General features: G+C 33.3%; 5 protein-coding genes and 1 pseudogene across 5 annotated transcripts; 1 reads left to right on the forward strand and 5 right to left on the reverse strand.

Annotated features, from left to right (window-relative positions):
* Window positions 1-6,570: 6,570 nt before the first annotated feature.
* Window positions 6,571-9,622, reverse strand: LOC131629298 (uncharacterized). Its single transcript, XM_058900091.1, has 5 exons — window positions 9,157-9,622; window positions 8,933-9,069; window positions 8,770-8,845; window positions 7,725-8,677; window positions 6,571-6,603 (listed from the first exon to the last, which is right to left on the reverse strand). The coding sequence occupies exons 1-5, from the start codon at window positions 9,620-9,622 to the stop codon at window positions 6,571-6,573; spliced, it is 1,665 nt and encodes a 554-aa protein (XP_058756074.1).
* A 30,659-nt stretch (window positions 9,623-40,281) lies between these two features.
* Window positions 40,282-40,851, reverse strand: LOC131629286 (F-box/kelch-repeat protein At3g23880-like). Its single transcript, XM_058900079.1, has one exon. The coding sequence runs from the start codon at window positions 40,849-40,851 to the stop codon at window positions 40,282-40,284; it is 570 nt and encodes a 189-aa protein (XP_058756062.1).
* Window positions 40,852-42,383: 1,532 nt separating this feature from the next.
* On the reverse strand, window positions 42,384-43,028 carry LOC131629287 (uncharacterized). The gene has a single exon (XM_058900080.1). The coding sequence runs from the start codon at window positions 43,026-43,028 to the stop codon at window positions 42,384-42,386; it is 645 nt and encodes a 214-aa protein (XP_058756063.1).
* Window positions 43,029-52,804: 9,776 nt separating this feature from the next.
* Window positions 52,805-53,488, reverse strand: LOC131629288 (uncharacterized). The gene is made up of 2 exons (XM_058900081.1): window positions 52,974-53,488; window positions 52,805-52,829 (listed from the first exon to the last, which is right to left on the reverse strand). Exons 1-2 carry the CDS (start codon window positions 53,486-53,488, stop codon window positions 52,805-52,807), a joined length of 540 nt encoding a protein of 179 aa, XP_058756064.1.
* A 1,483-nt stretch (window positions 53,489-54,971) lies between these two features.
* On the reverse strand, window positions 54,972-56,056 carry LOC131629289 (F-box/kelch-repeat protein At3g23880-like; annotated as a pseudogene).
* Window positions 56,057-64,365: 8,309 nt separating this feature from the next.
* LOC131629291 (uncharacterized mitochondrial protein AtMg00810-like) lies at window positions 64,366-65,512 on the forward strand. Its single transcript, XM_058900082.1, has 3 exons — window positions 64,366-64,522; window positions 64,572-64,690; window positions 64,787-65,512. The coding sequence occupies exons 1-3, from the start codon at window positions 64,366-64,368 to the stop codon at window positions 65,510-65,512; spliced, it is 1,002 nt and encodes a 333-aa protein (XP_058756065.1).
* The last annotated feature ends 1,262 nt before the right edge of the window (window positions 65,513-66,774 follow it).

Raw genomic sequence — 66,774 nt, forward strand, 5'->3', positions numbered from 1 at the left:
CGTAACTCCGATTTGCATTTTCTTTATATCGTTGGAAAGCTCATGAAATGTACTATTTGATGGAATGATTTGTATTGCTGAATTTTGTGTTTTCCATGATGGTACTTTTGTCGGCTTCCGGTGTGATTTTTGCATGCTTATTCGCGTATTACCGTACCTCTTCCATGTTCGCTTTGTCCGGTTTTATTTTAGAATGGCAATAACGCAATTCCGATTGCGGTGTCTTGTTATCTCTAACGTGTGTGCTAGTGTGCAAGGCTTTTGGACGGTCACCGATCGATGCTCATTCTATGAGTGTTCCGCTTTACTTGCGGAACACGATTTCCTTCATTCGTATTGTGTTCTCATCTTGGAGACGCATTCCTATTACTTTATATCTGCTTGTTTGGTTTGCTTGTTCCTCTTGCAGGTGTATTGTGATTATGCTCGACGCGCATGTCGACCTTTGTGTGCTTTCATGGCTAATCGGTGTGCTGACTATTTGCTTTTGCTTTGCTAGCTCGCTCGCGGGATTCTAGTTTCTTCGCTTTGCTTCGCTTTAGTTTACGGATCATCATCCGTTTGGTATTGATCCCGTTTCATTTTATTTCTATTGCACTTTATCGCTTTCTCGCATCATCCTTTAACATGAGAAGTAGGACCTAGACATGCATCTGGCCAAGCCCTCGAAAGAGGCTCTGTTTTTGTCGGTGTGTTTACGTTTGTGCTTTGCGGCAGGGAGTCACGGTGTAATAAGTCCTATATGGCACTCCGTTAAGTCCTCATGGAAGGCATGCGGAAAGGGTTAGCAATCAACCCCCGCCTAGTCTCATCGACTCTGTTCATTATGCGCACGCTTCGCGTCGCTCGCTTCTGAACCTGCACAAGATCTTGTTATCGAGTATGTCAGGAAAAGGGTTCATGCAGCCGGACCCCCGCCTTTCTTATAGCTCGCGTCGCTCGACGTTGATGCTCGGTGTACGCGCGCACCGTTTTCCTTTACGATCCGTGACGGCTTGGTTGCTGAGAGGGGTCCGCCCTCTTGTCTATGGCCCGATCATTTTCGCGAGGTCTAATGCTTGGTTGACTTGGGTTGAGCTGCTCCCCTTGGCTATGGCGGGACCGCTTTTCTACCACTCGGTCAGTACCGTTGGTTTTGTTTGCTTTACGAGCGGATGCTCGTTTGTGTGGTATTCTTGTTTGCTTCCTCTTTTTCCCGTAGGTTGTTAGTTTAGTTAGATTTGCACCCTTTGTATGATAACATTAGGTAGCAAGCTTTCCCCCCTTAGCTTAGGTCTTCCTCATGCATCTTTTAAAACACAAATCACACTCTTTGATTTTCTTTTCTTAAGAGCTTGTTATTTCCGCTCCATTCCCAAGCATAAGCCTCCAAAGGTCGAGCAGCGGAGTGTGAATGTAACTCGTTCACCTAAAAAACACAAAACAAATAGAAATTAGTTAGCCGAGCTACGGTTCCTCTGATTCCGCAAAACGGATACGTAGGCCGCGGGGTAGGGCCTGTGCGAGTATAATCCTTTCTTTTCCCTACATTTTGCATGCATTTTAGTCCAGATTAGCGCAGTTTGCTTACACACCCATAGGTTTAGACATAAGCGTGGATACCATCGAGTACGATGGGCGCGAGGGGTGTTAACACCTTCCCCTCGCGTAACCGACTCCCTTACCCTTTTTCTCTGGTCGTGAGACCGTTGTTTTGTTTTGTGGTTTGCTGACATTCCCTTCCCTTTCAGGATAAATATGTTAGTGGCGACTCTGTTAATTTTCGCGGGTAGCGACACTACCCAATGCAATCTTTATCTTAGAACCCCATCTAAGACAAGAGAACCTCTGCTCACTCTCAACCACCACAATTGTGTTGTACAGTTTCCAATCCTAGGAACTGTATCAATGACTTAGCACTCTCCTTCTATTGATTACATTCTTCAGACTACTATCTTGAAGTTACTTAAAAGCTTCCTTCAAGAACACTACATCTCTTACCTATAGGCTTGGAGGTTCACATGGTAACCTTCCCACAACTCGAGAGGTTTACCTTGACAAACCCTAATGATTACATCTTTGAATACTCGGTTGTCTGTCCTTTCATAGGTTACAATGCTTCTATTTATAACATATTCCCAAATGGATTTGGGCTTATAATCGCAGCATATTTGTTGTTACAAATTAGTAAAAACTTCTGCTAAAAATTAGATCTTCAATCAAATCTTTATGAATTGTCTCCAATTATAGAAAGTCTTTATTCTTCAATATTCTTCTTGATTCTTTTTGACCTTTTGTTCTGCACCAACAAGGATTTGCATAGTATTATTCTGAATATTCTGTATCTGTTTAAATCAAACTAAATCTTCTTGAATCCAGCTCAGCAGGCGCAATGTCGAATGCAGCAAGTCTCGACTTCTTCTAGGACATGTTGTTCCAGATTTTAAATACCTTCAACCCAACATGTTTTATTATCTCCTGTACCTGTTCTTATACAAACATACTATATTCCATACTTGTAGCTAGTATTTGTTTTACAAAAATTAATGCCAACCCTAAAATTACAGAACTTACACTATGTATATGTATATTTTGCAATACATACTTCTTATCATCGTACTTATTTATTGCATAATATTTTGGGGATTATATGATTCAAAGATGAACACAACATAAAATAGTACAACAAACATAAATTAAAAAACACTAAACATGAAAAGGTACTACCAGATGAATCTGGATTTTTCAACATCTTCATTATGTCGTCGATGAATCTTGTTATCTGCGTATCCCACACGATCAGACCTTTAGTTATCTTACGGTGAAATGATTTCCACATGGCCTTGACATCTTCGTCGGTCTTCAACTCAATCAAGTTGTATTTCAACCTTCCATTACTATCAATCCAATATCACGAAACTCGATCTTTCTCACCCTTAAGTTATCGATATCAGGCATAAATTCATTCAACCTGTCTGTCAAATTGACAAGAGATGCGCCGTCATCCAGAAGCTTAAATTCAATAGGAGGGTTGTTTCCGTTGAAATACACTTCCACCTTAATAAAAAATTGAGGAAGAGACATTTTTTGAGATGTATTTTTTTATAACATATCCCCTTATTTATAAAAATGGCGATTCATTCTAGACCACACAAATTTGACGGTGCAATCAGAACCCTCTAAATATGTCGACAAAATCCTGATCTATGAATTTTTGCTTTTGACTTTTATAAATTTTATTATACCAATAAATTTCCGATAAATAATTGTAAATTTGAAATATCCTGTAAAAATTTACCCATATCAAAAATTACAAATGAAATATCGGAAATTTTAACGTATCGAGGCACATCCCATAACCTCCAAAAAAATATAGGAGACTCAAAATTATTTTTTTTTTATAAATTATAAATTATAAATTTAAATTAAATATATAAATATTAACTATTCAAATTAATATGCAATTTATATTCTCAATAATGTATGAGTGATGTGATATTAGTTGTTTGTGATTTAAGATTATATCTTATACATACGAGTTCATAGAGAGGCGTAGATAGAGGAAATGGTAGAGAGATTATATCTTGTGGACAGACATCCAAATTTTTGGATAATCCTTTGGAAAGAAAGAAAATTGATCCAATAAATTGTTAAATAATGCACTCAATTTAAGCATAATTCTGTGTACAACATGTATTATCCATATTTTTTGCTACATTCCCTTTCTTAGAATTAGGTATATTAAAATAATGAGAATCAAGTAACAATAAATAATGAACTTTCATAATTGATATATTTATGTAACCTTTTTTTCAATGTGTTAAAGAGATAAACAAGATAAATTGATACACCGAAGAGACATTTAACAATGATTATAATTGATGTAAGGAGAGAGTGAGATATATAAATAATAAACCGATAAAACATTTTATAACATACAAACAGTGATAATATGGCAGAAATTGTTAAATTTGTCTTTGTTTTGATTATTTTTCTTCTCTGTATAATTCTTGTTGAAATGAACGATAATAGTAAGCAATTTTTTATCCTCTCAAACTTTTTTACTTTAATTATTATTCAATTTTTCATTACATTTTATTGATATAATTTTTTTTCCTTCTTTATAATAGTGGCTTATAAATGCGTTAACGATGATGATTGCTCATATGATATTTGCCCGGATGGTATGATGCCGATATGTAAGATCAACATATGTAGATGTATACGAGTTGTTCCTATTATTTAGTGACTAACTCAAGAAATTTCATAAGTGTCATTTACTTATTTTGTTAGCACAAAATAATTTGTACTTTTTTCTTTCAATAATTTCAAGAACCATATGGATATTTCTTTATAATTATAAGATGATGGTTATAAAAAGAAATAAGGCAACAGATAATATTATTGAGTTTCTTATTCTCTCGTGATTGATTTTGTATATATCATCATAGTATTTAATTAAGGCACATCATATACAAATTAATTGTCGCTACACCAAATAAGCTATTTAATAGCGTTTTTTTTTATAGCACTTAAAAGCGCTATTAACCGTGCCGCTATTGCAAATATTTTTTGTATATTTTTTTTATACACAAAATCATTTTTTTTTATGCAAATATCAAAAAACTACATTCAATTCTATATTAAATCATGTTTTAAGTTACTCATTGCATACATATTATGATCCATCAATACCAAATAATATTTTAAACCAAATTCACTTGTTCACAAATATCATAATATATATAGAGGACATTAAGTGTACTAAGGCATTTGCATAGCTAAATTTGTAGATGCATGTCTTCCAACTAAGAGCACTTCAATCCAAATTCCAAAACAAACAGTCACATTCTCTAAACAAAACACCTAAAAAACAAGAAAGGACAACAAAACAACACCAAATAGTAACCACACTTTACGAACCAAAAGCGTTGAACCCACAGATACAATCACTTAGCTAGGCAAAATAACTGCTTCTTGATTTCCAGTATCATAGAAGGAATATTAATTATGTATTGTACAATAAAAATCAACTCAAGATATATAGAGTAATCAAACATCCAATATAACCAAACCAAAAAAGGAAAACAATATGTATAAAAACGGCAAGGGCATATGACTTTACTAGTGTCTTCGACATGAGCAATAGCAAACCTAACGAACTCTTGAACACCATCTTCGTATTCTTTTGACGCTCGATTGGCAAACATCCATTTTCGATCCATATTTCTTAACAAGTAACATATCTGACTAGTTAAAAACCGATTCTAACAACCAAATTGGGTTATATCTATGAATCATATGCCCAATTTTAGGGTCTTAGTCCTATAAGGGTATATATATATATATATATATATATATATATATATATATATATATATATATATATACACACACACACGATGCAGGCCAAAAGTGGTATGTCTCTTACACGCAACGATTGTAACTAGTCATTGTAGTATATTGTCGTGATATTCAGCAGACTTTATTTCACAACCAAAAATTTCAGTGGCATAGTTCATAAACAATGATATTCCTAAAAGTATATAAAGTTGCAAGCTAGATAGTAATCTCACCAAATTTTAGAATGCATGCACTGCCAGAAGAGTTTGAAAGGTCCTGGAGCAGTCTTGAATGCATTTTCCTCAAAACAAGCCTACACATTTTAAAAACTTTAAGACATTAAGGTAAAACCATTGTGGTTACTTTTAAATCCTATATTAAATAAATTTGGAAGCATGATAAAGCATAGAGAACAAGCTGAAGTAACAACAGACCTCAAACCATGTACCCAATTTTCTATTTTAATTAAAAATCTAGCGCTAGTGACATTTGACGAAATTTACACCTTAGCTTTGTGTCATTCTCCCATCATTCTGAACTCTTCTATAGGATCTTTACTTCAAGTTACATCACTAAATGTCCAATCCTCTATGGTCTCCTTATGTATATGAATTTGGGGTGGTTGATACTAAAGCCGATACGATATGTCAACTATGATATTTATAGTTAGTGGAAGTGAGTTAGTTAGAGGTATTATATATAATACCTAAATTTATAAAACATCACTACCAGTACCTACGTAAAAACACAAGTCACTGTTTCCAAAAAGAAAAGAAAGGAAAGGTAACTGCTCTGCCTCTATCAATAAGTGACCACTGTGTTCTTCACTTAGTTCCTTTATCTCATTCGCGCAATGTGTTGTATATCATGGAGAGGGAACTGATATTTGACCATCTAATGTTTGGCAGCGGTAGTTAAGGATAAGTGAGCAAAATACTTCTAAACCATATCGAGTATTGTGACTTAACCGTCATTACCACAATGATCAGAAAGCTCAACACACACATACACATATATATATACATATATATATATATATATATATATATATATATATATATATATATATATATATATATATATATATATATGACAGCAAAAACAAAAACGAATTTGTTTGAGATTATAATCAATTAGGCATTTCAACAAACAAGTGATGTGCACATTCCAAATAAAAAAGAAAACAGATAAAAGATTTAGCGTACGCGGGTATTTGAGACAAGGATATTCACAATACTCTTTTGTTGATCAAGTTTGAGCTTTCAGAGAACTGGCAGTATCCTGCAAAATATTAAAAGCATATAATGAGCATTTCAATGAACTGACTTTATCCAATCAAAACAAATCATGACCCACAAATGTGTCAACCAGAATGGTAATTTTATTTCACATATATGATATTATAACTGAGTTTAACATACTGAAAATTATAAAAACAAGTTTCTAAATGGCGTGAAAGTGTGTCCATTGAATTATTTAAAGGTAGATTAATTGCTTTTAATAGAATCTATGTTATCTAACAAAGATATCATTCATCTTATATGTTTTACCTTACGTACTGCTACCTTATGTAATGTACCATAATATATTATTGGCATTTATCAAGTAATGTTCTTTTATATAAGAGCTTGTCAGCTCATAATTAGTTTGTATCACTCATATACCTTCTTTATTTCAAATGGATAAATGACACTTTTCCAAATTTCATCTTTCTTTAGCTTGTTAATTTTTTATACTTATAATTAATGAGATGTGTATAAACAAGGAAAAATAAAGGGAGGTAAAGAAGTGACAATTCCCACTGACTTGCAGGAAAATAGTTCTTATTATCATGGTTTTAAATTGAAGTTGCGGCTGCGGATGCGGTTGCGGATGCTGCGGTTGCGGCCAATGCGGTCGCTGCGTTGCGCATTGTGGCTGTTGCAGCGTAAAATTATTTTATACACGCAAAAATATTAAAAAATATATAAAATTATTATAACTATTTATGTTTCTTGTATTTATAATGTTGTAATAGTTTCAATTCATTTTTAGGCTATTGTATTATAACTATTTATGCTATAGTATTTATGTATAATTTAAGTTGAATTATAATGAAACAATTATTATCACAAATAATCTTGTAAGTTATTTAAACAAACATTGAAAGTAATTTTTCAAGTACATAATACAAATAAGTTACAATTTATTTAAAATAAAAGGACTAATGTCCTATGTTGCAATCTTGGTTGTGAAAAACAGCATCATTTTGTCCCACAAAGATGTCTTCACTGCAAAAAAGAAAAGAAAAGAAGATGATGATGAAACTCTTAATTAGTACATTTAAATTGCATATAATATTAAGACTTTTCATCAAATATAGTTACCTAAATATAAATTCAAATGTTTGAAATATAACTTACATGACTCTTGCTACCACATAGCGGAATGCCGTGAAGGAGCATAACTTGTACTTTCACTCTGATTATCATCACCATTTGATTGTTGATGATAAGGATTGTGATCATTAATTGTTTGTTGGTAGTACGAAAAAGCTTGATCAATAGGATACTGGTTATAAGAGTTGAATATGGATACTGGTAAACAGGTGGATAAGATTGTTGACTACCTTGTAAAGAATCGCCAATCCCAAAATCACTAAAACTATTAACAATACTAGAAGAGGAAAAATCTTCAAGTGGAACATTTTGTTTTCTTTTCCCCTTTCTTCCAGATTGTGACACATTTCCTCTTGTCTCAAGTATTGAGTTATCAGCTCGAACCATATCATTCAAGTTCCTATAACGCCTATAACCTGATGGTATTTCATGATATGGATCAAGTTCTAATTGATCATCATCTTCTCCTTCATCTTCACCGCCTCCACTTCCTTCTTCACTCTCATTGGCCACTTCATTACCACCTCCATCACCACTATTACCGCTTGGTGGACTTAAACCACCACCACTTTCATTAGGTTCACTATTATCATCAACATTTTCATCATATGTATCAACTATCGGCAACCATTCTTCATTTTGAACTCCATACAATAATGAATTTTCCCTCTCTTCTATCCAATGAGATAATGGATGTTCTTGAAATATATAGTCAAGATTTATCAAATCAAAATTTGCTTCTATTTCTTCCTGACTCTTCCTTAATTTATCTTTCATTCTCAATTTCATGTTGTAATGTGTGACGACAAGCTTATGCAATTTTTTGTACTTCAATACATTTCTTGTCTTTGTGTGGATATAGCTAAATGTACTCCAATTCCTCTCACAGTTTGTCGCAGAGGTTGTTTGACTGACAACTTTCATAGCCAAACGTTGAAGTTCAGGAGTGCATGAACCATGGTATTCCCACCATTGAGCTTTTTAAAGAAGAAGAAAAAAAGAAAATTATTGGTTATATTAAAAATTAAAGTTTATTTATAAAAGTTATAAAAAAGAACTTGTATTTTACTTGCATCCATCTTAGACCAAGATTTTTGAGCTATAGGCGTACCAAATGTTTCACTCTTTTCTCTAAAAAGTGTTAGCTAGGTAATATAACAAAACTTATCAATACATAACCAATTTTTTCAATAAATAATTTATTATATGAAAATATAATATCCATTACTTACTTGGTTTAGAGCTTTGATTTGATCATCCGTGTTTCTTTCTAGCTTCATGATTACATTTTTTGTTCCATTAAATGTTTCTTTATGCACAACTATTCCATGTTCGATTCTATATTGAAATTGTGGATTAAGAAAATAACCTAGAAATCAAAATCAATTATTGAGGATATGATATTTCACATTTAAATTTCATGACCAAATTAAAATTATAAAATATATTGACATACCAGCAGAATGAAGGTTAAAGTGCATGAATTTCCAACGCTTGTCAATGATATCATTATATTTGGAATGATAACAAGAATTTTGTTGAATGACTTGTTTTGCTCGATCAATGGCTTCATATATGAAACCCATTGTTGGTTTCTCATCACTATCAACTAGTCTCAAGACTTTTACAATTGGCTCAAATACTTTCAATATGTCATTAGCCTTACTCCAAAAGTCCCTACTCATAACGATTTTTCTTGCTTCATATCCCGGTCCTTTCTTTTCTTTACCATACTTTGTTTTTCTAAATTCTTCAGAACTGAACATGTTTTCAAGACCTTGCTTTTTTCTTACAATTGCTTGAAGTTGTAGTAATTGTGTTGCAAATCGGGTAACACCAGGACAAACAATATCTCTACCACCAATATATTTTTTCATGAGACTCGCAATATACGTGTGGTTATAGATGAATGTTGTCACCATTTTTGCTTCACTTAATAAATTGTGTATGCTTTTCTTTTTTCCTATATCCTCTAAGCAAAGATCTAAACAATGAGCTCCACAAGAAGACCAATATAAATATGGCCTCTTCTCCACTAGCTTTTGACCAGATTCTTTTAATGCGGCTTCATTGTCTGTTACCACTTGAACTACACACTCTTCATGTAACGCCCTGAATTTAATTAATTATTTAATTAAATTGATTGAGGATTTATTCATTGGAATTAGTTGAAGTCGAGGTTTATCGATATTATTCTACAAACGTAATGGATTAATATGTTGATTTTAGCAGTTAAGTTATGGTCAGATTAATAAATCGGATTAGTCAGAGATGTACAATTGCGAGTTAGTATTGTTAAAGTTATGGATCGATGGTAAATGTGGAATATTATTGGAAATAATATTCGGTTATGTTGTGTGGTTATTTATTTATGTGTGTTATTCGGATTAATTGAGTAATTAAAGAGATATTATGAATTGGCCTAAGTGGAAGGAATATAACACAATGGATGGGTTATGAGTTAAGCCCATTAGTTAGAAAAGATAGTAAGAGTTAGGGTTTTAGAGATTAAACCTCATAACTCATTTTGTGGAAAAAGAAGAGAAAGAAGAAGAGAAAGAAGGGGAGAAAGAAGAGAAAGCTATGGCATGAAGAGAAAGAGCTCCATTGAAGGAAGTGAAGCTTTTGCTAAGGTAAGGGTGGGGTTCTTACTCTCTAAGGGTTGGCATGATGATGGGTATGGTAGAGATTAGGTTTCATAATTGAAATCCATGATTGTGTTGCAATGTTGATGAATGTGGAATTGATAATGTTGTGTATGCTTTCTATTCTTCAATTTCATGAATATAGAAAAGTTAGGGTTTATGAACAAATGCATGAATTTATGATTTGAAATGTGTTTTAATTGATGTTTGATGATGTTATGATGTTAGAAGATCCATAATATGTGTTATATTTGTGTTTATAACATGTATTCTATTGTTGTTTGCGATGATTGGTGTTTTCCAACTTGATTGGGTTGGGTTTAGGGGTTTTGGGATGGGTTTCGTATGCTGTTTTTTGTGTTTGGGATTTTCTGAAATTCGCCAGTTCGCGTCTCGAACAGCTTGGCAGAAACTTAGGAATATTTGATTCACTCTGTTCGCGCCGCGAACTTTGTTGGCGCCGCGAACCCTGTTTTGCAGAACTTTTTCTAAACTTTGAAATGATGTAACTTTTGATTCGTAACTCCGTTTTAGGCGCCGTTCGAAGCGTTGGAAAGCTAACGCAACGAACTATACCATGATGCAATAAAATGATCCATATGATATAGTTTTATATTATGTTTATTAGGATTAATTGATGAACTATGTTGTGTTAACATATGAAGTATGCTCTTTGCGATGAATTGACATAATTGTGTTGTAGCATAACTTGATGTATGTTTTCTTATGATGATACAATGTTATTGAGATGATGATAAGTAACTTCATTATGATGAATGAGATAATGATGTATGTGATGATATTCATGATTAATAAAGATGTTGTATGCTATATGCGACTAATTGTGCGTATTTGATATGTATGAGTCGACGATGATGCCATGCGATGACTTAACAATATATATGAAATTGAATATAACTTATTATGATGATTAATTGAATTAAGGAATATGATGAATGTGTTGATGTTGTTGGCAATATGATGAATCGTTGATGTTTGTTATAATATGATGAATTTGTGGTAGTTGTTAACATGATGAATTTGTTGTCGTTGTCGCTAGTATGTAGAAATTGTTGTCGTAGACCCTATGGTCAATGTTGATAAGTTATATTATGATGTATTTTGAGGTGAATTATTGTTGTATGATGATGCAACATAGTGACGTGATTGAGAAGTGATGCATTCTTATGAATGATGATGATTTTGTTGTTGTTGAAGTTCGACATTATATTGATAATGTTCGATGGTGATTTAGATGATGTCGTGACGTGTTAATTATGTGTGTTGTGTTTGTGTGGATGTTACATTTAAGGAGTCACATCCATTGCATAAAGAGACGATGGCCTTAATGGCAAAAGCGACGGTGGCCTTGATGGCAAATAGCGACGGTGTGCCCAATGGCAAATTTTGAGACGGTGGGAGTTTTACTCCAAATGGTACCACATGCATTTGCATAAGTCGAGTCACATGTGAATTGCATTTGAGTCTTATTTTATTATGTTTGTGGTGATGTGTTGACTTGATGATGATATGTTTATCGTGATGTGTTGGGATCTTACTTGTGAATTGCATATTTTGTCATGGTTGATTGTTGACATTGTTGCCATTCCATAAGTTTATTATGTTATTTGAATTGTTGAGTCGATGATCTATTGTTGTGACATGATGATAGCATAATTGTGAATTTGAATATGTTGTCTTAACTGATTAATGATATTGTTGCCGTTTTGAAAGTTGTATTATATTGATAAGTTGTTTTACGGTGAAACTTGTTGTAAGATGTTATGTGATGCTAAGTGGTGAAATTATGTATGATCTATATCTCCTATATTATTTATCATGCATTCCTTTATATTGTAAGATATCACACCCCTTTGCTGATATTTCCCCTACCATGGGAAATGGGCAGGTACTCAAGATTAGTCGTGGATGTTCGAGGTTATTGATGTGAAGTCTTTATGTTGCTTTATGGCAAGTCGAGTTGGTGTCCATTGCTCTGATACGTAGCACTCGGGGGATTAGTCTTTATTATTTGATTATCGTATTCTATGATGACATTTGTGTTAAAATGAATTGAAAGGTGTTTATAAGTTTAAGTTGTAAGTGGTGAGTGAAGCTTTGTTCCAAATGCTATGTATCTTTATTAAATGCAATATAAGTATGTTTGTTTGTTTAAGTCGAATTGTGACATCCCATATTTGATGAATATTTTTAAATGCACTCTGATTTTCGCTTATAATTGCGGGGTAGATTTGGGGTGTTACAATAGTGGTATCAGAGCAGGTCGGTCTGTCTGGCCAATGTTGTCTAATGATGTTTATTCCCGTGTACACGACGAGTGTGTGAAACACTGTTGGTACTTGTTGTTCTTCTGATCGTTTGTCTGCAGGAGTTGGTTTGAAGCTAAGTGGGGGAGAAGCTATGCTTCTCAGTTCTGTTTCAGTTGTAGGATGTAGTATGCTGCTGACGGCGACAGTACAAGTGTTGTTGGAGTTTGTTGTTTCCTGAATCGAAGATGACTTGGATTTAAGATTTTTGTTGCTAATTAAGTGGAGCATCTTGAGGAAGAGGATGAGCAGGAATTTTTGATGTTCACTTCTCGAAGGATGAGGAGCTATGTAGAGGTTGTTGGTATGCGAGTATGGTGCAAGCTCCTGATGTGTCTGAAGCTAACTGTAAGTAATGAGAATAAATTCTAGAAGATGGAATTTAGAAGGTGCGATATTCCAGTGCTGCTGATGGACTGTGAAGTTGTTGGTTGAGCAACCTTGCGTAAGATGTCGATATTGGATCAGTGATTAAAAGAAGTATTGCTGTAAGATTGATGCAAGTGATTGAGGCAGTAGTAGAAGCCGTTGAAGTTATTGAAACTTTCTGAAGCGCGGGTAAGAATTGGTAATGCAAAGAGATGAGTATGATTTCAATAATAAGAAGTGCGGATAATGGTGTACATGAATTTTTGTTCTGATGTATCGTCAGATGTGTTTTAGAAAGTAGCTGCAAGACGTCGGTGTTAGCTTTTTTGGATGATTTTGAAAGATTAGTGAATTATGGAATCATATTGCTTCTGGTGATATGAGTATAAGTTGGAAAAGAACATTATTAATGTTGGTAGTGATGGTTTATACTCCATTATGGTTATCGGCTATCTATTGACAAATTGTGGACTTGATCACCCTTAATCTCTTGTTGATAGTAGACGAAATCGTGATCGAATGGTATAGACGTGTCTTGCTAGCTTGATAGTGCATAAAGGGATGAATGTTACGTCATGAAGATAGTTGTTCTCTAGTTGGTGGGAATTAACGGAAAAGTATCGATGAATAGTTGAGAAGTAATGAACAGGTCAGAGAAGCTGGTTTATAGGCGAGATAGCATCGCAAAGTGAAGGATTGAGAATGTCGAGTGAGCAATGATTTTGTGATGGATGTTTAAGGAAGTCTGAACTAGATTAAGACTTGTGAGCCATATGATTGACGGAAAGATATAACGTGGACAATGACTTAAGATGGATTATCAGAGTTGCACAGCGGATGTGTAAGGTGGCGCAGTTGCTATGTGTGTGTGTTTGTTAGAGGTGAAGAACTAGGTATCGGAAGCCTAGGGGAATGATATGTTTGTATCTGCATGTATGATTTGGTGGGCTGTTAAGATGAGAACGAGGTATCAGAAATATGGTATTTTTTTCAAGTTTATAAGGAAAATACTAGAGTTGTTAGTTGATGGTGGAGTTGGGTGTATCCGTCGAGTAATCTTGTTAAGTTGATGTTATAGTCAGTTGGTTTCCGTTGTTGCGATATTGTTGTTGGACTCTGTAAGTAAGAAATGATATTCTATACTATGATTGAGTTGATTATGCTGACTATGTTGATGTAACTTATAAGAGTGCTATGACGAGGCGGAGATAGAACTGTTGGTGTTGGTTAAAGATTGACATGTATAATTAAGGGAATGAAAGTACGTGTGTATTCTGGTGTTGAGAATGATGTTATTACGATAATGGTGTGGTGTTGAACACCCAATTATGAGAAGGTTATGGTTGGTACTACCTTAAGGATCATATGTCAAGGTATTGTTGAGCAGTGATGACTCTGTTGCTAAGTTAATGAAGTGAGATTGTATCTCCATGTATAAGCGAGTTAAGGTTGTTGCTACCATAAGTATTAATAAGTCGAGAGATTCCTGAGATGATTGGTAAGTTGTTAACGAGTACGTCGTTGAGATGTCGAATAATTGACACTAGATTTAAGTCAGATTGAGTTATTTTGGTAGTCGGAGTGTTGTCAAACGCAATTGAGAATTGGAGAGTTGGAAGCGAAGTTAAGGACGGTTATGTCAGATGGATTTTCGAGGACGAAAATATTCTAAGTGGGGGAGAGTTGTAACACCCTAAATTTAATTAATTATTTAATTAAATTGATCGATGATTTATTCATTGGAATTAGTTGAAGTCGAGGTTTATCGATATTATTCTACAAACGTAATGGATTTATATGTTGATTTGAGCAGTTAAGTTATGGTCAGATTAATAAGTCAGATTAGTCAGAGATGTACAATTGCGAGTTAGTATTGTTAAAGTTATGGATCGATGGTAAATGTGGAATATTATTGGAAATAATATTCGGTTATGTTGTGTGGTTATTTATTTATGTGTGTTATTCGGATTAATTGAGTGATTAAAGAGATATTATGAATTGGGCCTAAGTGGAAGGAATATAACACAATGGATGGGTTATGGGTTAAGCCCATTAGTTAGAAAAGATAGTAAGAGTTAGGGTTTTAGAGATTAAACCTCATAACTCATTTTGTGGAAAAAGAAGAGAAAGAAGAAGAGAAAGAAGAAGAGAAAGAAGAGAAAGAAGGGGAGAAAGAAGAGAAAGCTATGGCATGAAGAGGAAGAGCTCCATTGAAGGAAGTGAAGCTTTTGCTAAGGTAAGGGTGGGGTTTTTACTCTCTAAGGGTTGACATGATGATGGGTATGGTAGAGATTAGGTTTCATAATTGAAATCCATGATTGTGTTGCAATGTTGATGAATGTGGAATTGAAATCAATAATATGTGTTATATTTGTGTTTATAACATGTATTCTATTGTTGTTCGTGATGATTGGTGTTTTCCAACTTGATTGGGTTGAGTTTAGGGGTTTTCGGATGGGTTTCGTATGCTGTTTTCTGTGTTTGGGATTTTCTGAAATTCGCCAGTTCGCGCCGCGAACAGCTTGGCAGAAACTTAGGAATATTTGATTCACTCTGTTCGCGCCGCGAACTTTGTTGGCGCCGCGAACCCTGTTTTGCAGAACTTTTTCTAAACTTTGAAATGATGTAACTTTTGATTCGTAACTCCGTTTTAGGCGCCGTTCGAAGCGTTGGAAAGCTAACACAACGAACTATACCATGATGCAATAAAATGATCCATATGATATAGTTTTATATTATGTTTATTAGGATTAATTGATGAACTATGTTGTGTTAACATATGAAGTATGCTCTTTGCGATGAATTGACATAATTGTGTTGTAGCATAACTTGATGTATGTTTTCTTATGATGATACAATGTTATTGAGATGATGATAAGTAAATTCCTTATGATGAATGAGATAATGATGTATGTGATGATATGCATGATTAATAAAGATGTTGTATGCTATATGCGATTAATTGTGCGTATTTGATATGTATGAGTCGACGATGATGCCATGCGGTGACTTAACAATATATATGAAATTGAATATAACGTATTATGATGATTAATTGAATTAAGGAATATGATGAATGTGTTGATGTTGTTGGCATTATGATGAATCGTTGATGTTTTTTATAATATGATAAATTTGTTGTCGTTGTCGCTAGTATGTAGAAATTATTGTTGTAGATCCTATGGTTAATGTTGATAAGTTATATTGTGATGTATTTTGAGGTGAATTATTGTTGTATGATGATGCAACATAGTGACGTGATTGAGAAGCGATGCATTCTTATGAATGATGATGATTTTGTTGTTGTTGAAGTTCGACATTATATTGATAATGTTCGATGGTGATTTAGATGATGTCATGACGTGTTAATTATGTGTGTTGTGTTTGTGTGGATGTTACATTTAAGGAGTCACATCCATTGCATAAAGAGACGATGGCCTTAATGGCAAAAGCGACGGTGGCCTTGATGGCAAATAGCGACGGTGTGCCCAATGGCAAATTTTGAGACGGTGGGAGTTTTACTCCAAATGGTACCACATGCATTTGCATAAGTCGAGTCACATGTGAATTGCATTTGAGTCTTATTTTATTATTGTGGTGTCGTTTTGTTTACCTCCCCGTTTCACTTGGGAGGACGGCACGCTAGACCCTTCACGCGAAATTTGGAAGGAGAATGCGCCCGTGGTGGGATGAATTTTATTTCAGTTCTTCCTACGATATCACACGAACTTTCTTATTGTCCTACGAGTAGGAAAGGGAAAAAAAGATCTCAACTAAACCCTAGGAGTTTGCTAAGTGTGGGGATTTCACCTAGACTAGAAATTCTGGAGTCCGGGGGGTCGGTTATACATAGGGAAGTGTTTAAGCACCCTACATATCTGTAGTACTCTACAGGAACCTTCTCTGTGTCATTTGTGTTTGTGCTGCTAATGATTATTGGGAAAGTTTCTCCTTTGTGTTAGGAGAAGGAATTGAATTGAAATGAAAGAAAGACAGACTGACTGACTGACTATTTTTGGTATTTTATTAGCTCGCTGAGATTCCTTGTGAACCTCATGCCTACATATCCCTAATGGAAGTCAGAGCTTAATGTAGTTCGGGGAACTAACTAGGGAAATTAATTATTTTTGGGTGCCTTGCTTGAAGCTCAAGGTTGAAGCTTGAATTAAATCTCTGTTTACAATAAAGAGGCATGAAATCATCTTTACAGAGAGGTATTTGTACTATTCTACCACAAACATTGTAAAGGAGTGACAGAATAACTGAATTCATTTCTTTCAAGAGGGGGACCTTACTTGTGTATGTGCAAGTATACCAGTCAAATGCCTCTTAAATGAAAGAAAGATGCTCATCTAAATTAGGGAAAGTTACCACATGTCTGGGTTTTACTGCCAGCTCATGCCTTTCAAAATCCTAAATGGGAGACTTGATTAAAATGTAATGTTTGTTTGTTTGAATGTGGTAGAGTAGTAAAAATATCTCTCTATAGAGATAAGCTATGTCTATCTACTGTATAAAAGATTTGACTTTAGCTGGCTTGTATGAGGCCCAAGCTTGAGGCTTTTTGATTGATTTATTAATTATTATTGACTCTGGGAGATGACTCCACTGGGGATTAATTACAGGGTTTTTTTTGTGTTCTGTACAAAGCCCAGAATTGAGGCTGACTCTATTTGGAGAGTGTTTATCTGATGGATTTTTATTTGGTGTTCTGTACAAAGCCCAGAATTGAGGCTGACTCTAGCTAGGGAAAAACATTATTTTCTGCCTTGTACAAAGCCCAAGGTTGTGGCTGACTCTAAAATAAACTGAGTATGGATGACTCTATGGGGAAAAGATCCTAGGTGTTAGGAATCTTTGACTCATGAAATATGGTTTAATCTGCCTTCTACAAAGCCCAAGGTTGTGGCTACTGAATGATGAGGAACTCACTGGGGAGACTCTATTATCTGCCTTGTACAATGCCCAAGGTTGAGGCTGACTCTTGACAGGAGAGTTTTATTGTTTGGTGCCTTGTATGAAGCCCGAGGTTGAGGCTAACTGTTTTTTGTTGATTTTGACTCTACTGGAGAGTTTATTTATTAAAAGACTGTTTTTTTCCTTTGGAAGCTAACCCTTTCCAGGGATTTTGACTCAGCTGGTGAATTTGTCTGTTAAAAGACTGGTTTTATCATGTTTTTTGGAGGCTGACCCTTTCCAGGGGTTTTAACTCTTTTGGGGAAATTATCTCCTAAGAGAATGAATCTTTGGTTTTGAAAGACTGATGTTGTTGAAATGAAAGAATGATGTTGGAGGCTAACCCTTTCCAGGGATTTTTATTGAAAATGAAGGAATGATTTGGAGGCTAACCCTTTCCAGGGGTTTTTATTGAAATGATTGGCAGAAAGATTATCTAGTGGAGACTTCTTGTTTAAAGCCCAAGATGAAGGCTGACACTTACTGAGGATAAGCAAATAAGGATCCTAGACTCTGCTAAGGAAGATTGATGAAGATAAGGGTGAGAGAGACTGTCCATGTCTCTCATTCCAAAAATGTACTCAATGTGAAATTGAGACAAACTTAGCTTGTTTAAAGTCTGGTTTAGATTGGAAGAAACTCACCAAGGTAGGCTAAAAGGTGACTAAAGACCTGTTCCTATGTTTATAAGAAACCTGATGGGTCCTTGTATATAAGCTCAAGAGGAAGCTGGAAATGCTTTTAAGAAGCCTGTGGGTCCTTGTACAAAGCCCAAGAGGAGGCTAGAAATGCTTTTAAGAAGCCTGTGGGTCCTTGTACAAAGCCCAAGAGGAGGCTAATCGAGGGTCCTTGTTATAGCACAAGAGAAAGCTATGTGGTTTTGAACTTATTTTGGCTTTAAGCAAATGGGTAAGAGGTTTCACCGGGAATAATTCCTCTTTGGGTGGATGTGTCCTATTTTTTTTGGATTCTAAGGTTTTTGCCAAGATGTTTCACCGGGAATAATTCATCTTGGGGGTTTGAACTACAGATCTCTAATTAGGAAAGAGCCTTCACCGGGAAGACATTCTGAATCCTAGGTCATATTCCTATAATATATATATAGTTTAACTGTCCTAGGGTTTATACTCAAACGTAGTTCTAAACTAATATATATGCACAATTTATATTTGACAGTAATTTAAATAAAGACTGTAAATTGAAAGCTTGTAAAGCCTAACCTGGATGGAGTGGAGGCCTTTGAAGAAGTATGTACAGAGCCTCAACAGTAATTGGTGGATAACAGTTGAATATATATATGATAAACAGTTAATGGTTTTTGAAAACAGAAGAAGTGAAGATGGACAAAGGTCACATAGGTATCTGAAGAGTTTCACCGAGAATAATGCCCTTCAAATACCAGAAGAATGTTTTGAAAACAGAAAGAAGATTTTGAAAATACAGTTTTGAAAACAAGCTAAGAAGGGAAGGTGTTTGGGACTTACACTCTATTAGAGGCCCAGTACTTTACAGTACTGGCTATAAAAGCAAATTGAAAATGATTTGAAATGATATAAGGTTTTGTTGTTTGAAAACCTTAATCATTCGTTTAATCGGAGACTGATAACAGCTTTGAAAATTGACAAAAGTCAACTTAATTAAGGTAAAGATAAAGATCTATGCCTAATTAAGACCTAAACAATTAGGGTTTTATCATAAAATTATTCACAAAGGTAACAAGATAAAAATATATATTTTAAACTTTTTTAAGAAAACATTTAAAACATACTATTTTAACCCTAATTAAAATACATGAAATAAATAATATTTTTTATGATTTTTGATTATTCATAAAATAAGTATATTAAATAACAAGTGTATGAAAAATGGAGTGAAAATGATTTAATTTGATAGGTGAATTATTGGTGTGAAGTTGTGAGAAAAAATGAAGGAAATTAGTGGTAAAAAAATGATTTTGTCTCCTCCAAGGTTTGAACACACGCCCTTTAGGTCACACACCCAAAACCAACACCACTGGGCCAGCGCGCGTATGGTGATAGTAAACTGACTCCTTTGCAACTCATATGTTATTCAAGTGTATAGAAGCAAAAAAAGAAAATAAAATCAAAAGGTCTGGGGCGAGGGGGATTCGAACCCCAGACCTTGGGCACGCGCAACACACAAACACTCCTTACATCTGGGCTATAACGATTTAGTCGTTAATGAAACAGGTATCAATCAAAATAAAATAAACTTAACCCTGAATTTGAAATTTGCGCGCCACCACCATTGTCATCTTCAACCTCTAGCTTTGAATTTTTGAAAATCTAAACTCTCTCAACTCTCAACCATTTGCAACGATGTAAACATGAAACTTGTTCTAAATTCACTCACGATTCTGAATATGTAACTAACATAAATTTATATTAACTACATCTAACTAATTTACTAAAAAACGTGAAGAACCCTAAAATTTGAAAATCAAATTAAATGACTATACTGAAAGATAAATGAATGATGATAGAGGGTTTTCAATCCTCTGATGATGCTGAACAAGATAGAATCGAGCTATATCATAAAGAGTGCTTAAATTAAAGAGGTGGAGTTCAGAAACTTACCTCTGAAAATGGAGGTCGTGAGGATGATAGAGAGCAATTGGGCTTGTATGAATGATCCCAAAAGCTTCCTTGGGACTCAGTGATGCTAACTGAATGTTTATTGTAACCTCAATCCTCCTGAATTGTTCTATGGACCTCCCTCGATTTGAGCTTCAAGTGAACATGGAGAGTGATGATTCTTGAGTTATAGCTGAGCTGCAGCCATCTGAACAGCTTCACTACCTCCTATGGAACGTGCCTGGATGCTTGGCTTTGTTGGAAACCTTCTGAATTGCTCTATGGACCTCCAACTGCAACAGCTCCAAAGTGAGAGCAACAATGGCGTTCCTCCACTTACAGAAGTGATCCAGGTGCTTGGATCACCTCAAATGATCTCCCTTGAGATGTTAGAATGCTTACTTTCCAAAGATAAGCTCTGGTTTGAAGAAAACGATTCTTCTTGCCAAAGAACTTTGAAAAACAATAAGCATGAGAAGAGAAAGAGAAAGCAAGGAATATGGTTTCTTTGGTGTGTTTTCTGATTGAGAAAGAGGCCTCTATTTATAGGCAATTGATGCTGAACAATTGGAGATAGTAAGCTTGCTTAATGAAGTCACTTTGGGGACAATTCTGAGACAGAAATGAGCTCTAATGCAATGATGAGAATTTTGATTCTATTTGATCAATCCCCTAGCCCTCGATTTTGCTTGATCTTAGGGGACAATTCTGACACAGAAATGAGCTCTAATTGGTTGGTGAGAAGATTCCTTGGGTGATTCATCAATTTGCCATAAATTCACAAATGTAATCATTACATAATCACATGTTCTTGTTTTTAGAATCTTCTTCAATTCTCATGTCATGGTAAAAATGAATGCATGGCATGTTTTCAGATGTGGTATGGGTCGTGTAGCATCCATAAGAGAGGTCATTTGCACAAAATTGCAAAGTTTCAAATTGTACATGACCTATAATTTCACTTCATGAGGCCAACTTTGAACAAGCATAACTCTTAGCTCAAAATGAATTTGGAGAAGGTTGAACACAATTTGGAAATCCCTAAACATCTACTTCAAATCATTAGTTTGGAGTTTCTTCAGAATCTTTTGGCAAATTTGTTAAAAATGAGGCCAAAGTTGGAAGAAAACTAGGTTAAAACACTTAGAAAATTTTCTAAGTGTTTATGACCTAAAACTTCAAAATTTCCAAAACTCTTAAATGATTGATCCTTTGAAAAAAGTTGCATTGTAAGATGTTATTTTATTTTGCAAGATCTACAACTTTCATGTTGGAAGTTTTTTGAGTTGTGTAGGTGAAATTTTGAGTTCTCATCATGCCTTCAAAAACCCTAATTCCCGACTTTTTGCTCTTTGAAGATTCTTTTTGAATTTCTTTGGTCAAATGACTTTAATATCCATATATTGATGATATTGATCCTTGAAAGTCATGGTTTGACCAAAAATCTCAAAAGTCAAAGGTGAACTCATACAGTTGACTTTTTCCTGATAAAGTGAGAATTTGGACTTTTGTGTAGAATCAAGATCTTCTCCTCAAATGAGTGATGTAAATGGATTATATTGAGGTAGTAGAGGTTCTTGAATCATGTCTTGAGTCTTGAATCCATGCCCTGATTAAAAGTCAACTATCTTGGTGAATTAGGTCAAAAACCCTAATTGTCGACCATATGAAAATAATGACTGTAGACTTTGAATTGAGGTGTAATGTCCAGTGGATCTTGTCATATGAGTTATTTGAAGATGATTGATGTCTTTGAATGATCCCCTGGGGCTTTTTAGGGTTTCCCAAAGGTGATCCCTGATTTTAGTCCTTGATAGGCTAAAAAACCCTAGTCTGGTGACCTGAGTAAACCTGTACTCAGATGACTGGGTGTCTAATCAATCATAGGTGAAATAATGAAGCTCTTGAGTCTTATGATTGTATTAGAGACTAATCCTTCTATTGATTGGTCCTTTGCCTAAGTTTTCTTGTCTTTGAACACCCTTGTTTGAATGCCAGACTGCTCTGGGTACTTGCTTTGACTTGATGAAAATCCTGAAGATATGTCATCTCAGGGGGGGTCAAAAATTAGGGTATGACAATTATGTTTGTGGTGATGTGTTGACTTGATGATGAGATGTTTATCGTGATGTGTTGGGATCTTACTTGTGAATTGCATATTTTGTCATGGTTGATTGTTGACATTGTTGCCATTCCATAAGTTGATTATGTTATTTGAATTGTTGAGTCGATGATCTATTGTTGTGACATGATGATAGCATAATTGTGAATTTGAATATGTTGTCTTAACTGATTAATGATATTGTTGCCGTTTTGAAAGTTGTATTATATTGATAAGTTGTTTTGCGGTGAAACTTGTTGTAAGATGTTATGTGATGCTAAGTGGTGAAATTATGTATGGTCTATATCTCCTATATTATTTATCATTCATTCCTTTATATTGTAAGATATCTCACCCCTTTGCTGATATTTCCCCTACCATGGGAAATAGGCAGGTACTCAAGATTAGTCGTGGATGTTCGAGGTTATTGATGTGAAGTCTTTATGTTGCTTTATGGCAAGTCGAGTTGGTGTCCATTGCTCTGATATATAGCACTCAGGGGATTAGTCTTTATTATTTGATTATTGTATTCTATGATGACATTTGTGTTAAAATGAATTGAAAGGTGTTTATAAGTTTAAGTTGTAAGTGGTGAGTGAAGCTTTGTTCCGAATGCTATGTATCTTTATTAAATGCAATATAAGTATGTTTGTTTGGTTAAGTCGAATTGTGACATCCCATATTTGATGAATATTTTTAAATGCACTCTGATTTTCTCTTATAATTGCGGGGTAGATTTGGGGTGTTACACTTCACCCACTTCTTCCACAACTTTATCCAACAATTGAAAGTAGTGGTCAGTGTTTCTACTATCAACATCAGAAGCATCGACAGACTTCCAAAAAATAGTACCCTTATGACAATATACCAAGAAATTCATAATATGAGTATGGTAGATACTGTCTGTCCAACCATCACACATTATTGTTGCTCCTCTTTCTTGCCAAATTTTTTTCATACCATTTATCCACTCCAACATTTCCTTATATTCAGCTTCCAAATAAATATTTGATATTTCATAAGGAGTTGGGCATTTGGCTTTTCCCACCTCAGAAGCAGTATAAATCAAATTATGCAACCAAGGAGAGTTAGATAAATTCATAGGAAAACGCTCGTAAATTATTAATTTACTTACAACCTCTCCTAGCCTTTTTCTCCAAGTCTTCAAAAAGCCTTTACCAGCTCTTGGTTGCTTCATAATTTTGCTTCTAACAAGATCAATATTTGTAGATCTCAAAGAAAAAGATATATCTTCTGGCCTTTCACCTCCACTAACACTTGCACGAGAGCTTCCACCATGTTCATATACATTTTTCAGAAGCTCTTGTTTCTCTTTTGAATTGTTGCATATTTTCCCATTCTTGATGTGATATAAGGCTTTCTTGTATTGCATATCTTAATTGATCATCAACAAGAGTATTCATATCTTCATCTGTATCTTCATCATCTCCTCTTAAACGTTCTTCAAATTCTTCGTTCCTTCTCTTAGAATCATTTCTCTCCGCTTTAGAATCAAGTAAAAGTTTCATCATATTTTCTCTAACCATAATCGTTACTCTACCTCAAGCCGCAACCTGTCCTTTTCATGTGTGCTATATGTTTCTTCAATCTTGTAATGCCACCTTTTATTACTATATTACAAAGTTTGTAGCGAACATTGTTGCAACTTGCGGGTTCTGGAGTTCCAAAATACCATCCAATATCATCACTTGGAGCACCATCCAAACCTTTTATAGAAAATTGTTCTCGTGGAGGCATTATTCAATAATACCTATTAATTGAATATATAAATAATTAGTTATAAATATAAAATTTAAATAAAACACACTATCTTTAAAATTTAATTATTTGATTTAAATAAATAAAAAGTGTTTATCAAAGAGATTAAATATTTATCTTAAAAAAAGACACAAAAATTATAAATTCTTCAAAAAAATTAAAAGTATTAAATACATCATTTTCTTACAAATTTAATTAATTAACTAACATAAATAAAAATTGTTGTTCAAAAATATAAAATAGTTTTTAAACACTAGCATAATTAAATAAATGTAAAATTAAATTAATTATCCTTACATCACAAAATTATTTATTTTACTTTGATTTATTTTTTACCCACCAAATTTTTAACCTAAAATTTATTTTCCCTCTACAAACTCCCTCCCAAAATTTTAGCTAGTTAAGTGAACAATTTTTTTTTTATATTTTATTCATATGCCACTCAGCCACTGCATGAAACGTGGCTTTACCATTATCACATGTTCCACTTCCAAGTGCATAAGTGAATCACATGTTCAAGTGCATAAGTGATAAATGGCGGTGAAGAACAGTAATATTGCAGTGAAGAAGAACAACAACGCAGTTACTAAAAACAAGTCACAGCAAGCTAATAAATGGCGGTGAAGAACAATAACATTGTGGTGAAGAAGAACAACAACACAGTTACTAAAAACATGTCATTTAACTTCAAAGATGTAAAATCATTCTCCAAATCTCTCTTCATTTCTAAAAACATTACAATACTTCTGCAATAATGAGTAAAATGTGGCAGAAAATTACATACCCAACACTGCCAGCAGTATGAATGAAGCTGGAAAGGAGAGGAAGAAACTTGCATCAGATTCAAACACCCAGCAAAATAGAGAGAAATTCTGATTAAGTATTGAAAATCAATGAAGCAAAAGCAAGTTAAATACAATTTTTACATGCATTTGGAATCTCAGAGCAGTTGAGAAGAGACATAAAGTGAATGTAAACTCTAAATTGATCATAAGATTCTTATTCTAATGTCTGAACTCTGAAAAATTTTCTGCTTGTGTACGAGATTCTCTGTTATGTGTAAGATTCTTTTGCTTGCTTGTGTAAGATTCTTCTGCTCTGTTATGTGTAAGATTCTTTTGCTTTAGCTTTATTGAAAACGAATCTGAATTGAACATGGAACATTTAACCGTTGCGGTTCGATGCGGTCCGTTGCGGTCGAAACACCGTTAAAATGCATTATTAACTGTTCTGTTGTGGTAGTGATGTGGCTGTTGCGTGTGATTTCAGTTCACACCGCAATTGCGATCCGTTGCTAACTGCAACCACAATATTTCGGCCGCATTAGGTGATAGAGGTTGTAGATAGAATATGAAACCTTTGTTGTGGTAGGAAGTTTGATCGAGGTCAATGATCATCTTCAAAACGGAGACTCTCCTAGAAGGTTGTGTAATCCGGGTTGGGTCAGATTTTGGGCTGTTTCTAGTATATAGTTGTGGAATGTTTTCATAACAGAGTAAAAAGTTTCAATTTTATTTTAGGGTTTTATTCAATTGAGAAAAGTATATTTTTTAATATATATATATATATATATATATATATATATATATATATATATATAATCTTTATTTTGATTAAGAAAGTGTTTTTAATAGATACGAAATATTTTGTAAATGGTATTTTATTATTTTATTTCAGTAATCAAAATATAAGTTCCTTTTTAATTTGATTAAAAAACAATTATTGTAGAAATCTAATATTTGAGAAAGCACTTTTTTCAGTACATCTAAATTTACACTCATTTTAAATTTAACGAGAGTAATAAAGATTTGATTATAATAATAGTTTAAATCTATACCCCTTTTTCAAAATAGGGTGTCTATTGTCACATGTTATTACTTAAAATGCTCTACATTTAAAAAATTGCCACCATGTTTCTTATTTACACCTATTTTTAGTGTAACGGGTGTAAATTTTAAAACTATATTCTTCTGCTTCCACTACTGATTGTTATAAGGTAGTACTACGCATCAGCTTCCCAGTGCTTCAAACTGCGCCTCAATAGAAGTCACAAAGCTCAAGTTATGATAAAAATATTATTCAGACACAACTTTCCTTTCTGATTCGAATCAAGTGTCAATTGTGATTCGAATCATATCAGGCAAGGGCCAACTAGAAGGCTATGATTCGAATAAGAACTTTAAGTGAAATTCTCTTATTCGAATCAAATTAGTCTGAATCATTTTCTGCTTAATTTCTACTTTCTAATACGAACCAAACGCTGAAATTTCTAGATTTTCACTTGTCCTTCATGTTTTTCTCAAACCAAAGACATTGTAACTCAGGAGGATCAGAAAATAACAAAATCACTCAATGCAACACGACCATATAACAAAATCACTCACTCAAACTATCAAACCCTAACACCAGCTAACAACTCAGGAGGATAAAAAAATAACAAAATCACTCAATGCAACGCGACCATATATGAACCCACAAGCTTTCATCATCTCAAACCCTTAAACATGAACAATAACTCAATCAATTTATACATACTAGGGCATATGAAAATCAACATCAAAATAAATACATAAAATTTTTGTAATACGGTGGGAGAACTGAATTTTTTAAATGTTGCGGATAGCAAGAGTCGCCACCGACTTTTATTTTATCCAATATATAGAAAGGCTAAAAGAACAGAAAAAACCTTTTTAAAAGACTTTGAATTAGGGGGGTAAGTTATAAAAAGGGAAGGTGTAAGCACTCTTTGTATCCATGGTTATCCATGGGCTCTTAATTGCTTAGCTCACTTTTGTTTGTTTGAATTGTTTGAAAAGAGTGTCGTGTGTGTTTTAAAAAAAGATTTACTAAGGACTTTAGCTTGTAAATAAGCGTAGCCTTTTTGATTTGATTCTTTGAAAAGAAGGTGTGAAAAGCATTTGATTTTGATTTGAAATGTTGAGCAAGTATTTAAGAGCACCTACCCTAAGTTTGTCTTTCTTGTTCTTTAAGATTTTCGTTTGAAAGGGATATCCATACCATAAGGAGGGTAGGTAGTCCTTTCATTGGATGTAACGGGTCATCGAGGAATTATCGTTCGCCATAAAACTGTCCCTACCATGTAAAGGCAGGTAGTCTTTTGGGAAGGATATAATAGTCATTTAATCTTTTAGGCAATAGGCGAGGATACCTTAGCAATGGGGACAAATCATCATTTACTGAGGCAACTTCGAGGGACGAAAATTGATGATGAATGAACTGAGGGCAACATTTGCTTTAGGTATCCTCGGAATCGAGGGACTTGACTATTTATAGGCAACAAATAATAAGGCAACAAGGCAGCAAATAGCAAGGCAACAGGCAACAAGAGAGGTTACCCTAAAGGTGTGTGTGTGGCACAATCATGTGATTCAATTCAGATATTTTATCTTGTAAAATTAGTGATTCTATGTTCAATTCAGGGTTGCACTCCCTAGGATTACTAACCACAACAATTAATATTACGGCGGAATAAAAGGCAGAAAAATAGAATCCTACGCTATTACAATAAACACCTGCGGGGAAGGGGAAAGCAAGAGGAAAAAAGAAAATAATTAATTCAGGGTAAATGGCTTGAGCCTTCATGATCCTCGTTGGGCATTTTAGAAAAGGCAGCGTTTTTTGCCACGGTTTCCCCGCGTGGCCATAGCCCTTCATCATAAGAACCTGCAAACGACCATCAATAAACACCAAATAACATTCCAGATCAATTATAAATGATATTCTAAACCTATTGGACCGGTTAATTTGTTCTGAAATATCCTCCATATAAAATCCCCATTTATAAGAACACAAACCCTAACAATGGCGTCCGGCCATATCTGCATCAGAAATCAAATTAAACAATCCAGATAGCGTGAAAACACCATTATAAACACAAATATATGGTCAAATCGTGTTCATGATGCATGGATGGTCGTAATCGAATATGAAAAAAATTGCAAACCGTAATGCTTATTTGGGACAGTTCAAGACGTTTTGGGCGATGGTGATGATCTGGTTAGCCTCAGAATTTGTCAAGGAAACGCGTTTGATCCTTGGAAGGGCTTGAATTGGCCTAGAACTGCAAATTGACTTTGAAATTCCTTTGGTTCTTGAAGACACGAATTAGAGGTCTTTTCCACTGCAAAACCCTTGTCCATGAGTCTGAAACAATCATGCTTTTATATATGAATGAAATAGGTCAACAATTATGGAATAAATCCACTCGAATCTTTGATTTGCATTTGAAAAAATATGATTTGAAATATGGTTCCTAATCTTTCTAACTTTGTCCCATATTTGATTCAATCAAATCAAATGTGCACGAAATTTGATTGGCAATATGAGTTAAATGATGATTCAATTTGGTTCCCATATGTTTTCAAATCAAATATTTGATTTTCCATAATTTATATGAATTAATCATCATTTTTAATTGACTAATAATTTATAAAAAATTATATAAAAATCAAGAACTCATGGCTATAACATTTGGGAGTCTTGGATAACTTGTGGATGAAGATTGGTCCAAGAAAGATTTGGTTCCTTTGCAAAAGATTCATTTTGGAGCCTTTTATTTCACATTTTTCCCATAAAATGATCCAAATTTGACAAGGCATATCTCCCTCAATTTTTAAGATATGGAGGAGTTCTAGGACTCTTTGGAAACCTCAGGATGTCCTCTACAAGCCACTTTAGAAGCTTTTTTCCATTTGTAGATTTTATCTTGATGATATGGGCTTTGACAAAAAACTGCTTTTGGTTGACTTTCAAAAAGGACATGTAATGTTTTGGTCCATACCTCTCAAATGAAGCATTTTTAGACTTGGTATGTGAGAGACAAAGTTGTATAGAATTCAATTCCCTTGAAAATGAGCTTTGGATGAGAAATTTCTGATGTTCCATGTGAAAGTTATGGCTGGTCAAAGTTCAGTTGACTTTAGGTCAAAAAAACCCTAATTTAGAAACTTTTGGTTTTGTTGATTTCTGAACTTTCCTTGATGAATCATGATCAATACTTGATCAAATGATGAATGATACTTCAAAATGAGGATGTTGACAAAAAATCAAGAATTTTTACTGTACTTTGACCATAGTTGACTTTTAGGTCAAACTAGTCGACTGTTGACTTTCTGAGCAATTGACTAGGCAATCCTTGGAATTAAAGCCTGAATTTTGTCATGGAGATATTTTGAAACATCATAAGTCATCTGAAATCCATTGGGGACCTCGATTTATTAATTTTCTTCAGAGAAATCAAAACCCTAGTTTAGGGAGTCATTGTTTAGGAGAGTATGTCCTTAAGTCTTTGAACTTTGGTATGAGCTTGAAAAGTGAAATGAGATGGGAAAATTTTGGGGTATGACAATTTAATTATCACAACATATGAATTTAGGTCCACAAAAATCTTTCCCAAACACACCAAGCAATAACAAAGTTGAAAAAGACAGGAAAAACCTAAAGGAGGGTGAGGATCCCTCTTTATCCTTCACGCAATTCAAACCAATATTAGAGTAATTTCCCCTACCTTAGTTTTCCAACAAAGAATCCAAGCTTTGGTTATGGTTTCTCCTTCCTAGAGCTCTCTTTAAGGTTCCTTGCCCATTTCTCCTTTTTTTCCCTAACTTTTCAAGTATCAAACCAAACTCTCCATTCCCCTCACTTTTTCTTTTCATTTAAACTTATTTTAATTATAATAATTCTACACTTTTCCCTTCACTTTTTCTTATTCCACTCTGTTACTCTAATTTTCTCATCAATTCAAGTTTCATCCAAAACTCCTAATTCCTTATTTTCTATTATTTGATTAAATAATAATCTAATAATTTCAAATTAAATATCAATAAATACCAAATAAATCATATAATACAGTTTACCGCCAAAATAAATTAAATTGAACAATTAGAAATTCAATTAAATAATTAATCAAAAAATTTGGGGCGTTAAAATCATAGTGTTTGTTGATTGTGAAAAAGGTTCTTTAAGTCAAGGAGACCAAAGTCCACCGTCGAGTTTGGTATTTGTGCTTGTATTAAAAAGTTGTGAACAAGTCTTTGTATGAGGCTTGTACAAGAATCTAAAACTTGGTGTAAAATTCTCGAAGAAGTAGTATGACTAGATGTATTTGTGGTTGATAAGGAGAACTATAATTATTCTTCTGTGTTTTTTACTTTATGCCTTTAAAATTATGGACTTTAAATTAATTTTATAGTTGCATTTAATCACTTGTATCAGAGCAAGAGTTAGGTAACTTGCTCCTAGATCTGGGTGTTTCCCCTGAAATTTAGTAAACATCGTTAGTCTCTAATTAAAGGTTACTTGCAAGACCTACTACATAGTCTTTGAATAATGTGCGTAAAATTTTCCAAATAATGTGCAGATGATGAAAGTATAAACGATGTGAAATCATGTTAAGAGTGTAAAACAAAATTAAAGCGAAACTTGACTGGAAAAGTAAAGAGTATGAAAATGGAAGAGGACCGTAAACGAAATGTAAATTCAAAAGTAGAGCTTTGCATAAATGTAAATTGGTGATCAGACATGCATTGCACTCTAGGAACTCCTTTCTCTCTTCGCTTGGTAATCTGAGTTTTTGTGAGTTTGATAGTAAATTTGACACCCCTAATTGTATCATTAGAACTACTTTTTATACTGAAATCAAAATAACTGCTAAAGACATGCTTTTCTCCATTAAGTGACACGTTCTCTGTCTCAACTGCTGTGGTTGAAATGTTTGTACTTGCTGCTTGAAAAATACTAAGTCCAAAACTTCGTTCTAGAGCCATATTTCGACGCCTTCTTGCCAATGTCTTTATGTCAAAAATTATTCACAGGTATGTCAAAACACACTTGCATGGTCATCAAATCTTCCCTAAGAGTTGTCTTCATACTCTCTCTTGATATGTTGAGTTTTGAGGAAGTAAAAAATCCCAGCTAACAAATTGCCCCCCAAAATGTCTCTTTTGACTAAAGGAAGATGGAGACATTTTTTATCTTTTCTATGACGTTGTTTGACATAATAGGTTGATGTCATTGTCATCATAGCATTCCCATCGACTTTCATTTTGGAGACGTGGAACCTCCACTACCCTAGTACTAGCTTCCACTTCCCGGGAAAACGTGGTCCCCAAAGCCAAATTGTATGATTCCAATCAGCAGATGTTTGCCACATACCCTAAAATTGGCTCCATTTGTCTAAATCAAAAAACTTAAAGAGTTTTTTCCTTCACCATTATAAATACTCTTTTTACTTCATTTCTTCTTCTTCCTCGTTTTCACGACTTGCAAGCTCAAATATTCTTCCTAAAACTTTTCAACTTCAACCTCATGAACTCCAACAATGGCTTCATCTTTATAAACCAAGAACCATAAGAAATATAAGGAGACTTTGCCTCTCTTCACTAGGCTTAGTTCTCTTGATGTGGCTGGAAATCAAGAATACGTTCCCGAGCCACCATTGAAGGAAGAAAAGCTTCATATTTTCATATCTAAGGTACTTTTTTTTACCATTGTTAATAATTTCCATGCTTTTATGGGTCTAATCCTTGACACTTCTAGAGATACTAATATAATTAATGAATTATTTCATGCATACCACCATACTAAACCTAAGGTCAGTGAAAAGAAACCTATAGACATAGCTTATTTTTTTTGCACCACTAAATTTTTTTGTTCTGCTCCTTTAGTTAATGTAGATTATGTCTCTTGGTTAGAAAAAATCTAAAAGGAAGATGACCAAACCTGGAAAGATAAAGGAATCTTTGACCTAATTCAGTTGTCGAGGGTTGACGCTCCTTATTGCCAAAAAATGTTGGTCGCTTCCCTCTACTTCTAGGAGGGTTCGACTAATACTTTCCAATTCCCTTGTTTAATATTCTACCTACCCTTTTTGATATAGCGGCAATAATTGGCCTTCACCCAACAAGCAAAATTTTGACCCCATGGACAATGATGAGGATATAATTGATTTTAACAAAGATCATGCCTGATTTGGGATATATATGGAACATTATCACGACAAAACAACTGCAAAAGTATCTGACACTAAGCATATTGCTTTCTTGGCATTGTAATTATCAAGATGTGTCTTCTAATGTAGATCTTTGAAATTAGCCAAGAGATTCATTGGTTTAGCTAATCAACTGCATGAGGGTCGAGATAGCTGCTTGAACTAATCAATTCTAAATTCTTTCTATGAATCACTAAGAGAAGGTGTATTGAGTTTTGACACATTGAAACCCAACGCCAACAACCCACTTGTTGGAGCTTTATGGTTGCTTTAACTTTGGATAAATTCCATATTTGAGCATATTTTGGTTGTCGACAAACCTGATGATAAGGACGACACTATCAAAAACAAAAACATCGAAGGCATTCACCTATCTTTGATGACTCCAAATGATTCAACTCTTACGCTGCGAGAAGCTTTTACAAAGTACTTCTTAATGTTTGTGAAACGCTACAAGTTTTCACCGGCTATGTCTCCCTTTGCAAAACAAATCCATGGACCTGGGTGGTTTACCAAAGAACTTCCTCCATCTAACCCTGATCAAGAAGCTGAATCCAGGGAGATTTTGGAAGCTTTCCTCATTCCAAAACTCATCATAACTAGACTTTGGATTTCTAAAGACAGCATGAAAATATTATACTACCAACCTAATTTGGTGTCTCGCCAATTTGGGCTTTGACAAATTCTGCCTATGTGCTTTTTCGATCGAAAAATGATCTTTTCCTTTGGTCATCTTCTTTTTCAGAAACTAAATGTACTAATTGCTTAGAGTGCCATACTTTCAACCCTCTAAGCCTGGCTCATTTCTCTTTTCGACCAAGTTTTTACTATATGAAAGAATTCGACACTTGGTGGAAAGCATACCATGCTAAAGAATTCAACCTAGTTGCAACCTTGTCTCAGTATCTAACAGACGCCTTCTCTTTTATGCAGACACAATTCAAAAAAGGTATAGATCAACACAAAAAAGAAATCCAATCTATCAAACAATACTTTGAAGTAATGTATAATCCTACTTTTCTTAGTTGCACCATCTACGAAGCTTCTCTTACTTTGAAAGAGAAATTTACGGAAAAAAACTCCATGATCTAAAATTTCCTTCATATGTCACAGATAAAGATAGGTATGAGTTTGCTTTCAAATTCTATCCCCATAAATTCCCCCCTTTTGCCAAGTTCTAACATGGCTCTGGAGTTTCGACCTCCATTTCCTCGATGGTTCGTTTATAAGTCAGAATTATAGGTTATCAAAAACCAATGTTTAAAATCGGCTCAACGAGTGGTTTCGACTATGCATGATATATACAGCTTCAATGGGAATCTTCTTGTCGATATAAAACATTTGTTCTTAAAAAAATTTGGTCTTATTATTCTTTGACGAACTTATTGTTTTAATTTATTGCCATGCATTTCTCTAGTAGCCGGCCGTAAGAAAATAACCAAGGACGGATCTAGTGATGTTTTTTTGAGTAAACAAGATAATATTAACCGGAGAACTAAGGGTTCTCCAACCTGTTTACAAAAGGAGGGCACTAGCCAGATAAGAAAATACACACCAACTGGAGATTATGATAAGAACCGGATCGGATCTAGTGATGTTATTGCCGTTGTGCATCAAAAGGCTAAAGGGGCAGCCTCAAACCAAGTAATTCAAGTTTGATTTCACTTTTGAGATTGCTTTTATTTCCAACTATGTAACCTATATACCTCTCTTATGCACTTTTTTCTCCAATATTCAGGTAAATGATGAGTGAAAACTCCTAATAGCATGAATATTGGTAAATTTTTACCGTTCTTTTACATATTTTTAAGTAATCGTGTCAGAAAACTATGGATAATCTGCTTTGTGTAGCATGCTTTAGTTTGCAAGCATCTTTCTGCACAACAATGCTCCTACACTTAAATTGGGGTAAAAAATATTAATAAAAAATTAAATTTAGGAATAGTTTAGTGTGGGATCCATTATAAACTTTTTGATAGGTATAGTTTAGTGTTTATTGGGATCCATTATAAACTTTTGGATAGATTGTGTGATATTTAAAAAACGAGGAGGGTTATATTGACTCCAAGAGTAAGTTATAAATAATAACTTACTCCATATCTTGACCATTAATTTTTTTCAATTTAATGGTTAAAAATAATAAGGAATAGTTTTCACTTTCCACATTTAATAACTTATTATTTTTAACTATTAGATTGAAAAGAATTAATGGTCAAGATATGGAGTAAGTAATTATAACTTACTCTTGGAGTCAATATAATCCTCCTCTTAAAAAATTATTAAAGAATTGTTTAAATAATTGGGAAATGTAAAATAATATAAAATATTTATTAGGGTCCATTTAAAGAGCTCAAATGGGTTCTTTGGATATGGATACTCTAAGAGAAGGAAGAAATCAAGGGTTTCTTGAAGGCTGGAATATTTAGTCACTGGGTTATGACTATTTATATGGCTTCGTGTTAGAAACAAAACAAATTAAACAAAATAAAATATGTGCAATTCATTAATCATGATTGCAAATATAAAGAGTATCACAAATAGAATCAAATATATTTCCAATTCACAATTGCTAGATATGTTCTAATGATCCAACATAAATCACATCTACCATATTCATTAAATATCTCATAAGTTCAAAAATCAACAAAGTTGTACTGCAATGAACTGATCTAGGTTAAATAGAAAAATTATAACTCATAAATCAAATAAGTTGGTGGCTTATATAAAAAAAAACAGATAAATGAAGTAATAAAATAGAAAAGCATCAACATTCCTAAGCCACAATACAAGACAATAATGACGAAGTTGTATTCCTTATATATAAGTCATAAATTACAATAAATAATAATTTAAAAAAATAGTTATTCTATAAAACACGATGACATAAATATAAGCATTAGACAAAATTTAAGGTTACATGATAAATAAAACAAAATCTAGAGAGTTATATCGAAAAAATATGCATATAAATTCTTGCATATCAAAATATGAGTTAGATGGCACCCAAGGGTTAAACCCTAATGTTCGATTCACGTTTATGGTGTCAACCACTAATATCCAAGCTTTTAAACATTTGAAATATACATAGAGTCACCACCAACTTTTATTTATTTCTATGAAAAGGGAAAATAATGATAAAACCTTAAAAGAGGAGGATGAGATTGTCATCGCAACCAAAAACTATTTTGTGGGTTGGTTAAGCGAGGGGGAGTATTAAGTATCCTACACATCCGCTATACTCAATAGGAATCAGTTAGTTAACTAGGTTTGAATGTGTGCCTACATGTTTGTTTTTTTCTTAATGCTTGCTTTTATTTTATTTATCGGATATTTACATTAAGGGATGAAAAGGTTAGTTTTTTTATCTGTGTGCACATTATGGGTATGTCTACGTATTTCCAGGTGCAATGGAAAATTCATATCACCATGGTTTGGTAAGAAATAAGTATATGTTTGTTGTTTTTAGTTAGTGAAAATCGCTTTGATGCATGGAGGCAGAAAGAATATCAACTTGATTTGTTAAGTTGATTTTAAGGTGTTTTAGATTGAATGACCGAATATATAGCTTGTGCCAATCAATCAGTTACTCATGAAAAGTGTGGATGTACATCCACCCCATCCAATTATTTGCAAAAGAGTTTGGATTAAGGAATCATGGTGTGAACAATAATTGGGCTGGTAAAATAGTGTGTGGGAAAAGGAATTTGGCGAGGCCATAATGGCATTGAAACCCAGGCAAAAAAAAACTAAGAAAGAAAAAAGAATCTAAGTCAGAAAAAAACAACGGCCTAAACCTGTCTCTGTTCATACCTTAACAAATCCACAACCAATTGTAAACCACATTAATGTAATCCCCATACTGCCCACAGCCCTACAACAAATAAAAGAAAACCAAAACAGACCATCAAACAGTTCACAAAATCACACATGGAAGCTATAAGTAAGGTCTTAAAGGAGAACCAACCTACGAGGAAGAGGTTGTCCCCTATGAAAAAACATGTGAAAGTTCTTTCTTTTAAGCTCTTCTCTTTTGTTTTTTGATTTTTGTCCTCCCCTTCCTTCTTCTAGTTTTCTTTTCTTATTATTTTTTTATGCGATGCATTAGTGTATGAAGCAAATCTTTGACGGTAAGGATGAAGCTTAGGGTTTAGATCGTTGTGGTTTTTCAACATGAAGAACACCAACTTTTAGGTTTTCTGATCTTTGTGAATCGTGGTTATCCCTTTAAGGTTTTCATGTATCTTCTTCTATATTGTAACATTAGGTCAAATCTGTATGGTTTGATTCACTGTCTTTTGTGTAATTTTCGTATCATTAAAGCTTTAATGAAAATATTATATTTGCTCCAATTTGATTCTCTGCAATTTTGTATCTTTGATCTTATTTGGATCCACTGTAGCGCAACATTAAGGTTTCTAATGTACTTTTATCCTTGGACTTTGACTTATTGACTCAATAAATAAATAATAATTAAAACAATAATAATAATAATAAACATAAACCAACTCAATAAATGGAATAACAATAATTAAAAAATGGACCAAATTCAATAATGAATAAAAAGGGAAATTAAACTTAATTGGCTAAACATAATAAAGTTAAAAGAATGAGAATGATGATACTAATAATACTAATATTAATAATAACTATAAAACTGACAACAACAATACTAATAATACTAATATTAATAGTAATATCAATAATACTAATATTAATACTAATACTAGACCTAAAATTCAATGAAATTAAAAAAAAAAGAAACAAATGAATAAAAGGACAAAAGTCAAAATGGCCCCCTTTGACTTTTGGGTCAATGAGGTTGACCAAGGACTCAGACTAAATACATTGTAATGATCAGATGAAATAAAATAATGCTATTTGTCATATAATATTAGACTGACTCAAATGAACTGGACTAACTCAAACAAGATAAATGACTTAGTGATGATCAGACAAAAATGGAGTTTGACACATAGACACAAACACTTAACACCACATTGACATTGAAAATATCGATAATACTTTAAATAAATAGAAGTGATCGAATGAAATCCTATTTATATTTTTCTTGCAAGAATTTTTTAATTAAATAAAAAAATATACGAAACTTTGATATATCTTTTATTACAATATCTCTAAAACAATTTTAGTTTTTTTATTCTGTTTTAAAAATTTGAATGAAAAATAATTTTTCATCATACCATTTCAAATAGAGAATACTATAATGGAAAGGTGATAGTTGTATTTACCATTTCATTTTAAAATCACTTTATAAAAATTTAAAAATGATACTCTACCAATGTCGTTTTCTTGCAATTGATGACATGGTCAATACTTAATACATTACAACAATTTATTCTCATTATGGAGTATTTTGTTAGAATCATAACAACAAAAGTAACATTTAAAACAAATTTCTTTAATTTCAAACTTATGACATATTTTTCAGAAGTAAGTCCTCTCAATTTAGTGGTGGAGCCAGGAATTTTATGTAGTCTGGGCAAAAAATTCCACTGCACGTTACATGTGACAATATATAAATAATCATAAAGTGTGCTGCATAAGAGAGATGAAATCTAACATGCGAATAGTGTGCTAAATAAAATTAAGAGGTAAATGCCCTCTCCGAGACTTCTTTGCGGTGGTGAATGTTCGAATAATATCAACATCTTTAAGTGACTTGAACATCTCCCGCTCGGTGTAACATATCATCAAGTCATTGAACCACACATCGTTGATTTGGTTGCACAAATTAGACTTGATAATCTTCATTGCTGAAAAAACTCTTTCAATGGATGTTGTCGACACCGGTAATATCAAAGCCAACTCAATAAGCTTGTAGACCAATGGAAATACCAAATGTTTCTCAGTTTGAACCATCTTCATAGCCAAACTTTGAACATCTTCACAAGAAGTAAAGGAAGCATGCCTTTTCACTTGATGTACATAAGTCTCAAGTTTCTTACTTATTGTTCCACGATCATCATTAGAAAAGTCTGCATGATAAATATTAGCAAGAAGAACAAGCTTATCAACATCAAACTTGGAAAAAGAGTTCTTGGGGTCAAGACATGAGAAGCAATCAAACACAATGTTACTTCCTTTACAAAACCGGTGATCCATCTCCACACATATTTTGTCAATAGCAACATAAAAAATCTCTGCACAGTAATGGTGAAGATTAGTGACAGTCCTCTCTTCTCTTCTTGAACGATCCCGAACCGCTATTTCTTCATCCATATTTGGCACCGGAATATTTTGAGCAAAACAAAATTCTTGGAATAGTCATAAAATAGTCATAGAAAAAAACCATTGAATTAATAAAAAAAATTATCTTACTTCCTTTCAAAAAAATAAAATAGAAAAATACAGATGTGAAATCTAACGACTCTATAGATTTGGTAATTCTTGCATTGGAATATTATCCTTTCTTTCTCTCCCTCTAGACCTAGTAATTGGTTTTGAATCATAAATAAATCACTACAATAAAAAAACAGACTACAGGTAGTATGAGCAGCATAAGGCATATGATGATAGGAAACTTTTTGTTGTTAGTGATAGGCTATCTTGAACTATCAACTATGTGAAATTAAACAACCTACATTGCAATTGCTAATTGCGGTACTGTATAATATAAATATATTATTATAATAAGAAAAAAATTGAGAGAAGTACGTTACTACCTGCTCAGCTAGTTGAAAGTGACGAAGAGGTTAGAGGGTAGAGAGGAAATATGAACAGTCAGTCTATAATAGGTCTATAATACTGGATCATTCATGATTTGTTTATTTTTTTAATTTATGATTTAAGTTATAAAAAGTAATTGGGTTGTGCCTGTTTGGACCATTAGTAATCATCTGTTTTAATTTTTACACTTTTATTTTTACTAATTTTGCCCCTGCTTTCGTTTAAAAATCGGCTATTAAATTAGGGGAATACAAATAAAGTAAGTGTTGAGCCCGGGCGTGTGATCGGGATTGCCGAGCTATAGATCCGCCCCAGTCTCAATTAATCTTGAAATATGATTGAATATAAAACATTCTTTTATCATATTTATATAATTCACTACTATATTGTTAGTAAAACGCTAGAGAATTAACTAACGATAACCAATTTTTTTATTGATTTTACATATATAAGGATGTAAAACTTACCCTGATTGATTTGTAGTTGGCCATTGTTTTTTAATAACGATGATCATAAAGAGTGTAATAAAAAATTCAACTAGTATAACCTAATATAAGAATATTTATAATTTTAGAGAATCAAATTTCAAATCATTCAAAACAAAATATTTTTGTAAATTATATAAAAATTAAAGCACAATGAAATAAACCAATAATTCAAAAAATCTAATAAATAAGAATAACATCAAATTTTCATAATACATGTTCACTTGACTATTAATTAAAAATGATTAATGAAATAACCATTAATATTTTTTGGTTATGAAAAATTAGAAAGCAAAATATAATTTTTAATTATGATAACAATAATGATCATTTTACAATTGTAAGATTTCAACTTCATATCCCGTGAAGTAACAAAATGAAGTAATATCCAATGATTTGCCATTTTGTCGACAAGTCAACAATAAGTGGGGAAAATATTAAATAAAATAGATAACAAATATGAAAATGAAAATTAACATTAAAATTGAAATTATTTCTCATGTTCGAATCAATAAAAAGTGGATCTATGTCCTCTCACGCTAGACACAAGGTGATATCAAACTCTCTACAAAGATTTTGGGGTCCATCATACTATTGATGTTCTAGATCTTAGGAATCTTAAAAGTACTATTATTGATATCGAAAAATAGCCACATTCATTCTAAGCAAAGCCACATATACCAACATCACTTGATCGTCGGTCGAAATCCATATTGCCTTCGTTAAGGAAACAAGTGAAGGAAAATGAACTCGACACAATTTAGACCATGATTCTTCATTTCCGTAATGCTTCATTTGCCAAACATCACAAAAATCATGTCTTCGAGCTAAGATACACAAAAAATCCCTTAACACACTCAAATTCACACTAGCCTCAATTTCTAAACCATAATTAGGGTGAGTAAACTTTTGATATGAGTCATTCACAAAATTAAAAAAAACAATATTATAATCAATGTCTTCAAACCAATGAAGTGTGTCTTTAACAAAAGTTAGCGTTCCATGAACAAGGACATCGTCTTGAACCATTCTCCAAGAATTAGTTCCCAAATCATGCACTTTTATTTTAGCTTTATTACCACTAGCCTTGATAAAAATAACAACCACCTTATACTTTTCAATTATTGTATCGTATCCAAAACCATATGCAACATTAGCACTAATACCACTTTGATATGGGCTTTTTAAAGAAGACAACATTTTGAATTTTTGAATGGAAGGGTTCCACAGTATAATAGAGAATAGATTGACAACCAAACAAAGGATTCCGTCACAAGATCCAACGATATAAAAGTGTTTTTCGTTGATAGGGAAATTGTGTAGGTTGGCGTTAATGGTGAAAGAATTGAAAATGGATTGTAGTGGTTAAGATGATGTGGTGGTGCTTGCTTGACATACGAAGATGTTTTTTTGTGAATTTGGGATCAGAGATCAATGAATTGATAGATTTACTGAGACATTGAAGTTGAAGAAGAAGTTTCATCGGAAGTCTACAAAAGATTTCACCAACAAGTTCATCTGGAAGAGTGGGTAGTTGGAAAGTGAAACATTTGTTTGAGTATTCACCATGCAACATGACGCCATTATAAAATGAAATGGAAGACTTTTAATAAAAAAAAGAAGATAGAAATGAAAGAATTGTGGGGAATGAATGAAAGCAGGATAATATATAATCCTTCAATTTGTTTCTCTAAGAATAATATGAAATTCTTTACTCAAAAATAAAAAATATAGTCAAAGGTTTCATTTAATTTTTATTCAAATAGTCAAACATCTATAAACATTTCCAAACAAAAAACTAATACATTGAATATTTTGGTCAAAGACATTACCAATACATTATTTTCTTCCATAAATATAAGATTCTTTTAACAATTTTTATCCTTTTGTTTTGGATTTTCCTTATGAATTATTAAACATTCTTTCAAGTACATTCCTTTTAGTTAATAAAAATAATCACAAGACCTACATTAATATAGGATTCCAAATAAAAGAAATTTGTTTCTTTAAAATAAATAAAACTGGATATGTTCATCTTGATTTCTTTAATATAAATGATTGATTATTGAAAAATAGAGAAAATAAAAAAGGGAAATGAACTTAAAAATAAGATGATAGTGTAGGTGTTTTGTATGAGAGAAAACAAACTAATATATATATACTAAAAATTATATTACTGTCCTAAAAAAATCAACATAATAAAAAGACTAAAAAAAATTAAAATAATTAAAAAATTTAAAGGTCAAAAAATCAAATTAATTTGTATAACAATAATATTATTATATAAAAAAAATAACATTAATATATAAAAGAATTAATAAACTAGTATAAAAGTAGACCTTGTTGTATTTTTTCAATATATATATATATATATATATATATATATATCAAATTGTAAGAAAATAATTAGAATAAAAAACAGAAAATATATTTTTGTAACTATACATATATTTTTGTCTCTATAAATATCTTCAGTTTTATCTTTTATTCCCTATAAAAAACAGAAAAGCCATGTTAGTGTTATTTACTATTTTCAGTTCATAACTATACATATAGATACACAAGTGAAATGGGAAATAAATTTATTTTACTATAATACAGAACTTCTGGCGGAGCCAGAAATTTTATGTAGTCTGGACAAAAAAGTTAAGTGCACGTTACATGTGACAATATATAAATAGTCATAAAGTGTGCTACATAAGAGAGATAAAACCTAACCTGCGAATAGTGTGCTAAATAAAATTAAGAGGTAAATGCCCTCTCCAAGACTTCTTTGCGGTTGTGAATGATCGAATAATATCAACATCTTTAAGTGACCTGAATATCTCCATCTCGGTGTAACATATCATCAAGTCGTTGAACCACACATCGTCGATTTTGTTGCGCAGGTTAGACTTGATAATCTTTATTGCTGAAAAAGCTCTTTCAACGGATGTTGTCGAAACCGGCAATATCAAAGCCAACTTATTGAGCTTGTAGATCAAAGGAAATACCAAATGTTTCTCAGTTTGAACCATCCTCATAGCTAAACTTTGAACATCTTCACAAGAAGTAAAGGACGCATTCCTTTTCACTTGATGTACATAAGTCTCAAGTTGCTCCCTTATTGTTCCACGGTCATCATCAGAAAAGTTTGCATGATAAATACAAGCAAGACGGTCAAGCTTATCAACATCAAACTTGGAAAAAGAGTTCTTGGGGTCAAGACATGAGAAGCAATCTAGCGCAACGTTACTTCCTTCACAAACCCGGTGATCCATCTCCACGCATATTTTGTCAATCGCAACATACAAAATCTCTGCACAGTAATGGTGAAGATTAGTGACAGTCCTCCCTTCTCTTCTTGAATGATCCCGAAGCGTTATTTCTTCATCCATATTTGGCACCGGAGTATTTTGAGCAACACAAAATTCTTGGAATAGTCATAAAATAGTCATAGAAAAAAACCATTGAATTATTAAAAAAATTCATCTTACTTCATTTCAGAAAAAAAATAGAAAAATACAGATGTTAAATCTAACGATTCTATAGATTTGGTAATTCTTGCATTGGAATATTATCCTTTCTTTCTCTCCCTCTAGACCTAGTTATTGGTTTTGAATCATAAATAAATCACTGCAATAAAAAAACAGACTACAGGTAGTACAAGCAGTATAAGGCATATGATGATAGGAAACTTTTTGTTGTTAGTGATAGGCTATCTTGAACTATCAACTATATGTGAAATTAAACAACCTACATTGCAATTGCTTATTGCGGTACTGTATAATATAATAATAATAATAATAATATATTATTATAATAAGAAAATAATTAAGAGAAGTACGTTATTACATGCTCAGCTAGTTGAAAGTGACGAAGAGATTAGAGGGGAAAGAGGAAATATGAACAGTCAATCTATAGTAGGTCTATAATAATAGGTCAATCATGATTAGTTTAATTTTTTAATTTTTGTTTAAAGTTATAAATAATTGATAGGGTTGTGCCTGTTTGGACCATTAGTATTCATCTGTTTTAATTTTTACACTTTTATTTTTACTAGTTTTTCCCCTGCTTTCGTTTAAAAATCGGCAATTAAATTAGGGGAAATACAAACAAAGTAGGCGTTAGGCCCGGTTGGGTGCCCTGCCTCTCCGGGCTATACAACTGCCCCTGTCTCAATTAATCTTGAAATATGATTGAATATAAAACATTCTTTTATTAAATTTATATAATTCACTTCTATAATATAAATAAAATGCTAGAGAATTGACTAACGATAGCCAATTTTTATTGATTTTACATATATAAGGATGTAAAACTTACCCAGAGTGATTTGTAGTTTCCATTATTTTTTAATAACGATGATCATAAAGAGTGTAATAAAAAATTCAACTAGTATAGCCTAATATAAGAATATTTATGATTTTAGAGAATCAAATTTCAAATCATTCAAAACAAAATATTTTTGTAAGTTATATAAAAATAAATGTACAATGAAATAAACCAATAACTCAAAAAATCTAATAAATAAGAATCACATCAAATTTTCTTAATACATATTCACTTGACTATTAATTAAAAATGATTAATGAAATAACCATTAATATTTTTTGTTTATGAAAAATTAGAAAGGAAAATATAATTTTTAATTATGATAACATTAATAATCATTTTACAATTGTGAGATTTCAACTTCATATCCCGTGAAGTAACAAAATGAAGTAGTATCCAATGATCTGCCATTTTGTCGACAAGTCAACAATAAGTGGGACGAATATTAAATAAAATAGATAACAAAGATTAAAATGAAAATTAACATTAAAACTGAAATTATTTCTCATGTTCGAATCAATAAAAAGTGGATCTATGTCCTCTGACGCTAGACATAAGGTGAAATCAAACTCTCTATAAAGATTTTGGGTTCAATCAAACTATTGATGTTCTCGATCTTAGGAATCTTAAAAGTACTATTATTGATATCGAAAATAGCCACATTCATTCTAAACAAAGCCACATATACCAACACCACTTGATCGTCGGTCGAAATCCATACTGCCTTCGTTAAGGAAACAAATGAAGGAAAATGAAATCGACACAATTTAGACCATGATTCTTCATTTCCATAATGCTTCATTTGTCAAACATCACAAAAATCATGTCTTCGAGCTAAGATACACAAACAATCCCTTAATACACCCAAATTCACACTAGCCTCATTTTCTAAACCATAATCAGGGTGAGTAAACTTTTGATATGAGTCATTTACAAAATTAAAAGAAATAATATTATAATCAATATCTTCAAACCAATGAAGTGTGTCATTCACAAAAGTTAGCGTTCCATCCATTGGAACAGGGACATCATCTTAAACCATTCTCCAAGAATTAGTACCCAAATCATGCACTTTTATTTTAGCTTTATTACCACTAGCATTGATAAAAATAACAACCACCTTATACTTTTCAATTATTGTATCATATCCAAAACCATATCATGAGCAGTTTCTCTGTTTGTGATCTTCTCATACTCAGCATGTGAAATGGCATTTAACAATATAGTCCTTGCTTTGTGGTGATTTTTGAACTCTTTCTTTTGATCATCACTCATAGCCTGTCTAGTAATCTTGACTCCACGAGCAGTCACCGGATTTGTGTAACCATCCAACACTTAATCCCATAGATCACCATCTTGACATAGAAAGTAACTTTCAAGCCTATCTTTCCAATATTCAAAGTTCTCACCATCAAAGACTGGTGGTCTATTGTATCCATTGAAACTGTTACTTCCATTGTTACCATGGTTGTTCTGATTAGTAGGAGGTGGTACTGGATCCACCATTTTCGTGTTTTTCTCCTTAATATTTTGTCTAACACTGTTAAGCGTTTACACCTAGAACCGGCGCTCTGATGCCAATTGGAGGAGTGAAAAACACTTAGAAAGGGGAGATTGAATATGGGTTGTTTCTAAAAATGGTAGATAAAAAATAATCACACAGTTATTTTTATCCTGGTTCGTTGTTAATAAAACTACTTCAGTCCACCCCTTAGAGAGTGATTTACCTCAACTGAGGATTTAATCCACTAATCAGCCTTGATTACAATGGTTATCCACTTAAACAACTTCTAAGTCTTCTAGAGTATACAGATCACAACTTGATCACTCTAGGTATTCCATTTACAAATTAGTAAACAATATTACAAGAGTTTAACACGCTTCTTAATAAGCTATAATCACCAAGTGATTTTCTCTCAAGATTAAGTTCTAACACTCACTAAGATATTACAATATTTGTGAGGTTGAAGATGAATTTCTTTGCTGTTTGTGTGATAACGTTGAGAATCAATTTGGCAGCGTAAGGTTTCTTAGTGTATATTCTCTAGTTCTTCAGCATCTAGAGCTTCACTTATATATGCAGTGAGAAAAGTGACCGTGAGTAGCATTTAATGCTTTACGTGAATAGTACACTGCTGCATTTAATGTTTCACTCTTTTGTCAACTACCTCGAGCCTTGTTTCAACTGCTCTTGGTGACTTTGCCTTTTGTAGCTTCTAACGTTCCTTTTGTTAGTCAGATTTGACGTTGTAGCTTTTTCTTCTTGTACTTGCTTCTGGACTCATACTATTGGAATGACATTTAAATATCAGAGTCTTCAGCGTTGGTGCAGATGCAACTTTAGTCATCAGACTTTGGAAGTTCTTTGCAGCGTGATACCATCAGATTTTTAGAGCCTTGCTTCTGATTGCCATCTTCTGATGCCTTCCAGATCATGTTCTAATTTTCTCGAGACCATCTTCTGATGTCTTCCAGACCATGATCTGATAAAGCCATCCAGATCTTCTGGGTCAGAGCTTCTGAACAATGATTTAATGCATATTCTTTTAGACTTTTCCTGAAATGGAAAACGGGAATAATTAGAGTACCACATTGTCTTATACCAAATTCATATATAATGTTATTATCAAAACTAGAAATATTGATTAGAACATTTCATGTTCTAACATGCGTTAATGGTGACATAATTGAAAATGGATTGTAGTGGGTAAGATATTACATGAGACTCATCTCTCGGGGTTAAGATGATGTGGTGGTGCTTGCTTGACATCCGAAGATGTTTTTTTTGTGAATTTGGTTTCAGAGATCAATGAATTGATAGCTTTACTAAGACATCGAAGTTGAAGAAGAAGTTTCATCAGAAGTCTACAAAAGATTTCACCAACAAGTTCATCTGGAAGAGTGGGTAGTTGGAGAAGTGAAACATTTGTTTGAGTATTGACCATGCAACATGACACCATTAGAAAATGAAAGGGAAGACTTTTAATAAAAAAATAAGATAGAAATGAAAGAATTGTAGGGAATGAATGAAACCAGGATTATATATAATCCTTCAATTTGTTTCTCTAAGAATAATATGAAATTCTTTACTCAAAAATAAAAAATATAGTCAAAGGTTTTATTTATTTTTTATTCAAATAGTCAAACATCTATAAACATTTCCAAACAAAAAACTAATACATTGAATATTTTGGTCGAAGACATTACCAATACATTATTTTCTTCCATAAATATAAGATTCTTTTAACAATTTTTATCCTTTTGTTTTGGATTTTCCTTATGAATTATTAAACATTCTTTCAAGTACATTTCTTTTAGTTCATAAAAATAATCACAAGACCTACATTTTTTTTAATCAAATAGAGATTTTATTAACTCAAAATAGCCAGTCAAAACACAATAAGGGGATCGCTAGGATCCAACCCACCAATAGGACGAAGACAGAAAGATCCTATAGTAACAAACCGGCTATATGCTTTTTAAGCTTATTTGTATACCACCCCCTGTAAACTATGTTATCAATAATATCATCAACTATTTTATTATTTACAGTATGATTAAACACAACCCCATTTCTATAGCGCCATATCCCGTAAACTGTTTCAGTGAATGCAAGTTTTAGAATACTTGCCCGCCAACCTTTTTTTCGTGTTTGATATATAACCCATGCAAGTTCTTCGTTCCAGTGTTTAATGCTATGGGTCATTTTTAGCCATTGTAGAACTTGTTCCCAAATGGTGCTTGTCAACTTGCACTCGAAGAATAGGTGAGTAATGGATTCAACCTCTTCCTTGCAAAGATTACAAACAGTTTCTTGAATCATACCAAAACGATACAACCTGTCCTTTGTAGGGAGCCTACCGTGACAAACCAGCCAAAGATTTAGTTTTGCTCGAGGTCTCGCATAATTATGATGCATCAAAAATCTCTAAGGAACACGAGCATCCCCCTTAATTAGGAGCCTGTATACATTCTTCATCGAGAATTTTTCCTGTTGCAGAAGTTTTGTCCAGTCTTGGTGGTGTTGAACAATTAACTCTCTTTGTGTCATGACATTCTTGAACATCCAAGACCAAGTTGACTTGCTCTCCAGCTGCAAAATATCCCTACCTTTTATGTAGAACATGTGAATCCGTTTTACCCATAAATTATCTGTTTTCCGACACAAATTCCAGAGACATTTTACCATGGTAGTCACGTTCCAAAGAGAAAAGTTAATAATATCCAAACCTCCTTGGCATTTCAGTTTGCAAATATTTTCCCATTCAACTGGACTCTTTTTCTTAACTTCATGAGACCCAGTCCATATAAACGAACGACAGATAGCTTCGATTTTCTTTAGCACAAATTTTGGTAACGGGAAACACATCATCCAATATTGAGATATGGCTAAGGTTATGCTTTGCACCAGTTGGATACGACCAGCATAGCTTAGAAGACGGGCTGTCTAGTGCCTCGTTCGAGAAATAATTTTATCAATCAACGACATATAGTGAGAGATTGTGAGCCTTTTACTCGTAAGGGGTACTCCCAAATATCGCACCGGGAATTGCCCTTCTTTAAAGTCTGTGACTTGCTTCATATGCTCCTTTATGTCTACACCCACCCCTCTAAGAATTTTTTTGCATTTGCTGGGGTTTATCACTAAACAAGTACTGTCAGAAAATTGTTGGACCACATCTAGCAACATGTCCCCGGATTTCGAGTCGCCCCTGCAGAATAAAAGGACATCGTCTGCGAAAGTAATATGAGTTAAATTCAGTTTCATACATTGCGCGTGATGGTTAAATTTTGGATCTTGTTGCATTTTATTCAGTAGCTGGTTGAGATATTCCATCATGATTAAGAACAGCAAGGGGGATATCGGATCCCCTTGTCGTATGCCTCTACGAGCCAACAGACCTTCTGTCATCTTTCCATTAATGTTGAACTTGTAAGAAACAGTTTATACTGTCAACATGACCCAATCTATAAAAGTGCAAGGCAAACCGATCTCCTGCATGACAGTTTCAAGTGCCCTTCAATCCACCATGTCGTAGGCCTTCTGTAGATCTAATTGCAGCATACATCTTGGTGTCCCCCTTTCCTACTATAGCATTTGACAAGTTCATATGCAAGCATAATGTGATGATGGATATTTTGGCCCAGTATAAATGCTGCTTGGTTTAAACTAACAACATATTGAAGTACCTTCCCCAACCTTGCAGTTAATATTCTCGATATGATTTTATAAAAAGTGGTGCATCCGGAGATAGGTCTATAATCCTTGACTCCACTTGCTCCATCATGTTTGGGGATTAAAGTGACCATTGTATTGTTGAAAGGCTTGTAGATATTACCCTTGTCGAAAAACTCCATAATTGCTGCTAGTACATCTTTTTTGATAATGTGCCAACATGATTTGAAGAATTTTGCGCCATAGTCGTCAATGCCGGGAGATTTGAGGTCACCAATTCCACTGAGAGCTCGCTCAATTTCATCTTCAGTCACCCTACTCATCGGGAATTCTCTCTGCTGATTAGTAACTTGTTTACCTTTCCTCATAACTTTGATATTAATATGGTTCAGCCTGTTACTCTATGGCTCCATTAAATTGCTATAGAACTATAGAACTTCACGTTCGATATCAGATTGAACGGAGAGTATGGTTCCATCATTTTGCTGCAACATTTTCATACTCTTTTTATTATGCCTCGACTTCACATAAGCATGAAAGAACGCACTATTTTCATCCCCCATTTTTAACCAATCAAGCTTAGCTTTCTGCATCACGGACTTCTCTTCCACAATAATCCAATGGATAACATCATCCGTGAGCTTTTTTATCTTCTCCAATTCATGGCTATCGAATCTATGATTCCCGAGGCTATCTTGAGCACTTAGTAGCTCCTGCCTGGGTTTAACAATATTCTGTCGAATATCATTTATTGGCTTATGCGGGGTTTTGAGATCAAACCTCAGTCTTTTCAGTTTACGCCAAAGGATAGACATAGGGCTGCCAGTTACAGGTTTGTTCCAGCTTCTCATAACAATTTCCTCAAAACCCTTAATCTCCACCATATAGTTATTAAACTTGAAGGCACTTTTTGGTTTTCGGTCATGGTCCACCACAAGGTAGAGAAGAGCATGGTCAGATACTGAAGGAGGTAGGATATTCAGCATCATACTAGGATTGTTTTGGAACCAAGCCACATTTGCTAAAACTCTATCTATTCGTGAGTAGATTGGATCTGAACTTCTTTTGTTGAACCAAGTGAAAAAATCGCTAATGTTGTCCATTTCACTTAAACCCGTTCCTTCCATCATGGCCTGCATATCAACATATTCTGCTTCCGTTACCAATCTCCCCCTACTCTGTCTTGCGCTTTTGCCACATTATTGTAATCACCCATCAAACACCACGGCCCTTGCTGAACCATGTGAATGTGCTATATATCCTTCCATAATCGTTTTCTACTGTCAAGTTCATTACTGGCATAAATTGCTGTCAGCCAAAAGTTGAAACCCCCTGCCAGATCATATACACCACAATGAATAAGTTGATTAGTACTTTTGACGAAACGAACATCCACTTTGTTAGTATCCTAATACAGCCATATTCTTCCATTAGTATGGTCAGCATAATTGTCAACATAATTTCCTTTGAGTCTGAGTTTTTCTCTAATTTTCTCTACCTTGTTTACTTTGACTCGTGTTTCAAGTAATATCAATATGTTCGATTGAAGCTCTAGGAGACGGGAGCTTATCTCCCTAAGCTTTGAAACCTTGTTGAGCCCACTCACGTTCCATGAGGCTATCATGGTCCCCTATCTAGAGCTTGGGGGCCACTCAAAACCTCCAATACCTTAAATCCATTGGAACATAGTAAATCTACAGATGATTCAGAAAAAGCAGGAGCTTTACCTCTATCTTTTACTTCACTTTTTACTAGAGTCCACTTCTCATCATCATCAATTGATGATCTATTCTTCAATATGTTATTTTTAGGAGTGGTAACTTCAGCAACATCTGTAATAACTTGTATAGAGCTTTGGGTTTGATCTTTAACAATAGCTGCAACATGAGTGTCTGTTTTTATTACTTCTTTAGGCTGCTTTGAATTCCACGCATTCTTCTTAGGTCCCAGACCATATTGGTGTCCCACTTTTTGGTATTTATCACAAAATTTTGGTTTCCACTCATACTCTACAGACTACATCAGTATCTTACCTTCTTTGCCCTTAAGGGTAATCTCATCTACCAATTTTCTGGTGATATCCACCTCAACTAGCATTCTTGCATAGGTGACCAGAAGCTTATGAGTAATGCATTCATCAGTAACCATTGGCACCCCAATGGCGCTTCCAATCTTGTTCAATGTGCGTTCTCCCCAGAGACGCAAAGGAAGTTTGGGCAGCCTAATCCATATCGACATCGTTCTCAGCATGTCCTGTTTCATGTTAAAATCCGGCTTCCATTCTATAAGGACCATAGGCATACCTCTAATTGAATAGGGGCCCTTAACCAATATAGACTCCATATCCTCATGTGATTTGAATCTCATCATAAAGTAACCATCGTCATGATAGTATAACTCAGGTAGATGGATGGTGTTCCAATGGCGCTCCATGAAATTCTTCACCATACCCATACTAAGATCATCCCCCATTACATACATAATTAGGGCATTTTCCCAAAAACGTAATTCAGATTCCACATCTTCATCTTCAATTTCTATTTCAATTTGTCCATTAACAATAGTTAGGGCCATGTATGACATCATCCTACCTTTTGTGGGGGTCCGATTATCACTGATAACATCGACCCATTATTTTCTTACCTCTGGTTTCCCGCTTTGTTGTGCAACTTTTGGAGAATCCACCCCTTTTGAATCTGCATCGATCTATTTTCTGCTCATTTGTACCGCCTCGTCTGTTACATGTTTCTGATTTTCTTTCGCCGTCCCTAATTGTGGCTCCGGCGAAACGTGGTTGCTAGTGGCCGTAGACACCATGGATTTTGGACGTCCACGCCCTCGCTTCGTCGGCACCCCCATCGATTGTTTATTATAGGATTCCAAATAAAATAAATTTTTTTCTTTAAAATAAATAAAACTGGATATTTTCATCTTGATTTTTTTTTAATATAAATGATTGGTTATTGAAAATTAGAGAAAATTAAAAAGGGAAATGAACTTAAAAATAAGATGATAGTGTAGGAGTTTTGTATGAGAGAAAACAAACTAATATATATATACTAAAAGTTACATTACTGTCCTAAAAAAAATCAACATAATAAAAAGACTAAAAACAAATTAAAATAGATGATAAAAAACGTAAAGTAGACCTTGCTCTATTTTGTCAATTTAATATATATATATATATATATATATATATATATATATATATATATATATATATATATATATATATATATATATATATATATATATATATATATATATATATATATATATATATATATATATATATATATATATATATATATATATCAAATTTTAAGAAAATAATAAGAATAAAATTAAAGCATTAAGAAATGAAAAATTTAAATACTCTCTATCTATTGAATAAAATGTAAAATTTATGGTTAAATATAATTTTGTACTTATAAATATCTTCAGTTTTAACTTTTACTCCCCCATAAAAAACAGAAAAACCATGTTAGTATTATTTACTATTTTCAGTTCCTAACTATACGAATAGAAGCACAAGTGAAATGGGAAATGAATTTATTTTATTATAATACAGAACTTCTGGCAGGGCCAGGAATTTTATGTAGCCTGGGCAAAAAATGTAACTGCACGTTACATCTGACAATATATAAATAGTCATAAAGTGTGCTACATAAGAGAGATGTAACCTAACCTGCGAATAATGTGCTAAATAAAATTAAGAGGTAAATGGCCTCTCCGAGACTTCTTTGCGGTGGTGATTGTTTGAATAATATCAACAACTTTAAGTGACTTGAATATCTCCCGCTCGGTGTAACATATCATCAAGTCATTGAACCACACATCGTTGATTTTGTTGCGTAAATTAGACTTGATAATCTTTATTGCTGAAAAAGCTCTTTCAACAGATGTTGTCGACGCCGGAAATATCAAAGCCAACTTAATGAGCGTGTAGACCAATGGAAATACCAAATGTTTCTCAGTTTGAACCATCTTCATAGCCAAACTTTGAGCATCTTTACAAGAAGTAAAGGAAGCATGCCTTTTCAATTGATGTACATAAGTCTCAAGTTGCCCCGTTATTGTTCCACGGTCATCATCAGAAAAGCCTGCATGATAAATGTAAGCAAGACGGTCAAGCTTATCAACATCACACATGGAAAAAGAGTTCTTAATGTCAAGACATGAGAAGCAATCCAGCACAACGTTACTTCCTTCACAAAACCGTTGATCCATCTCCACACATATTTTGTCAATAGTAGAATAAAAAATCCATGCACGGTAATGGTGAAGATTTGGGACAATCCTCCCTTCTCTTCTTGAATGTTCCTGAAGCGCTTTTTCTTCATCCATATTTGGCACCGGAGTATTTTGAGCAAAACAAAATTCGTGTAATAGTCATAAAACAGTCATAGAAAAAAAACCATTGATTTAATAAAAAAAATTCATCTTACTTCATTTCAAAAAAATATAATAGAAAAATACAGATGTTAAATCTAACGATTCTATAGATTCGGTAATTCTTGCATTGGAATATTATCCTTTCGTTCTCTCCCTCTAGACCTAGTTATTGGTTTTGAATCATAAATAAATCACTGCAATAAAAAAAAACATACTACAGGTAGTACGAGCAGTATAAGGTATATGATGATAGGAAACTTTTTGTTGTTAGTGATAGGCTATCTTGAACTATCAACTATGTGAAATTAAACAACCAATATTGCAATTGCTTATTGCGGTAATGTATATTATAATAGTAATATATTATTATAATAAGAAAAAAATTAAGAGAAGTACGTTATTGCCTGCTCAGATAGTTGAAAGTGACGAAGAGGTTAGAGGGGAGAGAGGAAATATTAACAGTCAGTCTATAGTAGGTCTATAATACTAGATCATTCATGATTAGTTTCTTTTTATAATTTTTGTTTTAAGTTATAAATAATTAATTGGGTTGTGCCTGTTTGGACCATTAGTATTCATCTGTTTTAATTTTTACACTTTTATTTTTACTAGTTTTGACCCTGCTTTCATTTAAAAATCGCCTTTTAAATTCGGGGAAATAAAAACAAAGTAGGGGTTGAGCCCGGGCGCGTGCCGGGGCTCGCCTGGTTATAGAACCACCCCTGTCTAAATTAATCTTAAAATATGATTGATTATAAAACATTCTTTTATCATATTTGTATAATTCACTACTATATTATTAATAAAATGCTAGAGAATTAACTAACAACAACAAATTTTTTTTATATATTTTACATATATAAGGATGTAAAACTTACCCAGAGTGATTTGTAATTAGCCAATGTTTTTTAATAACGATGATCATAAAGAGTGTAATAAAAAATTCAACTAGTATAGCCTAATATAAGAATATTTAAGATTTTAGAGAATCAAATTTCAAATCATTCAAAACAAAATATTTTTGTAAATTATATAAATATTAATGCACAATGAAATGAATCAATAACTCAAAAAATCTAATAAATAAGAATAACATCAAATTTTCATAACACATATTCACTTGACTATTAATTAAAAATGATTAATGAAATAACCATTAATATTTTTTGGTTATGAAAAATTAAAAAGCAAAATATAATTTTTAATTATGATAACATTAATAATCATTTTACAATTGTGAGATTTCAACTTCATATCCCGTGAAGTAACAAAATGAAGTAATATCCAATGATCTGCCATTTTGTCGACAAGTCAACAATAAGTGGGACAAATATTAAATAAAATAGATAACAAAGATGAAAATGAAAATTAACATTAAAATTGAAATTATTTCTCATGTTCGAATCAATAAAAAGTGGATCTATGTCCTCTCACGCTAGACACAAGGTGATATCAAACTCTCTACAAAGATTTTGGGGTCAATCAAACTATTGATGTTCTGGATCTTAGGAATCTTAAAAGTACTATTATTGATATCGAAAATAGCCACATTCATTCTAAGCAAAGCCACATATACCAACACCACTTGATCGTCGGTCGAAATCCATATTGCCTTCGTTAAGGAAACAAATGAAGGAAAATGAACTCGACATAATTTAGACCATGATTCTTCATCTCCGTAATGCTTCATTTGCAAAACATCACAAAAATCATGTCTCCGAGCTAGAATAAATAAAACAATACCTTAACACACTCAAATTCACACTAGCCTCATTTTCTAAACCATAACCAGGGTGCGTAAACTTTTGATATGAGTGATTCACAAAATTAAAAGAAACAATATTATAATCAATATATTCAAACCAATGAAGTGTGTCATTCAAAAAATTTAGCGTTCCATCCATTGGAAGAGGGACATCATCTTGAACCATTCTCCTAGAATTAGTACCCAAATCATGCACTTTTATTTTAGCTTTATTACCACTAGCATTGATAAAAACAACAACCACCTTATACTTTTCAATTATTGTATCATATCCAAAACCATATGCAACATTAGCTCTAATACCACTTTGAAATGGGCTTTTTAAAGAAGGCAACATTTTGAATTTTTTAATGGAAGGGTTCCACAATATAATAGAGAATAGATTGACAACCAAACAAAGGATTCCGTCACAAGATCCAATGATATAAAAGTATTTTTCGTTGATAGGGAAATTGTGTAGGTTGGCGTTAATGGTGACAGAATTGAAAATGGATTGTAGTGGGTAAGATATTACAGGAGACTCATCTCTCGGGGTTAAGATGATGTGGTGGTGTTTGCTTGACATCCGAAGATGTTTTTTTTATGAATTTGGGTTCAGAGATCAATGAATTGATAGATTTACTGAGACATCGAAGTTGAAGAAGAAGTTTCATCGGAAGTCTACAAAAGATTTCACCAACAAGTTCATCTGGAAGAGTGGGTAGTTGGAGAAGTGAAACATTTATTTGAGTATTGACCATGCAACATGACGCCATTATAAAATGAAATGGAAGACTTTTAATAAAAAAAAAAAGATAGAAATGAAAGAATTGTGGGGAATGAATGAAAGCAGGATAATATATAATCCTTCAATTTGTTTCTCTAAGAATAATATGAAATTCTTTACTAAAAAAATAAAAAATATAGTCAAAGGTTTCATTTATTTTTTATTCAAATAGTCAAACATCTATAAACATTTCCAAACAAAAAACTAATACATTGAATATTTTGGTCAAAGACATTACCAATACATTATTTTCTTCCATAAATATAAGATTCTATTAACAATTTTTATCCTTTTGTTTTGGATTTTATTTATGAATTATTAAACATTCTTTCAAGTACATTCCTCTTAGTTCATAAAAATAATCACAAGACCTACATTAATATAGGATTCCAAATAAAAGAAATTTTTTTCTTTAAAATAAATAAAACTAGATGTTTTCATCTTGATTTTTTTAATATAAATGATTGATTATTGAAAAATAGAGAAAATAAAAAAGGGAAATGAACTTAAAAATAAGATGATAGTGTAGGAGTTTTGTATGAGAGAAAACAAACTAACATATAAACTAAAAAGTTACATTACTGTCCTAAAAAAATCAACATAATAAAAAGACTAAAAACAAATTAAAATAGATGATAATTTTGTACCTATAAATATCTTCAGTTTTAACTTTTACTTCCCATAAAAAATAGAAAAACCATGTTAGTATTATTTACTATTTTCAGTTCATAACTATACACATAGAAGCACAAGTGAAATGGGAAATGAATTTATTTTACTATAATACAAAACTTCTGGCGGGGCCAGGAAATTTATGTAGCCTGGGCAAAAAATTTAACTAAACGTTACATTTGACTATATATAAATAGTCATAAAGTGTGCTACATAAGAGAGATGAAACCTAACCTGCAAATAGTGTGCTAAATAAAATTAAGAGGCAAATGCCCTCTCCGAGACTTCTTTGCGGTGGTGAATGTTTGATTAATATCAACAACTTTAAGTGACTTGAATATCTCCCGCTCGGTGTAACATATCATCAAGTCATTGAACCACACATCGTTGATTTTGTTGCGCAAATTAGACTTGATAATCTTTATTGCTGAAAAAGCTCTTTCAACGGATGCTGTCGACACCGGCAATACCAAAGCCAACTTAATGAGCCTGTAGGCCAATGGAAATACCAAATGTTTCTTAGTTTGAACCATCTTCATAGCCAAACTTTGAACATCTTTACAAGATGTAAAGGAAGCATGCCTTTTCACTTGATGTACATAAGTCTCAAGTTGCCCCCTTATTGTTCCACGGTCATCATCAGAAAAGCCTGCATGATAAATGTAAGCAAGACGGTCAAGTGTATCAATATCAAACTTGGAAAAAGAGTTCTTGGGGTCAAGACATGAGAAGCAATTCAGCACAACGTTACTTCCTTCACAAAACCGTTGATCCATCTCCACACATATTTTGTCAATAGCAGAATAAAAAATCTTTGCACGTTAATGGTGAAGATTTGTGACAGTCCCCCTTCTCTTCTTGAACGTTCCCGAAGTGCTATTTCTTCATCCATATTTGGCACCGGAATATTTTGAGCATAACAAAATTCTTAGGATAGTCATAAAATAGTCATAGAAAAAAACCATTGATTTAATAAAAAAAATTCATCTTACTTCATTTCAAAAAGATAAAATAGAAAAATACAAATGATAAATCTAACGACTCTATGGATTTGGTAATTCTTGCTTTGGAATATTATCCTTTCTTTCTCCCCCTCTAGCCCTAGTTATTGGTTTTGAATCATAAATAAATCACTGCAACAAAAAAATAGACTACAGGTAGTACGAGCAGTATAAGGCATATGATGATAGGAAACTTTTTGTTGTTAGTGATAGGCTATCTTGAACTATCAACTATGTGAAATTAAACAACCTATATTGCAATTGCTTATTGTGGTACTGTATAATATAATAGTAATATATTATTATAATAAGAAAAAAATTAAGAGAAGTACGTTATTACCTGCTCAGATAGTTGAAAGTGACGAAGAGGTTAGAGGGATGAGAGGAAATATTAACAGTCAGTCTATAGTAGGTCTATAATACTGGATCATTTATGATTAGTTTATTTTTTTAATTTTTGTTTTAAGTTATAAATAATTAATTGGGTTGTGCCTGTTCGGACCATTAGTATTCATCTGTTTTAATTTTTACACTTTTATTTTTACTAGTTTTGACCCTTCTTTCGTTTAAAACCGCCTATTAAATTCGAGGAAATAAAAACAAAGTAAGGGTTGAGCTCGGGTGCGTGCCCGGGCTCGCCCGGCTATAGAACCACTCCTCTCTAAATTAATCTTAAAATATGATTGAATATAAAACATTCTTTTATCATATATATATATATATATATATATATATATATATATATATATATATATATATATATATATATATATATATATATATATATATAATTCACTACTATATTATTAATAAAATGCTAGAGAATTAACTAACAACAACCAATTTTTTTTTATTGATTTTACATATATAAGGATGTAAAACTTACCCAAAGTGATTTGTAATTTGCCATTGTTTTTTAATAACGATGATCATAAAGAGTGTAATAAAAAATTCAACTAGTTTAGCCTAATATAAGAATATTTATGATTTTAGAGAATCTAATTTCAAATCATTCAAAACAAAATATTTTTGTAAATTATATAAAAATTAATGCATAATGAAATAAATCAATAACTCAAAAAATCTAATAAATAAGAATAACATTAAATTTTCATAGTAGATATTCACTTGACTATTAATTAAAAATGATTAATGAAATAACCATTAATATCTTTTTGTTATGAAAAATTAGAAAGAAAAATATAATTTTTAATTATGATAACATTAATAATCATTTTACAATTGTGGGATTTCAACTTCATATCCCGTGAAGTAACAAAATGAAGTAATATCCAATGATCTGCTATTTTGTCGACAAGTCAACAATAAGTGGGACGAATATTAAATAAAAGGGTTAAATATACTACACCCCCTGCTATTAGAGCGAGATTCGGTTTTGCCCCCTTGAAGTTATTTTTTTACGAAGACACTCTTATAAAGGTTTTAATCAACTTTTACCACACCATTTTACTCCAGATGCTGACTGGACTTTGACCCATTGCTTAGGTGGCAATAAAATAACCATTTACTTAATTAAAAAAAAGAAACATGTGGAGTAACCTCATGGCTCCGTTCTATTGAAAAACACCAACACGTGGCCAAAGTTTTCGGTTGTTTCCTCATTCTAAAGCCTTCTTTTCAGTTTCACGTATCAAATTATGCAGCACGGTTAGTTCAACTCCGCCGCTTCTTCATCCTCCTTCATATTCTGATTTTTCATAACTTCTACGCTTCTACTGTGTTTCTTCAGGTTTCTCTATCTATATTTTTATTCTTCAAAATAATTCACTGTTATTAACTAACTCCATAGGTTTCAAAAGAATTGTAATCTCGTCTTGTGTAACTTAACTGTACATTGATTGTAGATTATGTTTGTTTATTCTTCTAGTTATATAGTTAAAATGCAATAACACGACTTCCCTTAAATTATGATTGAGCAATTATTTAGTAACTAACAGATGGTTAGTTGACTCAATTAGTTGGAGTTGAATTGCATTCATCTCTCTAAGATAGAAATACACACAAGACAACCTAATGATCTTAAGATAGAAAGCATGATTTGTGATTCAGTCTGTTTTGCATGCATCGACGAAAATACTTAGAAATGTATTTGTTTATCTCAAAATAAGAAAACAAGTTTTGTGAATTGTGTATCATCCTATGGATCTGAGTATTCTGCTTTGAGTATTACCGGAAAAACCGGTTCTCTCTTTTGTTTCTAAGAAAATCTTTTTGCCATATTTTATGAGCAATAGTTCTAAGATTAAAAGAACTTGCACTTGCACATTGTATTTGTAGTCATTCTTTATTTGTCTGCAATTATTCATGTTATTTGTATACTTGGATGGTTATGATTGGTGGTTAACTACATTTGCATTTCAATTTTCCTTTTAAAATACTACTCTTTTTGCTTTTACAATTTCATTTTATAAACAAATCTCAGTTTTGTGATGTCTTGTTAAATTATGGAAAAATCAGATTCCATGAGTAAGGAAAAATCAGCAAGGTATAAACAATTTCATTTTATAGTAGATCAGATTCCATGAGTAAGGAAAAATCAGCAAGGTATAAGAACTTCAGCACTGCAGTGATGAATATGGATAGTAGATGGCTAATAAGGAGACTAGAGTTTGCAGCTCAAGTGATTGTTCATGCGTTGAAAGAAGACAAAGCTACGGGTAATGATGTTTACAGTGCTGTAGTTTACCTTTACAAGAATGTGTTATTGGGCTATCCAGAATCAGGGGCGGTGGAATTAGCAGTTCAAACAATTCTCGACTGCAGACACTTTGTGAAAGAATGAGAATTGAGAGATGAAATGAAATTAGTATAGACTTATGATGATGGTGAGAGAATGGTTTCTTGTGATATTTGTGAGGTGTGGCAGCATATAAGATGTTGTGGAATAGTATTTTATCATGTTTCTTTTTTTTTAATTAAGTAAATGGTTATTTTATTGCCACCTAAGCTAATGGGTCAAAGTCCAGTCAGCATCTGGAGTAAAAGGGTGTGGTAAAAGTTAATTAATATAGATAGTATCTCTACACTATACTTGTAGTATGTATACTTTGTATATACTTAGGTTTATTGTACATAGCTTTAGATTAGAATAATCTGCCACATCAGTAGATAGGATAACTAAGATATCTCTATATTTTTTCTATCTCATCCATGTACATATATATACTATCTTGTAAGTTATGCTTCAATCTAATGAAGAAGTTACCATTTTCATCACCAATCTGTGTGCTTTCTGTTACATTTCTGTTGAAACTACTTTCGGTTACTCTTCTTCATCACCTTCACATGGAGTTTCATGGTGAGTTTACCATCATTAACATGGTATCAGAGCTCAAGAAGCTCTGGTAGCCATCGTTCTCTTCTATTCCTTGTTCGAACTCGATTGCAATCTTGATCTCTGTTTTGTTTTGATCTCGTTTCCACCTTGAAGCGATTTCACTTCTTGTTTCTATTTCCTTTGCAATCTTTGTTCATCACCTTTCTTTAATTCTTCCGCATTTTCAAGCTTCGATGGCGTTCCAGAACTTTGCAGATTTCGCTACGAACTCATCAAATCCATATTACTTGCATCCGAATGAGAATCCCTCTCTTGTTCTTGTCACGCCTCTTCTTGATGACAAGAATTACCATACTTGGGCTAGGTCAATGCACATTGCATTGATTTCGAAGAATAAGGAACGTTTCATTGATGGTTTGCTGCCAAAACCTCCTGTATCTGATATTCTCTACGCTCCTTGGATTCGATGCAATACAATGGTGTTAGCCTGGATTCATAGATCTATCTCCGAATCAATTGCCAAATCTGTTCTATGGATTGATAGTGTTGTTGGCGTATGGTGAAACCTGCAGATTCGTTTCTCTCAGGGCGATATTTTTCGCGTTTCCGATATACAAGAAGATCTATACAAGTTCCATCAAGGTAACCTCGACGTCTCTAATTACTTTACTCAAATGAAGGTCATGTGGGATGAGTTAGAAGCATATAGACCTATCCCCGTTTGTTCTTGTGCTATTCAGTGCTCATGTGGTGCTTTAGCATCAATTCGTAAGTATAGAGAACAAGATTACGTTATACGATTTCTCAAGGGATTGAATGAGAAGTTTTCTCAATCCAAAACTCAGATAATGATGATGCAACCTCTACCTAACATTGACAAAACCTTTGCCCTAGTCATACAACAAGAAAGAGAATTACATAGTTCTCAGTCAACTGTATCTGCTTCTAAGGAGGTTACATCCTTCAACTCATCTTCTGGCAAACAGCTTTGGCAACACTAATGGCAAGACTGGCCAAAATGGGAGCACTAACAACAATGGCAACAATTTCAGAGGGAAATCACAAGGTTATGGTGGAGCAAAAGGGCAAAATCGCGTTTGTACTCATTAAGGGAGGACCAACCACACTATTGAAACATGTTTCCTCAAACATGGATTTCCCCCAGGTTCTAAAGGTAAAGGCAAATTTGCTCCTTCTCTTTCCCATAATCAGTCTGTTGCTTCTGTTGAAACAGGTCAGGACTCCAATAAGCAGAATTCCCCTCAGCCTTCGATTGGTTTTACTCAAGAACAATATCAAAGCCTTTTGGAATTGATTCAACAGTCAAAGCTTAAACCACAAGCCAATTCTATTTCCACATCCCCATTTGTGCTTCATTCTCCTTCTCAAACTGAAAGTGGTAAGCAATCTCATCTATGGATCTTAGATACAGGTGCCACTGACCATATAGCTTATGACTTAACCTGTTTTTTGTCCTATAAAGCCATAGTTCCCATTCATGTTAGTCTACAAAATGTTTCTCATGTCACTGCTTCCTTGTTTGGTAGTATAGCTCTCTCTCCAGCTTTAACAATTCATCATGTCCTGTATATACCTAGTTTTAATGTCAACTTACTCTCTATAGCAAAACTTGTAAAATTCAATAACTGTGCAGTGCACTTTACTAATGAATCCTGTACCATTCTGCAGAATCATTCCAAGGAAATGATTGGTACAGCTAGGATTCAAAGAGGGATATATGTGCTGGACACATCCCACCATGAGCTTGCTTGTCATTCCACTGCTCAGCAGTCCTCTTCAACACAGAACTCTCACACACTTTGGCACTTTAGACTAGGACATATCTCTAATGTAGGTCTACAAAATGTATCAAATTTTTTCCCTTTATACCTTCAAATTGTTTTACTGATATTCCTTGTGATGCTTGCCATTTTAGCAAAAAAAAGAAATTATCCTTTCCTCATAGTACTTCAAATTCTAATGCACCATTTGAGATCTTACATGCTGACATTTGGGGCCCTTTCTCTACTGTTTCCATGTTTGGCCATAGATATTTTCTCACCCTTGTTGATGATTTTAGTAGATTTACATGGATTATTTTTCTTAAATCAAAAGATCAAACCAAAGTCAGCATAATACAATTCCTTGCTTTTATAGAGAACCAATTTCAAACTAAACTGAAATGTTTTAGGTTAGATAATGGGACTGAGTTTCTTACTCTCTCTAATTTCTTTCTTTCTAAAGGTGTTATCCATCAAAAATCCTGTGTTTACACACCCCAACAAAAATGGGGTGGTTGAAAGGAAACATCAGCACATATTAAATGTTTCTAGATCCTTATTCTTTCACTCTAAGATTCCACTCAATATGTAGAACTTTTGTGTCCAACATGTTGTCCATGTTAACAGGTTACCTACACCTCTTCTCAAACTTAAATCTCCCTATGAACTATTATATAGTCAGCCTCCCTCTCTTGTCCACTTAAAGGTTTTTGGATGTTTAAGCTATGCTACATCCAATCAACCTCATAAGACAAAATTTGACCAAAGGGCCCGCAAAACTGTCTTTCTTGGTTTCAAAGATGGAACTAAAGGCTATATTTTATATGACATTCAAAATCATTCCATCTTTGTTTCTAGGCATGTTATCTTCTATGAATCCTTCTTTCCCTTTAACAAATCTCAGGCTGCTAGCTCTCCCTTGTCCACTCTGTCATCTCCAGTCCTATATGATGACCATGATATGTCCCATCAATCTCCCAATTCCACTGACATATCTGATTTTTTTGACATTAACAACTCTTCTCCTAGTTTGCAACAACAGACTACACCTAGCAGTTCTGATAATGAATACAGCTCACCCAATTCTGAACCTATTCTCAATACTAGGTCACCTTTGCCCTTAGAAACCAATGGTCCAAATCATACCCCCGCCCTTCAGTCTGAATCCCCTGATTCAAGTCATAATCCTAAAGTCCCTTCTGATTCTTCTGGCCAACTATCTGTACCTATAGCTACTTCTCCTACCTCACCAGATATATCTTCCAATAGTCCAGAAAATATTGTCATACCTCAATGTCTCCCTACTAGACAATCAACCCGTGTTGTCCATCCTTCTAGCTACCTTGCAGATTATCATTGTTATCACACTTCAAACCAGTTTTCTACCTTAACACCTCCATATCAATCCACACCTTACCCCTTATCCTCTATCATCTCTTATGAAAAGTGTTCACCACATTATAGAAAATTCTGTTGCTCTATTTCTTCTGTGTCTATACCTTCCACTTACAAACAAGCTATTAAGCATGACTGTTAGATCAAGGCCATGGAGGTGGAGCTTAAAGCTCTTGAGGAGAACCAAACATGGACTGTGGTGGATCTGCCTATTGGTAAGGTTCCAATTGGATGTCGTTGGGTTTATAAGATCAAGCACAAAGCAGATGGGTCAATTGAACGACACAAAGCCATATTAGTGGCCAAGGGTTACACACAAATGGAGGGAATCGATTATTTTGATCCTTTCTCTTGCAGCTATTAAGGGTTGGTATTTAGAACAGTTGGATTTCAATAATGCGTTTCTACATGGGGATTTATCTGAAGAAGTTTATATGACCTTGCCTCCTGGATTATCTGGCTTTCCTCCTTCTAAAGTCTGCAGGTTACAAAAATCATTGTATGGTTTAAAACAGGCCAGCAGATGATGGTACTCCAAATTGTCTGCCTTTCTCATTTCTCTTGGTTATCAGCAATCAAAGGCAGACTACTCACTATATGTCAAACATGCTGATTCTCATTTTACTGCCCTTTTGGTCTATGTTGATGATGTTGTTTTGGCAGGAAACTCCTTGGCAGAAATCAGACATGTGAAACACTTGCTAGATAAACAGTTCAGAATCAAGGACCTGGGTACCTTAAGATACTTTTTAGGGCTTGAGATTGCAAGATCCACAATAGGTATTCTACTAAACCAAAGAAAATACACCCTTGAATTGCTGCAGGATGCTGGTGTATTAGCTGCTAAGCCATCTTCTGTCCCATTTGATCCCAACACCAAACTGTCCCTACATGATGGTGATTTATTGGATGATCCTTCCTCTTACAGAAGACTCATTGGCAGGCTCATTTACTTAACCAATACAAGACCTGACATTTCTTTTGCTATTCAGAATCTCAGTCAGTTTATGTCACAACCTAGAGTTCCTCATATCCAAGCTGCCACTCGGGTTTTAAGGTACCTCAAAGCAGTTCCAGCCACATGCATCTTCTACTCTTCCTCAAGTGCCCTGAAATTAGTAGGTTTTGCTGACTCCGATTGGGCACGATGCCCAGATACCAGGAAGTCTATCACAGGCTATTGTGTCATGCTAGGTTCTTCCTTGTTGTGTTGGAAATCCAAGAAGCAACATACTGCTGCCAGGTCCTCCACTGAGGCTGAATACAGGGCTCTTGCCTCTATCACTTGTGAAGTTTAGTGGTTAACATATCTCTTTAAAGACCTCCTTGTGGATTTTACTCAGCCAACTTCCATTTTTTGTGACAGTAAATCTGCCATCTACTTAGCCCATAATCCCACATTTCATGAGAGGAGCAAACACATTTGTTATACCCCAAAATTTGCCCGCATCTTTTTTCAAAAAGTAGTCAACAGACTTCTGTCTAAAAATTGAGAGTTTCATATAATCTTGGATTTTATTTCATAAATATCCTGATTTTATGAATACTCGGTTTTTAGAATTTTTCTTATACGGTATTTTGGCTCACTGTTGAATTTATTCTTACGCAAACGCCAATTACTGTTTATCATTTCACACACGCTGTTTATTTGAGATTTATTTGCAGATAAATAGTACTGACGCAATTGGTACAGAATTAAATCTTTTTTCGCGCAGAGTCCGGGGATTCAGACTGTACTGGTAACAAGTAAATTATTATTAGTTTTTGTTTCCCACTAATTTTTGTACTATATTCTATTATTTTCAAAATCTTTTCCTTTCTTTTCAAATCTCTTTCTTTCAAATCCTAACTTTATTCTATACATCTCTTTTTTCAAACCCTACCATACACTTTCTTTCAAATCCTACGACCACTCAAATTTTCCTTTTTTGTATGGCATCACTTCATTCCCCAACGTCTCTATCCTTCTTTCCACTCTATAAATACATCTCATTTTTTCCATAAAATCTCACATCATCTCTCAAATTTCTACTTCATATTCATTCTCTCTTCTTCCCCGGCAAGAATGGCGAAGCGGATGGATACGTGTTTTCTTATGGTCATCACCGTCGTGGTGATAATCATGTCCTTTTTCTGTCTGCATAGTCCTGAAAAATGCGGACCTGGGTTGTTTACACTCCAAATCATCTATATGTTATTATTTATAGCATGGGTTATTAATCGTCATTCTTAAAGTTTGTCGTATCTTTTGTTTTCAAATAACGTACCGTTTATTTGTCGTACTGTTCATTATATTATGTAATGTTTGTACTGTCAGTATTAAAAGTCGTACTATTTGTCGTACTGTTTTTTAATTATTAAGATAATATTTTGTGTGTTTTCTGCTAGTTAAATATTTATTTTTCTGTGCATTCAATGTTTTTCAGGGTTATTATCGGTAATTTCGCTCGCATACAGTATATATTATTTATTTATTATGTCTGTGTTTTTATAACAACTCATGTAAATAAATTTTCACCATTAACACAATCAAAAACAACAAAAAAAAAGAAATTAACTT

Source organism: Vicia villosa, unplaced genomic scaffold, assembly GCF_029867415.1.
Source record: "Vicia villosa cultivar HV-30 ecotype Madison, WI unplaced genomic scaffold, Vvil1.0 ctg.000547F_1_1, whole genome shotgun sequence".
In the NCBI taxonomy this organism is placed as follows: Eukaryota; Viridiplantae; Streptophyta; class Magnoliopsida; order Fabales; family Fabaceae; genus Vicia; species Vicia villosa.

Coding starts and splice junctions, on each gene's coding strand:
- LOC131629286 (XM_058900079.1), bottom strand. CDS start 40,851: ATGTTGTCTTCTTTAAAAAGCCCATATCAAAGTGGTATTAGTGCTAAT.
- LOC131629287 (XM_058900080.1), bottom strand. CDS start 43,028: ATGGATGAAGAAATAACGCTTCGGGATCATTCAAGAAGAGAAGGGAGG.
- LOC131629288 (XM_058900081.1), bottom strand. CDS start 53,488: ATGGATGAAGAAAAAGCGCTTCAGGAACATTCAAGAAGAGAAGGGAGG. Junction 52,830..52,973: donor AACAAAATCAACGATGTGTG/GTTCAATGACTT, acceptor CATTATTCGCAG/GTTAGGTTACATCTCTCTTA.
- LOC131629298 (XM_058900091.1), bottom strand. CDS start 9,622: ATGGTGACAACATTCATCTATAACCACACGTATATTGCGAGTCTCATG. Junction 9,070..9,156: donor CTTTAACCTTCATTCTGCTG/GTATGTCAATAT, acceptor TTTGATTTCTAG/GTTATTTTCTTAATCCACAA. Junction 6,604..7,724: donor TATGTGGTAGCAAGAGTCAT/GTAAGTTATATT, acceptor AATATTTTGCAG/GATACTGCCAGTTCTCTGAA.
- LOC131629291 (XM_058900082.1), top strand. CDS start 64,366: ATGGAGGTGGAGCTTAAAGCTCTTGAGGAGAACCAAACATGGACTGTG. Junction 64,523..64,571: donor AGCCATATTAGTGGCCAAGG/GTTACACACAAA, acceptor TTTCTCTTGCAG/CTATTAAGGGTTGGTATTTA. Junction 64,691..64,786: donor CTGGCTTTCCTCCTTCTAAA/GTCTGCAGGTTA, acceptor CTTGGTTATCAG/CAATCAAAGGCAGACTACTC.